Raw genomic sequence first — 72089 nt, forward strand, 5'->3', positions numbered from 1 at the left:
TACAACAATAAGCTAGTATGGAGAAAAAGTACAGTTAGATTGATTAACACAAGTTTCCATTTTTCTTAAAAATCCAGATTGCTAGGTCAAAAACGTTAAGATTTAAATGAAAAGTTTCTCAGAAATAAACTTCATAGAAATTGAGGTATTCAAATGTCTTTGCCACTACTAGTCAGGTGAACTATGGCAAGTCACAGAATTTAACTCCTTTATGCTATATTATCTGTTTTTAACTTTTATTTACTTCTTTAAATGGAGGTAATAGCAATTTTATTCAAGGAGAACAATGGATTGAGCAAAATAAACAAACCATTTACAACAGCAATTCAAGGAGGAAAGAAACCATCACTAGGTAGATATACAAGCTGTGAGCCACAAACTTTGAATTTGTTCTCTGGAGAAGCAACTTTGAAAACTACTGATCTAGGATGATAAGTGGGTGGTGAGAATCAAAAGGAATATTCTGAGTGTGTATGTTGGAGGGGGAGTACAGGTGATGGAGGTGGTTAATAAGGGAAGACTAGCCCTTCCAAGTGTTAAACAGATTTTAAAACAAACATAATTAAGACATTGTGGACCTTCAAGAACATGCAAATCACTGGAACAAATAAATGGCCCAGAAATTAGTCAAACACAGTTCAATAGAGAAAAAAAATAGTCTTTTTAGCCAAGGGTTCTGAGGCAATTGGATATCAACATGCAAAAGAAGGAAGTAGGACTGGTACCTCACACTCTATATAAAAATTAACTCAAAATAGAACTTAGACCCGAATGAAAGGACTAAAACTATAGAACTCTTAGAAGAAAACATAGGAATAATCTTTGTCACCTTGGATTAGGCAATAGTTTTTTAGAAATGACACCGAAAGCACAAGCAATTAAAGAAAAAAATAGGTAAATTTGTTTTCATTAGAACAAAAAAACCTTTTGTGCTTCAGAAAACACCATCAAGAAGGTGAAAAGACAACCTATAACCTGGGAGGAAATACTGGCAAATCATTTACCTAATAAGGACTTGTAGACAGAATATGTAAGTAAATCTTCTGACTCAAATACAAAAAGACAAATAACCCAACTGAAAAATAAGTAGAGGATTTGCATAGACATTTCTCCAAAGAAGATATACAAATGGCCAATAAGCACATTAAAAGATGTTCACCATCATTAGTCATTACAGAAATACAAATCAAAAGCACAATGAAATGCCACTTCACACCCACTTACATGAGTATAATAAAAATGACAGGGGGCTTCCCTGGTGGCGCAGTGGTTGGGAGTCCGCCTGCCGATGCAGGGGACACGGGTTCGTGCCCCGGTCCGGGAAGATCCCACATGCCGCAGAGCGGCTGGGCCCGTGAGCCATGGCCACTGACCCTGCGCATCCGGAGCCTGTGCTCCACAACGGGAGAGGCCACAACAGCGAGAAGCCCGCGTACCACAAAAAAGAAAAAATAAAAATGACAGACCATAATAAATGTTGATGACGATGTGGAGAAATTGGAACTCTTCCAGATTGGTGGTGGGAATGCAAAATTGTGCTGTTGCTTTGGTACACAGTTTTGCAGTTCATTGAAGAGTTAAACTGAGTTACCATATGACCCAGGCATTCCACTCCTAGGTATATACCCAAGAGAAAAAAAATATATATATATGTCCACACAAAACTTGCACATGAATGTTCATAGTTACATTATTCATAATAGCCCCAAAGTGGAAGTAACCCAAATGTTCATCAACCAATAAACAGATAAACAAAATGTGGTATATCCATACATTAGAACATTATTTGGCCATAAAATAGAATGTAATATTGGTACATGTGACAACATGAATGAACATTGAAAACAAGTGAAATAAATCAATCATAAAAGGTCACATATTATATGATTCTATTTACATGAAATGTCCAGAATAAGAAAATTCATAGAGACAGAAAGTAGATTAGTGGCTACCCAAGGCTGGGGGAGGGGAGGATGAGCAGTCCTGCTAACAAGTGGGTGGTCTCTTTCGGGGCTGATGAAAATGTTCTGGAATTAGGTGGTCATTGCACAACTTTGTGAATTCATGAAAACCACTGAATTGTGCACTTTAGTGTGAATTATGTCTCAATAAACCTGTTATTAAAAATTAACTAGTTTATATAAATGACTAACATATAATTGAGTCATTACAGAACAATAAGGAAAGGAGTTTCAATAAATAGTATTGAGACTATCTACAATTTTGAAGAAGTACAAAATTTACATCTATACTGCTTCAAAGTAAATTTCAGAGGGATTAAAGATTTAAATATTAAAATAAAATCATAGAAAAAGCAAAACAAGAAGGTAGAAATAAATATTTATTAGGTATTTATACATGGAAATAAAATAAATTTCTAAGCTTAGAAACAACAGAAGAAACCACAAATTAAATGCTCAACATAAAATGGCCACATTAAAAATAAATACGTAAAAATTAAGAACTATATGATATAAATTTTAGAAACACTAATAGAAAGGGAAATAGATTAGCAAAGAACATATTGCAAAGATATGACTGACAAAGGTTAATGCCTTTACTCCAGAAAAAATTAAGTAGTTTGATAAGATATAAAAATAAAAATAGGGCTGAGGATACAAACAAACAACTCACAAAAGAGAAAGTCACACAGTTCAAGGCAGGATAAAAGTTCTGTAATCACGTTTATTGTAAAAAGATTATATGCTACGGCCTGCAGAGAACGGAAATATCCATTCAGTTTGGAGGAAAGAAATAGTAAGGGGTAATGTAATTAAAATGTGGAAGAATACTCATCCGTGCGTGTAATCAAAGATGTGTAATTTAAAAACAAATATCGTATATTAATGCATGTATGTAGAATCTAGAAAAATGGTACAGATGAACTGGTTTGCAAGGCAGAAATAGAGACACAGATGTAGAGAACAAACGTATGGACACCAAGGGGGAAAAGCGGAGGGAGGGGTGGTGGTGGGATGAATTGGGAGATTGGGGTTGTCATATATACACTAATATGTATAAAATAGATAACTAATAAGAACCTGCTGTATAAAAAATAAATAAAATAAAATTCAAAGAACAATAGCAATTACCCTTTCTCCCTCTATCCAATTAGCAAACATTTAAATTTTTGAAGATGGTGTGAAGGAAAAGTGAAAGTGATATATTCTCAAACATAGACAATGTAGTGTCATGAAAATATCACTCCTGGTTTTGGAGTAAGGCAGAATTAACATCAAATGATAATTCTGTCACTTATAAGATCACACTTATGTGTGATCTTGGGTAAATAATACAATCTCTGAATCTATATTATTAACCATAAAATGGTGATAACTCCCACCTTGTAGCATTGATATGAGGACTAACGATATGTGCAAAGAATCCAGCTGAGCGCTTGGCATATAATAACAATAACTATTATAACATTACAGTTGATCATGTAAATTAATAAGAAAGAAATTTAGCAACTAGTATCAAGAATCATAATATACTCATATTAATTTATCAACTAATTTTACTTCTGGCAACATAAATTCTAGGGAAATAATCACTAAGAACAAAGGGGGAAAAATTATAAGCACACACCTACTTTCATGGCATTATCTAAAACAGGAAATAATGTCCCAAAATAGAGGAATGGTTAAGTCAGTTATGATGCTACCACTCACTGGGTGAAAGGATGTTGTGGCTGCCACAAAGGATGATAAATGTGAAGACTATGTAGCTTTCTTTTTTTAAAAATTGATACTTCTGTTCACCAAAGGACATAATCAACAATGAAAAGGTACCTATGGAATGGGAGAAAATACTTAAAATCATGTATCTGATAAAGGATTAATTTCCAGAATATATCAAGAACCTCTAAAACGCAACAACAACAGAAAGACAAAGAACCTGATTAAAAAATGGGCGAAGGATTGGAATAGGCATTTCTCCAAAGATGATATACAGACGGCCAACAAACATGTGAAAAGATGTTCAACATTGCTAATCATCAGGGAAATGCAAATAAAAACCACAATGACATACGAGTTTATATCTGCCAGAATGACTATCATCAAAAACACAAGAGATAAGTGCTGGTGAGGATGTGGAGAAATTGGAACCTTTGTGCACTGTTGGTGGGAACGTAAAATGGTACCTCTGCTATTGAAAACAGTACGAAGGTTCTTCAGAAAATTAAAAATAGAACTCACATAAGATCCAGCAATCTTACTTCTGGTTATATATCCCAAAGAACAGGAAGCAAGGTCTTGAAGAGATGTTTTTCCCCCCATATTTGTTGCAGCATTATTCACGATTGCCAAGACATGGAAACAACCTAAATGTTCATCAGTGGATGCATGGATAAAGAAAATGTTACATACATATTATATATATATATATATATATATATAATACACACACACACACAAGAATATTATTCAGCTTTAAAAAGGAAGAAAATCCTGTCACATGCTACAACATGAATGAAATGTGAGGACATTGTGGTAAGTGAAAAAAGCCAGTCACAAAAAGGCCAATACTGTATGTGGCACTACAGTGTGAGTATACTTTACTGAACTGTACACTTAAAACTGTTGAGATGGTAAAGTTTATGCTACGTTTGGTGGGGTTTTTTTTACTACAGTTAAAAAAAAATTTTGAGAATAATAAATATGAACTGAGTGCTTTTCACTGTGCTGGTGCTGCAGTCTGATGGGAGACTCTGAGATGTAAAGGCCATATGAGACCATCCCGGGCTGTTTGGAAGGAGAAAGACAAAGCCACTGACAATTTTAAAGCAGGGATATAGACTTATTCTGTTTACATTTTGAAAATATCGATCTCACCACAGTGTGGAAAATGGACTAGATGAATATAAAATTGTATGTTCACTACAACTATGCAAAAATATGCATATGAAGGAAAAAAATGAAATAAGCTAATAGGTGACTTTTTCTTCCAATGAAAGAAAATTCTCGTTCTTATCTTCTCTAACTCATAAAGGGCTTGACCATAAAAGCCACAATTTTGAAATGTATAACAGAAGGAGAGGCTTGTTTAACCTCCTTCTATACCTTTCTCTGGCCAGCCTACCCCTCTGGTTATGAATTGGCGTAAAGTTCAGTTCAAAGCCTGAGTGTCTCCTGTGCTGCCACCTAGTGGTAACTCTCAGGCTGTCACCAGAATTCAAGATTATGCCAATAACATTTTGTTTCATGTCAAATAATCATAGCCCAATCTAGGAATAGGGTGAAAATTATTCTAGAAAATAACCTTAAAATGTCTCTTCGATACTAGTCTTGATCGCAAGCGGTTAGGGAATGAACCTTGTGACCTCTTTAAATTTCTTCCAGGTCTCCTTTATGTGGTTTTAATTGGGAAAAAACAAACAAAAAAAACTTTTGAAACTCTGGAAATTTTACATTAACATGGCATAATTATGTTGGTTTGGGTTTTTTTTAATGTAAAATTTAATAATGGTGAAAAGACACTAGAGATTTTATAAAAGAGTGATGGTTTTAGACATAGATATCATGGCTAAAATTTTTAAGTTGGCAAATTTAATATTTTCTTTGCCGATTTGTTACTTTGCAATAAGAAACTTCTTAAAGTAGATGATCAGATAATTCTCAGGGACCAAAAATGTTATATTTTGAGATTCAAAAAATGTAATATTTTAATATAAGAAAATCTGTGGTGCTTGTTACTTCATAACTTTTAAGTAAATACAGTATAAAATAAGGGTATTACCTCATAATTTAAAAACTAGTTTGTAATTAATGGGAAATGTTAGATATCAAATTAATGTAAAATATTTCAAAATCTTACCTTATGCATCTGCATTTTTCTCCTTTTTCATGTTTATCAATTATAAATACTATGTAGTGAACATCTCTGCTTTGTAAATTCCCAAATGATGTCTCAACTTATGAATGAATCCATATTTTTTATGAAAAACAGAGAGGGGCTTTGGACTCAGATTGCCTGCTTCCAATTCTATGACCTTTCTAGGTACACATTCCTTGGACCAATGACTCCAACGGTACTCATCTGAAAAATGGGATTAAAAACCCTATTGACTCATAAGGGTTTTGAAGGAGTAAACAAAATAATGCATACAAGGCACTTATAGTGCCTGGTTCATAAGAAATGCTCAAATAATATTAGCTACCATTATTACAAATGAAGATAATCTATGCTAGTGAAATAAGTCTGTAATTATCAAAGCTTCATTTCTCAAATATTTCCCACCAGATCAGTGGTGTGATTTTATAAAAAACTTTGTGTGTGTTTGTGTGTGTGTGTGTGTGTGTGTGTGTGTGTGTGTTGAATGATTGATACCTGCTTCCAGTAACTTTTATTTAGGAGTTCTTTTTTTGAAGAAATGATGATCACATATGGACATCAGGGTCTGTTCTTCCTTAGGTATCGATCCTGTACAGAGGGTTCAGAATAGAAATGAGAAAATGAACTTGACACAGAGTAAGACATGTTGTAAAGTTTTACTTTAAAAGATATAAGAAAAATTCAAATACTACATAAATTTATTCCTACTCCAAAATATTTAAAACTACTCTTGTATATCAGTGCTCGTTAAGTACCTTTTTAATAACACTTGAATTAAGCATTTTTGGTTAAAAAAATTTTTTTAACATCTTTATTGGCGTATAATTGCTTTACATTGTTGTGTTAGTTTCTGCTGTATAACAAAGTGAACCAGCTATATATATATATATCCCCTCCCTCTTGTGTCTCCCTCCCACCCTCCCTATCACGCCCCTCTAGGTGGTCACAAAGCACGGAGCTGATCTCCCTGTGCTATGTGGCTGCTTCCTACTAGCTATCTATATTATATTTGGTAGTGTATATATGTCTATGCCACTCTCTCACTTTGTCCCAGCTTACCCTTCACCCTCCCCGTGTCCTCACATCCCTTCTCTACATCTGCGTCTTTATTCCTGTCCTGCTCCTAGGTTCTTCAGAACCACATTTTTTTTTTGAATTCCATATATATGTGTTATCATACGGTATTTGTTTTTCTCTTTCTGACTTACTTCACTCTGTATGACAGGCTTTATGTCCATCCACCTCACTACAAATAACTCAATTTCATTTCTTTTTATGGTGGAGTAATTTCCATTGTATATATGTGCCACATCTTCTTTATCCATTCATCTGTCGATGGACACTTAGGTTGCTTCCATGTCCTGGCTGTTGTACATAGTGCTGCAATGAACATTGTGGTACATGACTCTTTTTGAATTATGGTTTTCTCAGGGTATATGCCCAGTAGTGGGGTTGCTGGATCGTATGGTAGTTCTATTTTTAGTTTTTTAAGGAACCTCCATACTGTTCTCCATAGTGGCTGTATCGATTTACATTCCCACCAACAGTGCAAGAGGGTTCCCTTTTCTCCACACCCTCTCCAGCATTTATTGTTTGTAGATTTTTTGATGATAGCCATTCTGACCTGTGAGAGGTGATACCTCATTGTAGTTTTGATTTGCAATTCTCTAATGATTAGTGATGTTGAACATCCTTTCATGTGTTTGTTGGCAATCTGTATTTCTTCTTTGGAGAAATGTCTATTTAGGTCTTCTGGCCATTTTTGGATTGGGTTGTTTGTTTTTTTTCATATTGAGCTGCGTGAGCTGCTTGTACATTTTGGAGATTAATCCTTTGTCAGTTGCTTCGTTGGCAAATATTTTCTCCTGTTCTGAGGGTTGTCTTTTCATCTTGATTATGGTTTCCTTTGCTGTGCAAAAGCTTTTAAGGTTCATTAGGTCTCATTTGTTTATTTTTGTTTTTATTTCCATTTCTCTAGGAGGTGGGTCAAAAAGGATCTTGCTGTGATTTATGTCATGGAGTGTTCTGCCCATGTTTTCCTCTAAGAGTTTTATAGTGTCTGGCCTTACATTTAGGTCTTTAATCCATTTTGAGTTTATTTTGCATATGGTGTTAAGGAGTGTTCTAACTTCATTCTTTTACATGTAGCTGTCCAGTTTTCCCAGCACTGCTTACTGAAGAGGCTGTCTTTTCTCCATTGTATACTCTTGCCTCTTTTATCAAAGATAAGGTGACCATATGTGCATGGGTTTATCTCTGGGCTTTCTATCCTGTTCCACTGATCTATATTTCTGTTTTTGTGCTAGTACCATACTGTCTTGATTAATGTAGCTTTGTAGTATAGCCTAAAGTCAGGGAGACTGGTTCCTCCAGCTTCGTTTTTCTTTCTCAAGATTGCTTTGGCTATTCGGGGTCTTTTGTGTTTCCATACAAATTGTAAATTTTTTTGTTCTAGTTCTGTGAAAAATTCCATTGGTAGTTTGATAGGGATTGCATTGAATCTGTATATTGCTTTGGGTAGTATAGTCATTTTCACTCAGAGTCAGAAGTAGAGTGAGGAAGTCATCTATGGAATGTTCTGTAAGGCAATATGTTGGTGAAGTTCTGGATTGTTGGAGAGACTGTTATGGACTGTCAGGAACTGGGTGAGACTGTGACCAAGGGTCAGGCTGGTCAGAATAGGCTTGATGGACAGAAAAGAAGATGTCTCTGCTGGACATTGAAAAATAGAGATGGGAGGTCAAGGTACCCAAGCAGGGGAGATGGAGTGGGCAGAAATGCAGAAATTGAAATATGCATGGTGTGGTTTGGCTGAAGAAACAGTACCCAGATGATGACTCTGCTAAACATCAGAATTCTCTCATCCAAGTGTTCTGACCTAGCTTTGGTGCTCCTGAAGTCAGGGATGCCCTGCTTATGGAGAGAGCGGCTATGTTCTACTCATCAAGTTGACACATGCTTATTTAGCTTATTATGTAGCAGAAACCACTCCAAACATTAAGGAACATGACATAGTTCTTGCCTCAAGGAGCTTGGTGGGTGACAGATATGGGAACTTGTAATTATAGCACAGTGTGATAAGTGCTAGATCAGCAATATAGCAGAAGGCTTAGAGCAAGGGTTTTGGCATCATCTGGATCCTGTTCTTGCAGTGTAACCTTGGGTGAGTTGCTTGATCTTTCTAAGCCTCAGTTCCTTGTCCATAAAATGGAGGCATGAACAAAACCCATTGCATTTGGGTTGTTATGAGATTTACATATGATTCCAGCCAAGATCTTAGCATAATCATGGCCCATGGGGAGTACCTAATAAATGTTAGCTATTGGGAGGAAAGACAGAGAAATGGGATATATGGGAAATACTCTAATTATGAGGGAGCCAAAGAAGTAATAGAAGAGGCAACATAAGGCAAGACCCAAAAAAGTTAGTCTGATAAAGGTAGGGGCTTGGGGAGAGGGAGAGAAGGAGCAGTTCTAGAGAAGAATTCTAGAGGTGAGAGAATGAAAGCCATGCTGAAGGAACTAAAAATAATGGATAAATGAACATAAAGTGGAGTCTGGGGAGATGCACAGGGCTTTGATTGTGTGGGGTCGTATATGTTATAGAGTTCTTCCAACTGGCCAAGCACACCTGCCTCATAGGCAATGGTTTGATGTTCCTTCTGCCTGGGGTGCTATTCTTCCAGAAACCTTCATGCCTCGCTCTCTTAGCTCCTTCAGGGCTTTGCTCAAATGTCTCCATACTGGGGAGATCTTCCTTGACCACACTGCGTAAGATGGGGCTTATGCAGTGCAGGGTACTGGTAAAACACAGATTCAGGAGTCAGGCTGCTGTGATCGGCATCCCAGCTCTGCCTCTCCCCTCCAGCAAGTTACTTAATCTCTTTATGCTTCCGCTTCCTCATGTGTAAGATGTGAATAATAATGGTGCTGATGCAGAGGGTTGATTAGACGAACTGATAGGCGTAGGGCCCTGAAAGGGGCGATCGACACACGGTAAGTACTCTGTAAGGATCTGCTGCTGTTGTTGTTACTGTTATAATTATCAGTGTTCCAAATAATAATCGAGCTGTGAAGTAGAGGCCATTCCACAGTTAAAGTCAGCACCCTTCCACTGCTCGTTGTTTTGGAGAAGCTGCTGGAAGCTAGATTTCCATCAGGGGGATAATTTTTTATTTTTGTTTTTGTAACTAGGAACTATATCAAGCACATCAGGAAGTATATAGAATTGTACTGTGAATGCCTGTGCATGTCCCACCCAGCTTAGTGACTAAAACATTGCACATACAACTGAAGCATCTCAAGGTGTTTTGGTCCTGATTCCTTTGTTACTGTTACACCACCTTTTCCCAGGGGAGCCACTGGCAAGCTACTCCTGTGGGGTGTGATGTGGGGAGAAAGTTGGGAGATCGGGTTCCAATTCGTTTGGGAAATGCTGGGTTTTTACAAAATAAAATAAGGTTATTTTCTGTGGGATTACTCAAAGCTTCCCGAATTGAACACAGACGCCCCCCACCCCCTTTTTATGCCAGGTCTTTTGGGACTATGTTTCACATGAAACTTTTTTGAAAACACTATAGCATCAACTCCAAAAAGTACTAGTAACCTGATCATTTTCATGTCATTCAGAGGATGGATTAATTTTAAATATTAAGTAAAAAAAAAAAAAAAAAAGAGGGCTTGATGAATAATCTGAGTGCCAAAATCAGAGCTAAATGGGCAATTCAGCTTTACTAACCATGGAGGGCTCTATGGCCTGATTATTTATGTTCCAGTTTTCTCTGTCATCTTGCTATTTTATTCTATCCACATTTTCCTCAATCTTGATGTTTAATTTTAACTGTCATTGTTTGCCATGTGTTGTTGTAATCTCAAATCCCATGGAACAAGGCAGGGAATAGATTCATTAAACTCAAATGAAATATACCTAACTGTCTTCACCACAAAATGCTAAATTTTACAATGTTGATTTAATGACTATTGAACATTTCTTTTGGTTCTTTCCAAATTTAACATTGATTAATACTGAGATTAAACCATTAGTATTGACGTAAGCCAGAAGTTGGACTACAGCCACACCATACTTATAAACTCAGTCATTTCAAGGTTATGCTGTGGTGGAAGTCAGGGTCAGTGATGAGCTGATGGATTGGAAGATGGGTGGGAAAAATCTCCTTGGAGCAGTTGGTCCTTGAGCTGTGATTTAAAGAGGAGAAACTTGTGGTTTGGTTGTTGTTCCATAGATATGGAAAAAATTGAACCAAGGCTCACAGCCAGGAGAGGAAGAACCAGTGGAAGGAACCACATGACAATAAATTTAGTTAGTCTGGAAGGTGAAGACAAGGTTAGAGCAGGAGATGAAAACAGTCAGAGGGTGGGTCAAGCCAGTAGAAGCCTTTGAAAGAAACACTCAGAAATTTGTGTTTGACTTAAAGGGTGATAGGAAATCAAGGTAAGGCTGCAATTCACTAGAGGATATGGTCAGAACGATGAACAAGGAAAACATAAAGAGAAAAGAAATGACCTTAGAAACTGTAGCCCTATGAGCATAATTTATGGACCAGCAAATATTTATTATACACTCTATTTGAAAGCAAGTAAACCATATTTGTTGAATGGTGAGTAAATAAATGATTATGCTGATGTGGGTGGGCAACTCAGTTTACAGAGCCCAAGTCATAAGGTAAGCGTCCATAATCAGGAGGGTGGTTTGTCACAGACTTCCTGGGAGAAAGTCAAGAGGAATAATAATAGTAATAATAATATAATAAACTATAATACACACACATATATTTCTGTGTTTCAGGCACTGCTCTGACAAATATACAATAAAAGAGGTAAGGTAGATAAGATCCTCATGTAGAGGTGACGTATTCATACCTGTTCAACAAATTCTTACTGAATACCTAACATTGGCCAAGCTATGCCATGCACTAGTGATGGAACAAAAGATACAGTCATCATGGAATTTACAGTCTACCAGGATATAGAGAAGTAGCTGAGCAATTAAAATACAGTGTAAAAAGAATGTCTGTAGGAAAAATACAGAGAGCCAGAGCTAGACTGAAGGGGTGGATAGCTGTGCAGGGTGTTAAAACATCACTGAATGTGTACAGAATGGAGCAAGTTGTGTTTCCAAAACTTGGGGGACTATGATTGTGATTGAAGGAGAGTGTTTCTGGATGAGATTAACATTTGAGTCAGTAGACTGGGTAAAGCAGATTGCTCTTCCTGTGTGGGTGGGCCTTATCCAACCTGTTGAAGGACTGAATAGAATAAAAGGCTGATAAGAATTCTTTTTCTCTGCCTGTTTTCAACCTGGGATATTGGTCTTCTCCTTCCTTTGGACTTGGACCAGAACTTACACCATTGGCTCTCCTGGTCTTAGGTCTTTTATCTTAAACTGGAACTATACCATCAGTTCTCTTGGGTCCCTAGACTGCTGACTGCAGATCTTGAACTTAACCTCCATAATTACATGAGCCTGTTTCTTATAGTAGTAAATCAATCTCTCTCTCCCTCTCTTTCTCCCCCTCTCTCCTATTGGTTCTGTTCCTCTGGAGAACCCAGACTACTACAGGCACCCCATATTGTTGGGTTGGGGAAAAGAGGTGGAGAGTGCTTGAACATGTAGGTGGTCTGGGATGAGAAAGAAAAAAAAGAACTATGAACTCAGGGCTCTGGTACCAGAGGAAGTTATTGCAGCTTTGGAAAGTGTGTGGCAACAAGAAACCCTAGAAAAGACTGCCTACTGCTTTAAGCCTGTCTTAATATAAGTGAGTAGTGTGTTATTCCTTCTTTATCTCAGTTACCTCTGTGGTCTTAAAATGATCCGTTATTGTAGCTTAGCTGCTCAAAGACATTCTCTGCAGTAGATATAAGGGTGTTGGAAGAGAGGGGAAAATCAGGAAAGTTAGAAGTCAGGCTTGTTTTTCAGAACCCTTTAGATCTATGTGACCGAACCTAACAAAACTAGGTTGTTAGGTTGAATGGTTGAATGGGTTGTCTTTTTTCATTTCTTGTCTCTGATTTTCTTTGTAAGTTGGATTCTTTCCCTCCTGTACTGGACAGCTTCTTTTATGCACCTGGGGAAGATGAACACACAAAAAAATGTAGACATTTTTCTTACAACCCAAGAATGCAAAAGAAGTAAGAACATAATTCCCATAATGCATGGCAGAAAAGTTCAAGAGAACTCTGATTGGCTATTTTTGATCATGTGCCCATCCCTAAACCAATCAGGGATAATGGAGTTCTCTGTTTGACAAAGTTTGGGTCATTTGCTCACTCCGAGGACTAGAAGGTTGTGTTAACCCTCCAGTTCTCCAAAACACATGGATTGGAGAAAGGGTGGATCACTCAAGTGGAAGCTACTGTTGTTACAAGATAATTTTAAAAAAAGAAAAAAAAAGTCTGGGGTAGATATGTAAATGAACATGTGCTACAGATTTATTCTATACACTAGTCAATGAGAGGGCAAGACAGATTATAACACATTCAAAAAAGATTGAAATGAATGTGCCAATGGAGGCAAAACTATTTTTTCCAAGGCTGGGGGTGTTGGGAAGAAGTTAATTGAACCTCTACAGGACAAAATTATAGACAAGAATTATTTTGTCTTGCTACCAGTCACTTACAATTCAGAGAATTATAAAACAACTTCCACAGAATTGGAATCTGATAACCCAGAGAAGTTTTGCCTAGAATCTAGTTGCATAGTTTTCAACTGGAAGCACAAATATTTTCCCTTCCCTGGGAAGACAAACAACATGTGTTCACTAAACAAGGGATGCAGTATTTGAAGCAGAAATATTTCTCCTCCTAATTCCAGGTGGTACCAGCAGAAAGCTTAGCAGAGTTCAACTGCAGTAGGTAATCTATTGGGTCCTTGAAACAGGGACTGTGCCTCAGTTGTCTCTATGTCCTCTGGGCCTAACTCATGAGAAATGTTTATTAAGTGTGTGGAATGAATGTTGAGGAGGGCATCTGCTGAGTGGGCTTCTTCTGGAACAATAGAAAAGCACCCTAGAACCATTCTCGAGCTCTTACTTCTCACCTATCAGAAAAGCCCTATTATTTTATTGCTATAAAATACATTGCATGTACTTAAAACACTCAAACTTTGAATTTTTATAATAGATTACTCAAGGTTGATTTGGTTCTCTGTAGATGTTATTTCTGTTTGTGGTTGACTACAGAAACACTAAACAGTCGTAAGGGATTATTATTATTGTCACCATTATAACTACAGTAAAAGATGATTGAAACTGTCCAGGATTTGTATTAAGCTACAGTTTGTGTTGAAAACAAGGAAGTGCAACTTCCAACCCTGATGAAGAAGATGTTTCCAGGGGACCCAGTCACTCCCAACTAACAAGATATGTATTTACTAGGCAATAGGCTGCTGCTAGGCCAACCCTCAAAGAAAAGCATGAACTCAATAGGAAATAATGGCTAAAAACATATTTGGTATAAGAAAAGATAAAATAAGCAATTGCAGATTCTGCATGGCATCCAGAAAGGCCAAGTAGTTTATGAGCCGCAGGCCCAACAATTTAATCAGTTTCACACAGTCTGTTTTGACATTGACTTTTCAAGCTAATTGCCTCTTGATCGTGACACCATAGGAGCAGGTGATATCAGGGCAGAATCAACCAGAAAACTAGTTATCTGCAGGAAAGGACAGAATTGACTCTGCCTTTAGGTTCACAGAGTAGCTGTCATTGTCGTCACTCAGGCATATGAATCTATGTGATTCTTGGAAAATGTGGGACGAGGAGGTCTGTCATGAGAGCTATAGCCAATTGGAGGGACACGGTCTAATAGTCCAGCACATTAAAAAGTAAAAATATGTTTTTTTTCCCCCTAACCGGTGTATTAATAAAGTATGTGTAGCCATTACCCTAAGACTTGTGTGTCCCTCTGGGAATAAAATATGTATTTAGTTGTATCTCTTTAGAAGATTCACTTAGTGTAAAATAGAAAGGCAGCCCCGATTAGGGCAGGATTCTTCACAATTAGATCGAGAGCTATAAAAGTAGAAAGATAAATTTGATTTAAAAAGGTAGGGAATATCAGACACTCGGAGGGAAATGTGGGGAGATTTCAAGAGGCAGGGGTGTTCGAACCCAAGTCAAGCCAGCAAGCACCTCCAGGAGCTGGTGTGTGATCTTCACCTTCATCCCCAGGCTGATTTCCAATAGAAAGAAGCTGAAACCCAAATCATGCCTGGCTCTCTTCCTTCACAGCGCCCTCCAGCGATCAACGGCATTCTTCTTCCCTAAACCAAGGTGATCTCAATGGAAAATTTTTCTTTCCTCTTTTCCAGGTAATTTAAAAAGGAATAAATAAGTAGCCAAAAGCCAACCCAGAGAGGAAAACCCTTTGGAAAGAAAGGATGCTGGCTCACTCATTGTCTCCCTGTGTGGGCAGTGGACTGCCGGGCACGCAGGTTGGGCACGTGCATCTGTTAGCTGGGGAAAGAATTAACTGTGGCGATTGGGCGATCGTTTGTGACTCCTAAATGCAGCTGCTCTGCAATGTGCCAAGTGTTCACACAGAAAATCATCAAACTCCAGGGAAGGGGGAGGGGGAGGGACACTTGGAAAAACTGAATATTGGAGTTTTGGAGCAGGTTGAGAGGTAACAGGAGGGGGAAGATTTCATCTCTGAGGTGGTCCCATTTTAAATATGTTTTAGCCTTCTTACAGAAAGTGGCTCTCTGTATAGTTTACACACCGCCTGCCAGCCACTGCTCCCTGGCCTCCTCTGCCACCTTCCTTTTAAAGCAACAGCTGCTCATTCATGGGACTGTGCAAACACCTGGGCTTCTTGCACACACGCGCGTGCGCGTGTGTGTGTGTGTGTGTGTGTGTGAGAGAGAGAGAGAGTGCACTTTATGAGCTTTGTGAAATAGAAGGCGGTAGTCAGCCTTAGAAGATGCCAGGGAGGAAAGGAGGAGAGAAGCTGGTAAGGGGTGCCCTCCCAGACAGTAGAGAGTGGAGGAAAATAGGATCATCTCAAACCTATGATCTCATTGAACTCACTGAAATCAAGACCAAAATAGTTTTGTCTCAAAGATGCTTGTTCTGACCAAGCTTTACTGCAACGCTGTAGCAATGGCGCACAGAGTCCAGACTCAGGAGTCAGATGCCCCTGGCTTTGAGTCCCTTCTCTGCCCTGTGACCTCTGCTTGTTCTTGGGCAGGTTGTCTAATCCATCTCAGGCAAAACTGCATCACCTGTGAAATGGAGACAACAAACCTCTACCTCATGAGATGCTTGGAAAGATTAATTAGGTTAGTGCAACCTGGGCATAATAAGCTAGTAGAAAACAAGTATTAGCTCTATTATATTAGGCAATGTGTTAGGCTAACTTATTCTTTATGACGTACTAGTTGTTATAATGTCATAAAATGTTGTTATGGAATAAAATTTCTAGTTCTTGAGGAATTAAGAATCTCTCACTCTGTCATCCGAAGAGAAAAAAATTCTCCTTAAGACAACATGCCTGTTTTCTAGTTTCTTTCACCTATAGATAGCCATGACACAACACTTCAATGTATTGTTTGTATTCTACATTGACTCAAGTGTTCTACTAAAACTCATGATGAGTGAAAGAAACAGTAATGTGCATATAGAATTACTAAATCCAACATGGCGCAGTTTGTAATTGTTTTGCTTTCACTTTGTAGGACATGGAGCAGCTCAACAGAGTTATCTGCCAGCAGCTCTTCAGTGACAAGCCAGTGAGCTCAAGTGGAAGATGGATGGGTGATTTTGCTTTTCAGGCCCCAAAGCAAAGTAGACTTGGCAAGGAGTAAGGGTCACCATTAAAACAATCCATGTTTGCAGGGGTGACACATTTTGTCATTTGTAAATGTCTTCCAGTTTGGAGGGAAACGTAAGGAAATTCTCTGGAAGATGTTTTGAAGTTTAATTAAAGCACAGTTTGAAAACATATCCCTTGTGCTTTGCACTTGTAAATGTGAGCGTATCAGGAACTTGCACAGAGATGTGAATGTTCTCATCCTGATGTTGGGTAGCTCTGGTTGGGACCTGTGTCTATTAATCTTCTGACAAAATAGCAGTGTGCCTCTTTGTGCACAACTGGACCTTGTGCGTAACGTCTGTGCGGTATATTCATAGGATGGAAACCTGATATTTTAAATTCTCCTCACTTCCTCTGGGAGGTTGCTGTATACTCAGCATAAACCCTTGCTTCTTGCACTTTCAGGGCTGGAAAAGTTCCTAGTAAACCAGAAGCTGAAAAACAAAGGTCACTCTGGTGAATGGTTGATAACTTGGGGCAGTTAGTCATTCTCTGAGCTTCTTGTTGTTGGAATAAGAGAATGGCATGACACGGGAGTCTGAAATACTCAAAACTCTGATCCATCTCCTACGTCCAGCAGACTTTTTGCTTAACTCTGCTTTTCAGTTCATTCATCCAGAAACTGAAAGAACTTTTAAGTTCTGTTCAATGAACATTTCTTGAGCACCTGCTATGTACTAATGCTGTTATCTAGTGTTGGATGATATACATTGACTAAGACAATGTTCCTGCCCTCAATAAGTTCACAGAATAATTAGGGAAGTAACATTGGCAACTTGGAAGTAACAGTACTTCTCTTAAGGAGTTGACCCAGGACACATGATAGTATAATTCAGTGAAGTAATACCTTCAGCCTTAGGAATCTTCGTAGCTACCAGTATTTAACACCTCCTCTGAATCGTTTGATTGAGTCCTTAGGAGGAGCTTAGCATGTGGCCATGTTTTGCTAACTGTATGATAGAATCTTTTTTTTTTTTTGGAGTACGCGGGCCTCTCATTCTTGTGGCCTCTCCCGTTGCGGAGCACAGGCTCCGGACGCGCAGGCTCAGTGGCCATGGCTCACGGGCCTAGCCGCTCCAATGGCATGTGGGATCTTCCCGGACCGGGGCACGAACCCGTGTCTCCTGCATGGGCAGGCGGATTCTCAACCACTGTGCCACCAGGGAAGCCCAATGATAGAATCTTTGATGGTAGTCTTACTGTTAACACCTTCTGGGTTATTAAATAAGAAGTAGCCAGTATTCGTGCCTGGGATGTCTTTTACCCTTTGTTTAAGGAATGAACGATGGCTCTACCGGGTATACCTCCTGGGAACACTTAGAACTCTCAATAAAAGTGCACCCTGTTACAGAAGATGAACCCACTGAACTTCAACATATTGTTTCTGTTCACAGCTCGTTCTGTTTTTCCATGAACTTTGTAGCCAAAGGGAAAAATAGCAGTTAAACTGTAAGATGCTCTAGAATTAAACCCTAGATTATCCTAAAGTTAATGCTCTGTGATGGTTTAAGTATATCAGAATTTCTTGCAAAAGGCATTAACTTGTGTTCTTTAAGCACTCTGAGCATCTATTAAACCATATTTCAGGATTTACTTAATGAATTGACTATAAGATAAAATCAAAGTAATTCTTGATTTTGTTCTTCTTGTTGGGTCCATTATATATAGTATATTAAAGAACTTTTTGAATTTTAAAACGATTGACTCCCTTTGTCCTTGTATGGTAGTTATAGAAAGTTAAATAACTAGTTTGCTCAACAGGTACTAAGGTTAGGTAATGGAAAATTGAAACAAAATTCTTAACCATCAAGGTGTATAATTATACTATTTCCTAAGAAAAGCTTCAATTTCCCCTTATTTCTCAGATTGATGCTGCCTGCATTCCCAATTTTTGTAACAAGGAAGCTAGATGCCAATGTTGATTTTAGGTATTTTCAGGACCAATAATGTCAACACTGATCTGGGTTCATCACTTACGTAGCCCTGCACCTGTTTTACAATGATGGCTAAGAAAACACAGAGGCAAGGAATAGGGTCTTCACACATAAGTACCACTCCTTGTCTTTTGTAGTTGGACTTCCCAATGTCCATAAATATGTCTTAGGTATCTAATTATATACCAAATTTCTGTCTGAATAAAATTTGTGGAAGGCAATAGTGAGTTAGCAGATTAGGTTTTATTTTTTAATTCCAGAATACTTAGTCCAACTTGCCTCTATTTAAATCATGACTGCTTTATAAACATTACTTAAGTCAAGCATGAGCCGTATTCACTTAGACCGTAATTTGCTAAGAGTTTATTTACATTCAAACACTTATTATCTTAAATTACGTATTTCAGTTTTTCTTTCATAGAAAATAACAATGCCAGAAAAAATGACTTTTTCCCCCAAAGGTTTTTTTCTTCCTTCATCTTCCCATCCCATCCCTTATCCTATGATTTTACTCCTATCACTACTTGAAGACCAAGGATATGACAGAAGGTAATAATGGCATTAATAATGTTTTGGTCAGAACTGATAACTATAAATTCCCCCTTTTCATTTCAGGAATGGACTATTTGTGCAGAAAAGCCTAAAGATGACTTGAATCTGATGCTTCCCTGCCGTTATGTCCAGGTATTTACCACATTAGCGTTTAAAAAACATTTTTCATGTGAACAACACATAAGGGTTTGGTGCAGTCTTAAGATTTAGAGTTTCAGATGGAGTTTTGCAAAATGTGGTTATATCTGGTTTTAAGGCTCTCCAAGCTAGTTGCTTTATACAGGTTTAATGTATTGGTCTTAACTTCTGCATATTCCTTAGATATAAAAACCATATGCAACAAAGTCACAAGTGAAGCTAAGCACAAATTCTCATGTTTGCTTACTAACATAGATTCAACATTCTTACCCAAAATAGTAAGATGGGCACTGTTTGAAGGCTATGGGACTTAAGTGAAGCTATGAATAAGTTCAATCTTAGAATATTCCTCCCAGAAACATTATCTTACTCACATCCAGATCAGCCTAATCTCTCCCTATGTGATTTTTCCCATTTTTATTTTTTTATTTTATTTTATTTTTGATGTTGGGGGTAGGAGTTTATTAATTGTTTATTTATTTTTGCTGTGTTGGGTCTTCCTTTCTGTGCGAGGGCTTTCTCTAGTTGTGGTAAGTGGGGGCCACTCTTCATCGCGGTGCGCGGGCCTCTCACTGTCGCGGCCTCTCTTGTTGTGGAGCACAGGCTCCAGACGCGCAGGCTCAGTAGTTGTGGCTCACAGGCCCAGTTGCTCCGCGGCATGTGGGATCCTCGCAGACCAGGGCTCGAACCTGTGTCTCCTGCATTGGCAGGCAGATTCTCAACCACTGCGCCACCAGGGAAGCCCCCATTTTTAAATATTCACAGAATTTTGGATTATTTCAGTTTCTTGAATACAACGTTTAGTTGTTTCATGTATACGTATGTATATATATATATTTATTTGCGTTACGCGGGCCTCTCACTGTTGTGGCCTCTCCCATTGCGGAGCACAGGCTCCGGACGCGCAGGCTCAGCGGCCATGGCTCACGGGCCCAGCCGCTCCGCGGCATGTGGGATCCTCCCGTACCGGGGCACGAACTCGCGTCCCCTGCATCATCAGGCGGACTCGTATGTATACTCTTGAGGGCATTTACAGAATTTAAAAAAATATATATATATATATATATATTTATTTATTTATTTGCCTGTGCTGGGTCTTAGCTGCGGCACATGGGATCTTCGTTGTGGCATGAGGACTCTTAGTTGCAGCATGCATGTGGGATCTAGTTCCCTGACCAGGGATCGAACCCGGGTTTCCTGCATTGGAAGCATGGCATCTTAACCACTGGACCACCAGGGAAGTCCCCATTTACAGAAATTTGCTTCCTGTGCATCCTCCAAACATCTAACAGATACCAAACATGATACTGAGCCTAAACAAAGTATACTTCTGAAATATGTGCTTGCTTGATTCATGGGCTTTTCATTTTCTTGTGTTGGATTTTTACTGATGAGTTCTCAGCTGTAAAGAAAAAGATTCTGTAGAAGGAAGATGTTTGTGTTTTCATCTGAACAACCAGGATGGAACAACCAGGTAGGAACAACCAGGATGATATGCAAAATGTAAAGGGGATTGCATGTGGCATTATATCCATGCTGTTTGCAAACTTGGTCCCTGGAACTGGTATGTCCCACGAAAGCTATCTTCACCAGTGACAGATTTTTTTTTTTTTTTCTTGTTACGCGGGCCTCTCACCGTTGTGGCCTCTCCCGTTGTGGAGCACAGGCTCCGGATGTGCAGGCTCAGCGGCCATGGCTCACGGGCCCAGCCACTCCGTGGCATGTGGGATCTTCCCGGACTGGGGCACGAACCCGTGTCCCCTGCATCGGCAGGCGGACTCTCAACCACTGTGCCACCAGGGAAGCCCCGGTGACAGCTTTTTGAATTGCCACACACCTCCCAAACCTGAGTCTCTCTCCTTTCTCTGGTAGGAAAGGTTAACAGGTAGAATTCTCAAGTAGCTCTTTTATGCTTATTATGTGACCAATAGGGGCAAAAGCTCTCTCAAATTAAACTTTACATTGATTAAACTTACCCCTGGCCTTAAAGCTCCTGATCTGCCTCTCTTCCTGTTTTTCAACTCTGGCTAACTCTCTGGACTAAGTTTCTTTAATTTTTTTTCTCCTGACTTTTCTCTGCTTTTTTTCTGCCCTCTCCACTCTTCACCTTGAATTGGATGTACTTCATAAAATGATGTCTAGATAATTCAGCCATTCTGCCGAATTGAACTTAAATATCGGACAAAATACATTTTAAGTGGTTTTAAACTAATGTGAAAATGTTGGAATTTCTACCAATATAAACATACTAAACTTAAGACCATATTTAAATACAGTTAAAAATTACATCATGTTTCTTCTACTAGAAATCTTAAAGGATATATCTATATACACATAAAATTCACCTTCTGAGTCATGGTGTAATTTAGATTATATTTTATTAGACATTCTTTACAAATTTAAAATACTGCTATTTTTACATGCGCAGAGGAAAATCAGTTTGGATAATTATTTAGGCATTCATTAAAATCAACCACAATATAGAGATACTTTATTGTGTCATTTATCAACATACTTGATATGTATATCTAAAGTGCATTATGTTACAAAAAATATAGAAATTCAGCAGCACCAAGACACATTTACAAAATAAATACATCAGTTGACAAAATAAATTATGGTAAATGTGATAATAATAATTGGATTAGCCTTGGCAAAAAAAAAATATTCACAATGACCAATGTGCAGTTTCATAGAGCAATGGGGGAGACAGTTTTATTCCAATGCATTTACAGTATTTACAGACAATAAATATTTCTAATACTTTCCATATGTTCATTATTACAGAATCCTGCAATATGTCTTCTGAACGTCTCTGCTGAAAATTTCAATGCCTCCTGTAAAGAGAAAGAAGGGAAAGAAGAGGAGAAAACAGGTTAATTCTCTTTACAAATGAAGAGACATAAAATAAAGGATGTAAATTAAGGAACATAGAATCACAATAGAAAGAGATTCAGGGGACTGCTTGTAAATATCTTTTACAGAAGGTGATTGTGGGATCCACCTGACTTTCTAGAACCTCTGCTACAGGCCGAGTCTTTAATCTGATCAAATGGTCAATGTACAGCAGAAAGGAAAATGGGTAAGGGACAAATTTGAGAATTCAGAAATAAGGCCAGGCTGTGCAATACATCATTAAATACACCTTGCTTAGAAGTTTATTCCCCGGTGATGCCCAACAGAGGTGATGCACAGGTTGATTATTCTGTTCAGGTTCTCATTTGGCCAATCTCTCACTAAGATAATGGGTTGTTGTGAGGGTAGAGTGTGTGATTTGGGGTAAAGGTTAGAAGGATGTGTAATTAAACAAAGTATGTTTGATTTGAAGATATCTGTTCTTCTTTAGCTGTCCTTAAACACTAATGAATAAAACTATCATTGGATTTTAGTTTTTGAAGCCAAAACTAAGATAGGATTGCTGCTAGTTTTTTGACTGAATCTTGCATTAGAGATTGGGAAAGCCCATTTTAAATTAGAGAATAAGAATCAATTAATTTAAAAGTATAAAATAACAATATTTCACATCACTGTGTTTGTTTTATTACCCAGAATAAGTTACCACTTGGGACTGACACCTTTTCGAACCCTTCTAAACACTGTAATGACAGTATTTTAAGGTGAGCTAGTGACTTTTTCTCTGCTTTTCTCTCTCCTTTTCTCTCCTCTCTGTGTGGTCTATTTCAGGGAATACATATTGGTGTCAAGGAAACAACTACGGAATGGAATCTGATTGGCTGTGTCACTGCATTAACAGCCAGAGTTTTACATGGCAGACCTGCATGGTTGTGAGACCTACCAAGAAGCAAACTCTTGACAATTTAGGAATTTTATGTGCAGCTTGAAGAATGAAAAACAAGTTTAGCATTTAGGGGGATTTAATGTCTTAAGGAATTGACCTCTTCACCAAGAGTCTTGTTTGGAATGATGAAATAGCTCCTAGTTACACAGAAAAAAAAATAGTTTACGATTAAAATTTTAAATGGTAGGTGGATATGGATGGATGCTATGAAAATAAAGTCCAAAAGGCAACTGTCAAACTCAATAATTTGCTTACTGTACTGATTTTTAAAGGTCTTGGTACTAAATGGTATTTAGTGAATTGAGTAACACAAGCAGGGAGCGAATGAATAGTCTCGAACAATTATTTCCTCAGAAGGAAAGAAAAAGGAAATAAATTAGAGGACCAAGGAAAAGATCTTTTGATTAAGTCTCACCCTGCCCAGCCAGTTTGCTTGTTATCTGTCCTTCTGATTTCTCTTTAACAAAGGCATGTAGTGGAACAGTCAGGTAAAATATACACCATGACCTAAAAGTATACGTATATGTTTATTACACATATGAGTATGACAACACTTTAGACCTCTAGCTCTTCTGAGTACTGAAAAGCTTTTCTATTATTTCTAAATCAGTGTTTGCCAAGGCAAATGATATGGTCTCAATTAAATGAGTTCTACTGTAACTGGACATCTCATTTGCAACATCAAACATTCCAAAATGTAATTTCCAAAATTTAAAGCTATGTATTTTCCACTGAATGGTTCACGTGAGAGGATCCAGACAGTGTTAGCGCAATAGCTTCTTTTAAGAAATACCACCACTATTATATATTATAATAAAGTCTGTGCTTGCTATATCATCAGGCCTCTTAGATCGTAGTATAATAATGCAAAGAGATTAAAGAGAGGACATTAATAAAAGGTTGGAGGCTTACAAATCTTTAAAATAGTTATTCTGAAAAGACTCTAGCTGGATTACAAAATCTGCATGACCCCATATGTTCTCATCAGTACACTCCTGAATTTCCCCACTCTTCCCTACACCTCTATTGCATTGTATTGGGAGAATGCCAACATCTGGCTGCCAAATGAACAGTGCTTTCCATGAACATCCCTCAGAACCAGGGAACAGAAAGGAGAAGCAGAAGTATTCTACTTCTTTCAGTCCTAGGTCTGGATTTGATTAGGGTACTGCCTAATTTTTACTAAATCTATTTTTTTAAATATCTTTATTGGAGTATAATTGCTTTACAATGTTGTGTTAGTTTCTGCTGTACAACAAAGGGAATCAGCTATACGTATACATGTATCCCCACATCCCCTCCCTCCTGAGCCTCCCTGCCACCCTCCCTATCCCACCACTCTAGGTGGTCACAAAGCACCGAGCTGATCTCCCTATGCTATGCAGCTGCTTCCCACTAGCTATCTATTTTACATTTGGTAGTGTGTATATGTCCATGCCACTCTCTCACTTCGTCCCAGCTTCCCCTTCCCCCTTGTGTCCTCAAGTCCATTCTCTACGTCTACGTCTTTATTCCTGTCCTGGCCCTAGGTTCTTCAGTACCGTTTTTTTAGATTCCATATATGTGCGTTAGCATACGGTTACTAAATCTGCTTTAACTTAGAGACACCTTTGGGATAAGAATTGACGAGGGCTGGTTTTCAATTCTCCAGATATTTAAGAGCATTGCAAATTTTAAATGAATAGAATTTATTCAAAAGTATTTCTACTTCTGTTTTTATAACATATGTTTTTTATATATATATATATATATATAATGGATAAAAATAGGTTCTGGCAATAAAGTAAAACACTTGCATTAGTTATAAATATGTACAATTGGATCATATCTTAAAATACACTGAATGTGTGCATTAAGCCAAGACTTATGGGGTTTGTTACCCCTTATAGATCCATTAGATATCTGCAGAATAGATCATTCACTATGCTAAAGATTCCTCTACTGCCACAGCCCACTGATTACTGAAGCTGTACTACCTAGCCAGTATAACTATTATTTATATGCTATTTAATGATGGGTTTTGTCAACGTAACTCGAAGATAGATGTGATGGTCAAAATCCCCTTTGAAACATCACTCTGTCATCCTGTCTCTACCAGTCAGGGGAAAGGATTGGAGAATTAACAGGGGACTCTTTAAATAATGAGATCATTACTGCATATGATGCATTCTTGTGTAGTTTTCCTCTTTCTTTCAAACCCCACAGAAAAGCTGTATTGAAAAGTAAAAACCAAAAAAGATCCTATCAGCGGAAATGCAGGGGTAAAGTGCAGTACTAACATGGCGCTGGCTTAAGCGTCAGGAAATGAAATAAAGGCAGTTCTGAGGACAGCCTATCCCAGTTCCCAGGTCTGCTCAGTTGCCTTAACTGTGGAAGGCCTTCGTTTTCTATTTTATAAAATGAGATTAATACTTGCCCCATTTTTGCCTCACAGAAACACACATAGGTAGATAGATAGATAGATAGATAGATAGATAGATAGATGGATGGTACAACCAGAACGAAATCTAAAAGCACCCAAATAATAATTCCATGTAATCTTACTTAATCTTCACCTGACCCAGTGAGGTTGGCACAAGTACTACCTTTATTTCACCGAAGAGGGGAGTTAGTCTTAGAAAGACCAAGGAACTTGCCCAACGTTATGAGCTTTAATAAGTTTAGACCCAAGACTTGAACCTAAGCGTTTTGGCTCCAAAGTGTGTGCATATGAGCATCTGTGAGCTAAGAATAAACAAGCCACATAGATGTGGTTTTATTATTCCTACTATAATACCCTAGAGGAAGTATTTCAACTTGCAGTGGACAAACAGATACATGAGAAAAACTTATACCTTATAACCAAGTCTATACTTAAAAATTTTCAGAAATCATGATTTTTGTTCCATGAACTGGTAGAAACCAGAGTTAAATTTAATTAAATAAATTTAAAGTCTGTGTTTAAAATTTTAAATTTAATTAAATGAAAATAAATTTTAAGTAAATTTAAACTAAAAAATGTGGACGGCTGAGAACTGTTTATGGTAAGATATTTTTCTGTAGTATTTGTAGGTCATATCAAATCCTTCTGCATTCTCCCTTGGAGTGAAGAAAAGAAAGAAAGAAAGAAAGAAAAAACAATCAAAGTTTGACATAGTGTGAGTGGAGGAAATCAATACGTTTCTCTAACAAATGGTGAAGGTACAGTAGCTTCTAAAGTTTGAGTGAAAAAATGAAAGGGGTTAGTAGAGCACTAAAGGATTTGTGTCGGGGTTTGTTGGTGGAGAAAGAAGCAGGGTGATTAAACCCCCGTGGGTGTTGAAGGGCTAGGAGCACACTGCTTTAAGGCAGGCCGTATCCTGAGCCATCTTGGTTTTGTAAGCTTTTAAATTGTGGAGCCATTGATGGAGGGAAAGATAGGGAGGAGATTCTAGGTCTGTGCAAGCCAAAGCAGAATAGAGGCTCCACACCCCACCTGGGGGCATGGAGGAGGAGCTGGGGCCCCGGGAGCCGGTTACCGTGAATTGAGCTCCAGCGATGTCGCGGAGATGTCAGACAGGTGGTCCCCTTCCAGCCAACACCCAGCCACGCCCGAGTTCAGCCAGGCCGATCGAGTTCGCCGCTTCTTCTTTTCCTGCTCCTTGCGTTTTCCAGGCTTGCTTTTCTTTTTCTTGCCGGGTGTCTTCAGTGGCTGCTCTTTGTACGTCTCCACCTTGTTGGTTTCCTGAGTCAAGTATCTGCCCTCATCGTCAGACCCAAATCGGACGGGGTGGTTCTTGGTGTTGGGGACAGGCTTGGAGTTGGGGGACACCTCCGAGGTAGCTCTGATTTCAGCTGTGTGGATTTCCGCAATCAGATGGTGCAGGAAGAATCGTCGCCGTAAATCTTGGATGGACTTCCCCTTGTCATGGAGAAGCTGGTGTTCAGACACAGCTCTTTTGCTTTAAGGGAAAAAGAACAGGAGGGGAAGGAAACAATGACATTTTAGTAGATGGCAGAGACCACAAAGACTTGAGGAAAGCCCTTTAAATTGTCTAGTTGATCCAATACAGGATACAAACTAAGCTGGAAGAGCTGCAAGCTGACTGAGCAGGGAAGGGGCGAGAGCGGAAGGGAAGAGCCGGCCGTTAGGAGGCTCCAGCTCCAGCCTCAGCTATGCGGCTCCCTAGGTCGGTGACCTTGGTGAGAACATGAATGTTATTGGGCCTCAGGGGCCCCATCTGTTTAAAAGGAAAGGATCAGATTCTGAGATTTCTATGCTGTCTTCTCAATTTAAAATATTATGATTCAGTTATTCAAAGAAATGGACAGAAATCACTGGGCTTTTTTCCCCACATTTTTCAGAGTTGTGTTGAGGAAATAAATCCAGGTGTCTTAGTCTGGGAAACAAAAAGGTGGCTGATTTCACCTGAGTACTCGCCCCAGACATACTTGTGCATGAGCAGGCGTGCATGCACGCATACTGCTCCCCACTTGAGAAAATAATACTACTACTGAATCTCAAAGAAGAGCAAGCTCTACTAGTAAAAGCAAACAAAGACTGAAGGATGAAGTGAGCTGTGAAGCCTGTCTAGGAAACCACCTAACAGAATGAATTTGAACATGATTGATATTAGACTATGGGCTACCAAGAACCTATATTTGAAGGCCAGCTGTCAGAGAGAGCATGCATAATTTTCTGTAAAGTAGTGGGTGGTCTCTTTAAAATGACTTTGAGTGTTTAAGTGAGATCATTCTATTTCATCTGTGCGTCTCTCTTTTTTTTTAATTTAGAATTTCAGAGGGTAATATCTTTAGTACTTAACTGAGAAATTCACTTTTCTATTTGTTCTTTGTCTTAAAAATATCTCTAGAAACAAATATGATTTTCCTATTTAAACAACACTCTAATAAAAATATAGTGAAAAAGAATAAACTAATTCTCTATCAATTCTTTTAGATAACACCCCAACTCTTGCTTAAATGTCCATTCATGCATTCTTGTATTATTCTGTGTGTATTTATTAACCAAATTTAAGTATTGCATATATGAATCAGTCATATTATGTCTGCTACAACTATGCTGCACCTAACTCCAATTTCTACCACTGAAACAACCCTCCAAAGTGGCTCATTTTCAAAAGTATCTGAAGGGGCCTTCCCTGGTGGTGCAGTGGTTAAGAATCCACCTGCCAATGCAGGGGACACGGGTTCGAGCCCGGGCCCGGGAAGATCCCACATGCCGCGGAGCAAATAAGCCCGTGTGCCACAACTACTGAGCCTGCGCTCTAGAGCCCGTGAGCCACAACTACTGAGCCTGCATGCCTAGAGCCTGTGCTCCGCAACAAGAGAAGCCACCACAATGAGAAGCCCACGCACTGCAATGAAGAGTAGCCCCCGCTCGCCGCAACTAGAGAAAGCCCGTGCGCAGCAACCAAGACCCAATGCAGCCAAACATTTAAAAAAATAATAATAAAAAAAAAGTATCTGAAGGTATTTCACAGGGCTGCATCCCACATATTGTCATTCCCCTGACACTACGATAGATTTATCTGGTCTCATTACTTTCATTAATACAACTTTAACTCCTCAGAGAAATATGACAATAATAAATAGCACTCTCCTCATTTTACAGATGTGGAAAGTGAGGTTCAGAGAGATTAAAGGCCTCACACTTGCTCACATGATGAGAACAGGCAGAACCAGGCTCCAAAGACGAAGTCTTTTAATTCTAAAACCAAGATTGTTTTTAGACTTCCTCAACCCTTTCTCTTACTGAAGCTGAATTGTATGTTGAGAAAACAAGAAAGGAAGGTCATAAAGAGACTGTGGTAGGCACCATGGCAAGGGGCAAATGGACAGCAATTTATCAGTTTCCTTGAAGACCAAGCTTGTCCCAAGAAGTACATTTTCATCACCAGAATAACGAACCAGGATTCCTAGTCTGGATTATCACTGGGGGAAGGAGAGATTGTCTAGTTATATTGTGAGTCCCAGAAGGGTAAGGCATGAAAACACAGTCATTATTTCTCCGGACCTTATAGCCAGAATACCAGCTTCCTTTCAGCATTTTAGCGTGTGCACTGACTTTAAGCCATGAAGCTTGTGCAAAAAAGACATGACTTAATGGAAAGGAATTTAACAGGAGCCTGGTTTAAATGAGGCATGAAGGAGTCTCTCTTCCTTTTTGAAGGTGCCACATGTGACTAGATTAAAATTCACTTACTTTGTGGCAGTAGTTAGTATCCTGGAAACTCTTAATAACCTACAAATTGGAGGCTTTGCTACAACAGATTTATATTGTCTAATAACATTTTTAAAGAATAGGACTGATATACTTGCAAGTATTATAAGTATTGCAGTTTAATAAGTATCTTTTAGAAAAATGTCACGTTAAAGAAAGAAGTTCTTAGGTGTGATCAATTATACTATTTGGAGCTTTTATTATTTTCTCAATTCCTGGCAGACAGCCACCCATCTGTATTGTTCTCCAAATGTATAATACAGCCTATTCTAGCTTAACTCGGGGTCAAAACTTTTAACAGTTGGTCTGTTCTAATCAAGCCACCATTGCTCATGCCTCCTCTGACTGGCATATATCCCTGTCATCCTGGCTAGCCTGTCAACTGTGAGTCATGGTGCCTTCCTAACTCAGGCACTGCTCTTTCCCAGGATGGTTCTCATGGGAAATGGAGTGATCATTCTATCCTCTGTTTTATAAAAAGCCTACAATATGGCACAACTTTGTCCAGATTAAAATAGTACATCTTTCATGGGGTACAAAGATTCTTTCTGCCTTTAGGGGTAATTATTAATATATTAGAAAACACAGACTTTCTTAAATGTTAAATCTGAAATGCTGTTACATAATTTACTTACTAGCTCAAAGGTGTCTGCATTTAAAATATTGCGAAGAATGAATTTCTGATTGAGCAACTACACTAGAGGATCAGGAACATAATAGTGTCTTTATTGTCAACAAGGTCCATGGAGTGTTCTATTTATTTTCCAAATAAGACATTAACTGAGACAAGGGTAAGTGACTAGCATGTACAAACTAGATGTACACGGGTGGTGGGCAACATGTTCCAATTAGAGAGGCTTTCACTTTAGATAATTCTGAAGTACTTAAGTTGTAAATATGGCCTCAGTAACAGTCTGTTACTTTATATGCCTGTAAACATTGCATAGCACAATGGTTCACATGACATTTATTACATACCCAACATGGAAAAACAAGCATGCTATGTTCATGGTCTCCTTTGATTATTATTAAAAGATGCAAAAATGTGGAGGAAATGCTTAACACAGATAACTCTGAATTCAGTCAAAATACAGCTCTTCTGCCTTAAAAAAAAATCACTCTCAAGGGAGTTTTCAGGGAAGAAGATTCAATTTCTAAGGAGCTCTCATGGAGCATAGGGAATAGCTGGAGTGATGGGAATTCCGTTTTCAGCACAGGAAGAGATGGCATGCCCGTGCTGATGCTAGGCTCCTGAGGAAGGCATCTGGGTTTAAGAAGAAAAGTTCTGTGGTACATGGAAGAGTCAGGGTTAGGGTGTTAGAGTTAAGATGACTCACCAGAAGTCCTTTCCAACCCAAATGACTCAGTCGAAAGTTATGCTTTTCACTAAGTGGAATAGACCCAGTCTGGCTCCCAAGCAAATCAGTCAATGATGTTTTAGGTTTCTGAATCTGCTGGGGCTTTCTTTCTAAGTTAAACACAAAGACCACCACCTGCTGAAAGCCACATACATCTGGACAAGAATGTCCTCAGGTCTCCAACTTACTCACGCTCTAGACTCATTAAGTAAAGTCCTTTTGGACTCACAGGTCCAGAAGGTTCACAACCTACATTGCCATGGCCTGGGAAGTATTATTGTTGTAGTAGTTTCCTCTCCCTTAAAAGTTAGCCGTTAGCTAGAAAACATCTAAAGCAGTTTCCCTAATACTTGGTGTGAAAAGTAATCGGGGAGTAATATGATTTGATTATATGTTAAAATTTCTTTCAAGGATCTAGGTTGATTTGTCGTAATAGTAGACTAATGCTTTGTCTAGCACACAAAATTTACTGTTACTCGGTAATAATGCAAAAATAATGACTCGTTTTTTTAAACTCCATTTGGCTGCAATAATTTGATGAAACCTTTTAACCTGCTGATGAGTTCAGCCTCCATGAAAAACCATGGCTGTAATGTGATGATCTATTAGCCACTAACTATAAGAACGCTTTGTGGTAGTTTTATAACCATCTGCTGAGTGTGAGCGTTTAACTGCAATATTGTATTTCACCCACAGACAAACCTATAACAGGGTCTCTGGCTGCTAAGTGGTTTCTGATGTGTCTTTTGCAAGGTGCAACAAGGAAAGAGTTAAAAATAGCCTTTAGGACTAACTTAGCACTATTTTTATGCCATAACTGTAGATTTAATCATGGCCCATTTACTGTTTCTCAAAAGAGAAAGCAGGTATTTCTTAAGCAACTTTAAAGAAAAAAATTGGCTCCGTTCCAAGACAGTATCTTTTGACCAAATAAATACAGCATTTAAGTGTGCTTTTAAAAATTTAGTCTTCATCTATATTTATACATGGATTTTTTACATAACTGAATTAAATACAAGTTTCAAAAGGAGCAAAAAGTCAATACAATTTCCAGAAATACATCAGCAAAATGTTGATCTGAAGACTACAATGCAGCTTTATCTTCAGCACAACGTCGTGCACAATTTGCCTTAGGAGATTCATAATAGATTTTCATTTTGGTGCCAAGGTTCAGACATGTCTAAAGTAATTTCATTTAAGGATTTTCTGCTTTAATAATAATAGACTAAGGGCACATATAAAAAGTTGCCTTTTTGTACACCCTTGGGAATTTACAAGAAAGCACCAGGAACTTGATTGTAAGTATTAGATATTGCTATTTTTAGTGTTAGTGTAAAAGTTCTCCGTAATTCCTTCACCAGAGGCAAACTTGTCTCTGTTCTCAAACTTTACGGTTTTCCCATCCTGAACACCGAGAGTGCAGCTTAAAGATCACCCAAAGATGGTCTTACACACATTAATGAACTGCTAGGTCCAACGGATTATTAAGCTAGTGTACTCGCCCACTCTTCCAACTTTTCAGTCACACAACATGGTGTTATTTCTCTGGTGTGCTTTGAGGTATGATTATTTTAAAGTCAAAATTATCCTTAAAGAATCACCAAATGAAAATGCCAAGATACAAGTTTTCAGTCTACAGTGCAAATATTTGGCTCCAGATTAAAGAGCTCTTAGCAATAATTCCAAGTGGGAAAAAAAGTTTCCACACCTAATATTCATTTTGGAATCAAGCACTCTAGCGTTCTTGAACGGTATCAATACCAATGTTGGAGTTGTGCCATTGCAAAGTTGTTACTACTTCATTATATAATATGCCTACATTATGTAATGTGGTCCATTTTATATGCTTAAAATTATGTCATTCATAATAAAATTAGATGTAAAGTTTCTGCTTTTCACACAAAACCTGTCACCCACATGCAGTATGTACGTATACAAGTGCACACAGACATATGTCGCCTGGACCCCTCAGCTTCCTCCGAGTTATCTAAGTTTCTTGCAATCTTCACAGTTTCAATATCTTCCCAGGTCCTGAAAGTAACCCTTTTTTTTCACTAAAGGAGATTTTGCCTAGAGGAGATTCTGTAAAACGCTCCCTCTCATGGAAACACAAAAAATTTGTCTCTTGCCTGTTGCCCCTTGAGGTTCAACCAGTTCTCCCGCCGGGTTTGAGGAGCCGGGCTCAGCCCCGGGCAGGTAGCGGATCTCTCCGCTCTCTAACCCGGGCGAGGAGCATCAGTGACCGCGGCGAGCCCTGGGCAGCGCCCCAGCCTGGTGGCCTCTCCCCCTGGACTCCCCAGCCCTCACCCGGCGCCCTGGGGAGGACCGGGCACTTACAGTCGGCGGCCGAGCTCCTCCACCGAGCGCCCGCAGGAGGGCACCGAGTAGCTCAGCAGGAACAACGCGACGCTCCACTGCTGAACCAGCCTCCACAGCATCGTATCCTCTCTCTCTGGGGACCTGCAACGGAGAGGAAAGGGGCCCGAAGTGTCAGTCCGGCATCTCCATCTCCCCGCACTACCCCGCTGCGCCCCTTCAGCCTGCTCTCAAATAGCCTCCTCAAGGGCATCTCCCAAGTTGCAAAGAGCAAGAAAAAAACTTTCTCTGGAGCCTCTCGGCACTTACTTATTTAGGAACAAACTACTGTGCTTTTTCCAAACCACACAGGCAAAAAGGGACCAAAAAGAGGAAGAAAAAAAAAAGAAAAATCAGAGGCGCCTCCTCCGAAATAATAACCAAAATGAAATGGGTTTATATATGTATCTATGATGAGCAGCGTGTTTACACGTCTCCCATAGCAATGTCTAATTAATCTGGCCGGCAGTATCTTGGGTTCGGGAAGCAGGGCTAACCCCTTCTTAAAAAAAAAAAAAGAAAGTTTCCCCTTCCGAAGTCTGCTTCTTTGCGAACTAGGCCGTCTTGTTCCAGAGCCACTTGCAGCGAGACCCACATATATATACCTAGCTGTCTGTCTACCTCCTCTGGTGGGCTGGTTGCTTCCGGAAAGTTGATTCCACACACCCTGGGAACCAGTTTCAAGTGCGTGTGTCGTCGATCAGGAGGGCCAGGTGGTGGCGAGGGCGGGTTAACAGCGGCGCGGAGGGGCGGCAGCGGCCTGAGCGAGCGACAGGGCAGCAGCGGCCCCGCTTCAAGACCGGGGAGGCATGCTGGCCGGGCGGCGCAGGTTGGAGGAGAGTTGAAAGCCGAGCAGAGGAATGTTCACACGCTCGCAGGCAAACCTGCGGGAGAAGTGAGCGAGTCGCAAAGAGGTGGCGCCCTAGGAACGCGCGCGGGGCGAGCGAGGGCGCGGGCGCGCGGGGGGCGGGGGAGGCGACGGGCGGCCGGAGCGACCGGAGGGGAGCCCCGAGCCGGGAACATCCCGCCGGCCACGGGGAGCCCCCCTCCCTCCCCGCGGCCCCCGGCGCTGCCCGGAGCTCCCCCGACCCCCACCCCGGAGCGCTGGCCCCGCCGCGCCAGCCCGGGGCCGGGGGCGTGGGCGGATCCGCACGTTCCTGCCGGTTCCCTCCGGCCCCGGACCGCTCCGCGGATCTGCAAGCCGAGGTCCCGAGAGCGTGCGGACCGCCCGGAGCAGCCACGACCCCCGTCGCGCAGCTGCAGCCGAGACCCGCGGGACTCGAGCCCCGCGGGCGCCCAGGCCGCCGGGGGCGGTCGGCAAGGAGGAGGCCGAGGAGCCGGGGCGAGAGCCCGGGCGCCCGGCATCCTCGGCGGGGAGGTCGCGGGCCTTTGGCCAGTGCCTTTTAGGAGCCTTAAGCCCGCTTTGGGAGCTCCGGGAGCGTGATGGGAACCCTCCTCCCTGGCCCTTTCCTGGGACAGGCTGAGTGGGGAGTGTTGACTAGGCAGTGGGGACTCCTTCGCATAGAAGAGTAAAAACGGTTTCAGACTTCAGGTCGAGATGGCATTTCTTGCTGTCTCAGAACAGCTGAGGACATCTGGAGCCTGTCCAAGAAAGCCCGCGCACAGGATGGAGACCCCCCTTTTGAATTGCAGAGGGGGACCGAAAACTCCTGGGGAGCGCACACGGCCCTTCCGCCCACAGACAGGAGTCTAACCCGCTCTTTTCCCCGATAACCTACTCTGTTCCCCGCCCCCCCACCCACCCCGTGTCCCCTGTTACATATTCTAGGGTGACTCTATCCTTGTCGCTTCAGCCTGCAGGAGCAGCGGAACTATCGCTCTAAGCTGCTCTGCCTCGGAGAAGCGAAGGGAAAGCAGGGGTTTTTTCCCAAAACTGTTGGGCGGGGAAGAAAGACTGCTCTGAATTACTGGGCAGTATCGTCTAGGGAGGGCTTGCAGCGGATGTGAACGCCCTCCCCACGGACTCCTCTATCTTTCGGAAATGAACCCGGGTGGTTGGGAACCATTCAAGAGATGTTTGTCTTCTAGACAGACAACCCACTGGTAGGTTTCAATACTCTGTAGAAGGCTAGTGTGATTTAGAGATTTGAGATGATTAAGGGAGCCTGACCTTTATGAAGCCTGGTTTCTGGCTGATGCTCCACAGATTTTACCAAGGTTGGGTGAAATAGCGCCCTCTCACAGACCCTCGCTCATCTCGGCTCCCTTTTCCCATTGTTAGCTGCTTAGCTAACTAGCTTTAGCTAACGTTTGCTGCGTAGTTTGGGTGGGTGTCACCCCTTCTCAGAAGCTGTTATCTCCCTCATTTGCTTGCTTTAAACTTCACACTTAAAAAAAGAAAAGTAAGCAAAAATCAAAACTTGGCTTCCTCCAACTTAAAAAGAAATCTGGGAATTTCCACAACTTCCCTTGAACGTTTAAGAATCTAAAAATGTTAGACCTGTTTGCATGGCATGAAAAGACAAAGTATCAGCACTCAGAAGTGTCAATCTTTGAACCTCTAACACTTTCTGATTTATAATAAATTCTTTCCAAAAAGACGCAGGAGCCTTAATGTAATCGTAAGAGCTGAAGGGGGAAATCTGTAAAGTAAATCACAAATGAGCCATTTAACACTTGCAAGTTGTTTAACATTAAAATGATAATATTTGCTTCCACAATGAAAAACCCAAAGGTACTTAGCCAAGTTTCAAACTACCCAGGCTTTAGAAAGTCAACCCTCCCCCAATAAAAGGTTAAAACAAAAAGCAGATTGAAAATATTAAATCACTTACACTGTAAATAAATTCATTATATTCTCAGAACATTATAAAGACTGGCCTCAATAGACTGCTTTGATTTATGTTGCTTTTTCTACTAATTAAACAAAATTGACCCCCTCTCCCTCCCTCCTTTCTTCCCCCCCCCCACACTTTTCTGATGTTAATGGCAAAACATCTATCAAATATTTTTAGAATTTCCTCTCCTCCACAAAAAGAGAAAATATAGACACAGGAAAAATAAACAGTCTTTATATACTTGGAATACTGAAGCTTTCCTCATAATTTATTACTTCACCTTTTCCTTGATTTACAGTCTTCTCTGCTCTTCTGGCCAAAGGAGGGAGATCTTTTCAGCAGTCTCTTCCAGAAATAATTTTTTTGTTTTGTTTTTTCAAAAAAGTAAAATTAAGTCTTAAATGAATTAAAAATTTCCTGTAAGGAGGCTTCTGTTCCCACCCAAGGTAATTATTAGAAAGCAGGTCCCTCTTCTAAAGCCGCCCTGTTTATTACTTTCAGTAGAAATTCTCCTCAAATATACCCTCAATATATACTTTTCTGAGAAGGATATTTTCTGACATCATAATCTAGTTCTCAATATAATTGAGTAACCTCTATGATAATGCTGAGGACACGACTGCAAATGAGATGACTCCACACTAGAAGGCTTTCTTCTTTTCTTTTCTTTTCTTTTCTTTTTTCTTTCTTTTTTTTTTTTTTGAGGCTTAGGAATAGAAAAAGTGCCAACAGAGGCAGAATGTTTGCTTAGGCCTTGCTATCACATAAATGCACCTTAGCAAAGGAGGATTTGAAGACCTGCCTTTAATCTGAAGTCTTGCCATGTGAAGACAGATTAGCATTGTGAGATCTACTCCTACATGAATGCCTAACCCATGAGCAAGCCCCAGACTTCCATCTTCCCATCCCCAATGACAGAATTATATCCCAATTTTAAAAAGAGATTTTCTAAATTTCCAAGTGCACTTTTACTCTTAAATTCATGTTTATATAACCAGTTGATGTCTATCTCCAGGGATATCTCCTCTTGCAATTTAGGAAAAAAAAAAAAACAAAAACCCTAGCATTTATGTTTAGCTTCCTCATCTTTCTCCCTTTTCCCCTCCTTGTCTCAAACAACAAGCAAGGAAGCATACAAATGAATAAAAAAACACCTACATCTCTTTAAACAGTGCACCTGGGCTCAGAAATTCCCTTTTCTTATTACAAAGAAACATCCAAATTTAACATTTGCCAATCTGTAGGTCCAAGCTATATCTCTAAAATCCTATGAGACCAAACAACAAAACTCACCCCTTCTCTTCTCCGATCTTTTTCTTTGTTTGCATAAAGAAGTTTGCATAATTAGCTCATGTAAAGTTATCGTTTGATTGCATTAGAACATGGTTCAAATCACTTTGAACCATTGCCTGGATTGGGACTTGAGAGCTGACCTCGAGGTAGCAAAAAAAAGGAAGTAATGCCTTTAAATCCCACATAGGGGCAGGAAAGGGTGTGTTTCATTATTAAATCTCTTTATAGTTAGATGAGGATAGGACTCAAACTGGGGCTGTCTTCTCTAGGAACAGGACTTGCTGCTGACCTGTGGAGGGGCTGCCTCAGGGAGAAGCGCCTAGATACCATCAAGCTGATGGGATTCTTTTATTGGCAAAGTGGGTCTCATACCCTCCTGGCCCTTCCCTACTTTCTGGGCAATGTTCAGCTTTTCCCAAACAGGACCAGAAAGCCCACGGGTGAGGCAGTTTTCCTGGAGGGCCCAAGCCAATGTGAGATGAGAAGGTCTTTAAGAAAGCGGGGTCTCCAACAAGTTCTCCAAGGTCAAGCAGTGGTGCAACCTTCCAAACCTGTGAACATCAAAACATGACTGAGAAGGAGTCTTCTGGCCAGGAATGGAGCCCCTATGTGTGTGTGTGTGTGTGTGTGTGTGTGACAGAGAGAGAAAATGGTTGTGTAGTGCAAGAGTCCTGATCTCCTGGACTGATGCCCGCTGGATGCCCTTGGCTGGGCCCAGTTCCTGGCTCCCTGAAGCAGGCAGCTCTGGACTTGTGCGAGGCCACAGGGAGAGTTCCAAGTCCCACCTGGCTCAGACGACAACCCCTCCATCTGAAACTGATCTTGGGCATGTCACGCAGCTTTCCTGTCAGGGACCCAGCTCTCCTGTGAGCAGAGTCGTCCTTTCTTAAAATTTGAGCCCTGCTGTCTGGAAGGCGCTGCCCCCGGAGAATCGGCAGGACCTCGGAAGCAGTTTACATCCCTAACACCATCCCCCGCCCTTTCAAACCGGGCCAGCTCTCCGCTCTGCACAAGGCAGCACCGGACTAGGGTACCCATCCTCTCAGGCAGAAAGGCATCCAGACACCCACACTTCGCCAGGGTGTGTGTATTTAGCTTGAGCTTGTGATTACGGATGTGTTCGGGCCCTGCCTTCCCTTACTGGGATTCCTGTCAGAAATAAGGCCGCGGGAGAGCAAACGTGAAAGCCGCGCTCTTCCCTCTCTGGGGTCTCACGGCCTGGTAGTTGCGCTCTGGGCGCAGGAAGGGGAGGCGTGTGCCTCCTAATGGCAGGAGGCCTGGGTCTTGGAAGAGGCGTGAGACGACAGGACCATCTTTATCAGCCCTCATCTCCCACTACAGATTTAGGTAGCCCTTGCGAATACGGTACCCAAGGAGGCTTGGTTCTCGGGCACCTTAGACTTGATGGAAAATTTAGAGGCCTGGGAGGCCCTCGGAGGGTCTAGCTACGTTCCCTGGGTTCTTGGGCTTCTCTTTCTCAGCGTCTGGACTCCGACTGCAGCACAGAATCCTTCTGTTCGCAGCGGTAGAATTGAGGCCTTCGCGCTCCGCCCATCCCGCTAGGTTTACTGCATGGCTTCGCACCCAGTACAGAGGTGTCCGCCCAGCTCGCCCCCTCCTCCCAGAAGGGCCCTGCTTCTGGCTGCGGGGGGAAAGGAAGCTTCGGGAACAGTGTGACCCGAAGACAGGGTCCGAGGCACTAGCGAAATTCCTCCTAGCAGGGCTCTCTCCTCCCTTCTCCCTCCTGGGCAATCTATGACTCAGACTTGACATCAGCCCCTGGCAGACAGTGACAATAAGTTCCCAGTGGGGGTGGGGCGGCTGTACCCCACCCCCGGCCTGTCCCGGTCCAGGTCCGGTCTCCAGGGGGCTGTGCAGGCTCAACCTCTCCTCCTGGAGGCCCCGGGACTCGCTGTCCTCGGGCCCGCCTCCCGCGTGTCCGTCCGGCGCGGCCAGAGCCCCGGAGCCCGTCTGCTTTATTTCATTTAACACAATCGGCAAAGCCAAGGCGGGGTGAGGGGCGGGCGCGGGCCCGAGGGAGGAAATGAAGGGACGTGGAACAAAGTTCTCTCTGCCAAGTCTTCCCGTCGGATTCTTAGAATCCGGTGGCACCTTGGAGGCCTGATGTGAGGGCAAGGAGACGGATTATTAATTCTTGAAGCCCGCTCTATCTATATATAGCTGCTCAGTGGTTGCTGTTGGCGATCGCGGGGGGTGTAGACCGTGGAACACATGGCACCTCTCCAGCGCTTAGAAATCAACCTAGCTGGTGGCTCCCGCGGAGTTCGGGAGCGGCGCGGCTCAGGCTCCGGGAAGCCAGTGAGCTGTCCATGGTGTTTAAGGCTCCTTGACGTGCGTTCTGGGCCGTCTGGAAGAGGCGCAGACCCCCGCGCCGGGGGTTGCCACATCTCCAGCCCCAGCCTGCCGGCCACCGAGCCGGTGTGCGCCGGGCACCGGCCGGACGTGTTCGCGTGCACAACCCCGCGACGCGCTCTCGCAGGGGCATAATTCCAGAGATAGACGGAAAAAACCTCTCAAGTCCAAAGTGTGGGTTTCCTTTTAGCTCCTTCCTGAAGGTGTCTTTCCCCCTCAGGCGACACTTCTCGCACTTTAAGAAACGTCGGTCCAGCCAGCAGCCTACCTCCCTTCCCTACACTAAGTTTCTAGTCTCAAAAGAGCGAGAAGCAAGTCACCGATCTTATTATGCTTCTCATAATGGTTAAAAGCATCTACGAACTGACCATCGCTTTTGGACCGTGTGGTATCGCTGGGGTGACGCTCGCCGCTTCTATTGAGTGGTGAAGGCGCTGGGAGATTGTGGGGAGTCTCAGGGATTTCGGTCAGCTCCTTTCCGAGGGGTGATTGGGGTCCTTTGTAGAATATTATTGTTCAGAGGAGCAACTGCTTTATTATTCCCCAGAGCCCTGAGCAGTGTCTGATTGCCACTCTTAGGGAAGGAGGAAACAAAGAAATTGTCATGTAATATTACAAAGTTGTAGGTCCATTCTCTGTGAAGTACAGTTCTGCCTGGTTCTTGTGACCTGGCCTTAGGAAGAAATCTTTATGAACTGAATTAAGCTCTTATACATGTTTAAGACAGAGAATATTTTGCCTTTTTAGTTATCACCACATCTTACCTTTTTTTTTTTTTTTGCGATACACGGGCCTCTCACTGTTGTGGCCTCTCCCGTTGCGGAGCAGAGGCTCCAGATGCGCAGGCTCAGCGGCCATGGCTCACGGGCCCAGCCCCTCCGCGGCACGTGGGATCTTCCCGGACCGGGGCACGAACCCGTGTCCCCTGCATCGGCAGGCGGACTCTCAACCACTGCGCCACCAGGGAAGCCCCACATCTTACCTTTTTGTCTTTTAATTTCTCTTGGCAATTTCCCCCCTACTTATCTCTATTAGAGATCCCATCTCCATTTGAGTAACAAACTTCTTTAAATACTACAAAAAGTTAATAAAAAGATTGTAAACATTTATAAATCTTATTTGAGTTTTGTGCCTTTACTTATGGGGATATTTAATTAACATCCAGAACATAATGGAACCTTTTATGTTTCTGAACAAGACATCAGACTGGAACACATCATTGCTTGCTGCTTCTACCCTTCTTTCTTATCATAGTGCGGTACTTAAAAAAAAAGAGTGTGTGTGCTATTAATAACTGAGAATGCCTGATGTAAAATAGAAAGTATTATGATTCAATAATTTTCATAGCTTTTGAATTTATAAAATAAAGATAATTAGTGAGGGAAAATAAGGTATTTCTTTATATCAATAAAATTGATATTAACATTTTACTTTCCTTTTCTCTATTTATAAAAATTAATAAAATAAGGCTTGAATGTGTACCTAGTTCCTTGAAAATTATGAAATGAACTGGCCTAATAATATTTTATTATTATTGGTTTGCAGTTTAGAAGTTTAGTTTTGTTCTATGAATTCTTTGGTAACTAGTCTTCCTCTATATATCCCTTTACTCTCTTTTTTATGAAAGGAGAAGAAAATAGAATGATATAAATAGATTTCATTCTTTTATTCTTTATCTACTCCTATAACTTAGGAAGCTATCCTCCCCAACTCCACCTCCACTGGTAGCTTAGCATTTTCCTTTGTCCCATATTGATACCAATTGAGTTTCCCCTTTAAAGTTCATCCAATTTCCTTCAGTTTCATTATTTTTTTAAATTAGCTTTCCCCAACAGCTTGTTAGATTTTAAAGATCTCATTCTTTTATCCATTTATTAGAGAGGGTATTAATCCTTCCCACCAGCAGTTCTGTAAAAACTTCCAGACATTTTTTTCTGCTTCCAAGAGGAAAGTATTCAATCAGTATAATTGTTTATGAGCTAAAAAAGAAAAAATCCATCGATCTCTTGTTTGTGTTCTGCTTACTTTCCCAATGTGCTCAGCACTGCTATGAGCCCAGAGGAGGTCTTCTGAAGATATCTGTGGAATCAAATGGAATTGTAGTTCTTTCTACCTGCACTTTTGAGAAATGAAAGCATATTTTAAAATTATTTTAGATCTACTTCCCAAAATTCATATATAAAGCTCATTTCTCTGCAGCTGAAAACTTTGTGTAAGGCATTTTCTTTAAAAATCACAGTGGATTTGGGGGAGGCATCCCGTGTGTTATTCTATCTCAAAAGTCTCTCTTTCCTTAATGTTTGGTGCATGGTATTGCTTTCCTGGAGATATTTCTCTCTTCATTTCATTTGTGCTTCACTTCCCAGAGACTGGTAAATGAGGGGGGAAATGTGGACTCACGATGCATTATAATATATTGAGATCAATTATTATGTGGGAGTACTTACGTTAAGAAAATTTAAACTGACCTTAGCAGACTTTTGTTGCACTTTGCTCCTTTACTTCTCATCCTGCTAAGCTGTTAATTGTACATAGAACTGCCAAGGTACTTTTCACGGTTTAAAAAAACGGAAGCTGCTTTTTGTGGAAAGGATAAATTTTTTTTTTTTTGTCCTATAAACACAGGTCACATTCTTTGTAAAGCTGTTTTTAACAGGCAAAAGTGTACATGTCTCTAGCAGTTAAACTTGCTCTTTAAAAGACCTAGCATGTCCTTAAATGGAGCAGCAACTCAACTGTGGTTGATATGGTTCCCAAAACCCCACGTTTTAAAAGGGTTTCATTGTCGAGGTGCACCAGGATGTACTTTTGGGTCTATAATACACAGTCTGGGCATCACAACCACATATTTCCCTCATCTCATTCCAACCCTGGTGTGGTGAAACCAAAAAGACTCCAGATCAAGGAGAGTCAGGATTTGCGGAGAAAGGGCTGTGTAAGTACAGTGAGTACAAATCTTTAAGACCTTCCCCAGACTTCTAAGCAGTTGAGAAGGTAGCTTGTTTGCTAAGTGGGGCAAAGTGTCTCCAGGTCTATCGCTGGAGCTGATGACATAATTAATGATTTCATTTGGAGCCTGAAAGAAGGTACTTGTATTCCCTCTGGCATGGGCAGGGCAAGTTCATGTCCAAACTCTAATACTTTGGGTTGATTTTAGCTAACAAGACTGTTGGTCCTCTTGTTACATACCCAAAACTTGAAAGCCAAATATTATATTAGGCTATGATACTTCCCAGCCTTGAGGAGGTTGACACATCCTAAATATATAAACAGATACTATTATCTAAAGATGAATTACATTCTGGTTAGAGATTCCTTATTCCTAGGTCAAACCAGGAAAACTAAAAACCATAGAACAACCCACCACCACCAACAACCACACAGCAAACTACTTTAAAAATCAACATTTTCCACTAAACCTTATATGCAAAAATTTTCTTGTCCCATTTTACACTATGAGGTTAGTGACGATCCTTGAAAATTAATTATGGTACTGAAAAAGACTTTAATAACATTTCTGCTAAAAATAAACTGGAGGCAGTGTAGTGCCCTGGATTCATTATTGCTTACATCTGGTTTCTATTTTTGTGAGTTTCATCTGGTTCTCAGAGAGTTCATTCACAGTCATCACAGGTTTAGTTTCCTGTTCTCCAACGGGAGAACTTGTCTTGATGACCCATCTATTTTTCATCTGAATGCTGCACTTTTTTACATTAGGAAATGTGGAAAAGGAGAATGAAAACTATATCAGGTCTAATCAAGCAAACTGAAGTCTGAAGAGCATCTTTTAGCACCTGATTTATCCTGAATCCAGTGGCGAATTACAATGAGGAAATCACTCTGTTTTAGACCCTTGTAGAAGCAGGTAGGAAATAAAAGAGAAAATAGATGGAAGGAAGAGGAAGGGAAGATGGAAGGAAAGGAAGGAAAGGGGAGAATGGAAGAAAGAAAGAAATTAAAGAAGGGTTTCTTTGTCAATAAGAACACCCATGCCCACCCCATTATATTCCCATTGCCCATAAGACATGGTAAAGTATTTTTCTTCCTTTCCATGTTAATTTTCAGGCCTTTTTCAAAGAAAGGAATGAGCTGTATTGTATGCTGGTTGAAAACAATGTCTTGGACTCCTTCCCACACTTAGGGAGGGAGGGGCAGGATACCATAGGAGCCTTAGTCCTTGCTGATCTGGACTTGGGTAGACCAGTTTGACTCTAGTTTATAAGTTATCCTATCTAATATCGTTTTCTCACCATCTAAAACTTCCCAGTGGTTCTCCTCTGTGTAAGCAACACCATCCCCTTTTTGAGATGACTACTTTATCTAAAGATCCTATCTAGTTCATATTCCAAGGTCTCATGAAGTCTATTCTTTTCACCTCACCATATGATTTTCCTAAATTTCCTTCCTGCTGATATCCCAGAGATCAAGATATCCTAGATGCTATCTACAGTCAATAAAAGTAATTACAAATATTATTGAGCTCCTGTACCTAGGACTGTGATGATTTCAAAGAGCATTATTTCATTCACAATAGATTGCAACATTACTTTTCTTAACTAGGGTAAATAATTACTAGAAGTGAGATTTGAATTTGGTTTTGACTGACACTATGGGTCTCTCTAGTATGACACAGGATCCGACTGCCACATCTCATACCCACTGATCTATAAGGGTTGATTTGGCTAATGTGACTGGCTAGGCAACTGTTATCTTCTCTCACCCATCCATGTAAGTTCCTGAAAGCTATGCACTTAGTTGAAGAGGTTGAGAATGACCATTTTTCCATCAAGGGTTATTGAGACGCTGAGTATCTTCACTGGAAAGCAAACTGTAGGATGCTCTAACTCTACAGACCAAAATGAAAAGAAGAGCATTCTTTTTTTCCCCCCTGCTGATTACATGATCTTATTACACACTACAGAAATAGTTCAAGAATCAACTTTATCTGATGGTCTTATGCCAACATCTATTGAAGTTCTACTTTATGCTAAGTTCTATTCTTAGAGCTTTAAAGAAAGTCACATGCATTGGATTATTGCTCTGGTGCCCATAGCAATTATTCAAGATAATTTCTTTCCCTTTCCTTTCAACATCATATTTGGACCTAACAATTTCAGCTTTTGTTAAGGGGCATAATATATATTTTTGAAAGTCATGTGAAAAATATGTATGTATCTTTTGGGAAATTGCTATCATATATACTTTCATTTAAGCTATTTATCACCTACTATGTCCAAGACGTGTATTTTTTAAAAAAAACTATATGCCATGACTACATTTCTTCCTCTATTGCTTGGGCTACTTTCTTTCCCTTTTTGTTGTAAGTTACTTCAAATCTTTTTTGGAAGTAAACAGGTATAAAAGAAAATCTAGTACAAGGTTGAGATATAGCGTCAGGGCTATTTTCAGAGAACATGAAGTCTGTTCATTTGTTCATTCAGTCATTCAATAAATATTTCTTAAATGTCTACTAGGTCAGGCACTTTGTTAGGTGCTGGGGTTACACTGATGACACGGAATTTGCAATCTCTTCAGAACTGTGAATCTCTTTACTTCTTGTTTACTAAACATTTGACAGTTTTATTATAAATCTTTGAATTTTGACATAGGAAATATTTTACTCACATTGTTTATTGTCTGTCTTCTTCCAGTGGAATAAATGCAAACTCTGTGAAGGCCAAGATCTTTGTCTGTTTTTGCTGTACCTCCAGAATCTAGAACAATGCTTGCACGTGGTAAGAAGTCAATAAATATTTCAAAGAGTGAAAGAATAAATGAAGATTAAAAGGTACAAATACTTTTCCCCTAAATGCACATCCTGGTACAAATACATATATGCATATTTCTTTGATAAGACAGATTTCTACCCTGAGTTGGCAATTTTCTTCACTATTGACACATACTTATTAGTATCATATCAATATACTAAAGGATTACTGATAAATGGAAATAATGTCAGTTTAAACACAATATCCTATGTAATAATAAGTTAGACTTGCCCAGAAATGAATTAGTTTTACCATCAAAGGCAGGTCCTATTTTCATTTCTGTGTGCATTCATTTTACCTCCCAAACTATAACACAATTAGAATAGTCTCTATCATCAGATCATGTAGCCAAAGTGGAGAATGTTATTTTACCCCACCTGAGTAAGGATTCCTGCTAATGGGAAAGACTGGCTATTGTCCTTTAGGTGGGTCCATCATAGCTGAATCATTAATCAACCAAAGCCTTAAGGATGTTGAACTTGTCTTTTTTTTCCTACAGTAAGTAAATACATGTTATTGTCATGGTAGATGAGCTGGGCAGATTAGAATCATACCTGAGTCAGTTCCCCACTCCTTTACCTGACCGCCACATCCAATTGTATAATAATGCCTATGAATGCATTTTTCAGTCATTTTTAAAAACCACATTTTCCCCTCCAATGACCTGTCATGGCTGTGGTTTAAGTGCTACATTTTCCTTGCAATAGCTTTGAGCAATAGCCTTCCACTTCACCGTGGAGTTTTGAGCTTAATATACGTGCTACATTAATTCAGTAGAATGAAGAATTATATTAAAAACCTAAAATAAATCTGATCTACAAATCCTAGCTCTTATAATCCTACATATTACCTCTCACTGGAGTTTCAGACATCTGTGAATGCATGAAACCTTATTATTGGGTTATTTTTCAATCCCGTCAAGAAAGGCTACTGCATGGCCCAATAGGTTAAAACTTAAAATGCAAGCAACATCGCCTGTTAAAAACACATCATTGGATAGGACTTGAAAATCATAGTTGTTGTCTTGCTCAGTCATCATGGATCTTGGCCTAGAGTTCTTGGCAGGAACAGTGTTTGAATGGGGCCTATCTCAAGCTCTAGTAGAAGCTGTTGAAAGAATAAAAGTTGGCAAAATTTTCGGCAGAGAGCCAAGGATAGTAGAAACTACTTTCATATTATAAACTGGAGATAATAGAACGTCGTGACCTTAAGTATTGCTTTTAAAAGAGACATCAGACGACCTTATGTTTAATAAGGTGTCATATTCTTGATTTAAAGGATGAAGCTCAAATAATTAGAACATCACTGAAGTATAAATATTGAAAATCAGGGGAAAAGTTGAGTGCTATAGCAATTTCAAGAGGAGAAATTTCCTTGGTGTCACTCAGTCAGCCTTCAGCATATTGTACTGTGCAAGTCTCCTTGGGAATATTGCTCATTCATTAGGTTCTCCTAAATGCTCCTCAAAGAAACCTCATTGTTACCTAACATTAAACCAAAGAGAAACAGACAAAGGCAAAACCACAGACTCCATATAAAGGAAAGAGCTCTGAATTATAATCTGTTGGCTTCCAATTTTTGCTACATTTGCTTAGGCAATGAGGGCTATATTCATCTGTATTTGTCATGAATGTATGTTGGCAATATGGGCAGTGGAAAAAGTGAGTCAAAGACCGAGAATTTAGTCCTGGCTCTTCCTTTCACCAGCTAGTTTTGTAAACTTAGAAAAGGCACAGAACCTCTCAGAGTTAGTTTATTCACCTATGAAATGCAGATAGCATTAGCACATACTTCACAGGGCTGTCATAATGATTAAATGAAATAATACAGGTAAAGTTAAATCCTTATCGAGATATTTAATTAAATGCATATATTACATTTGACCATTATTCTGTACAGAAATACATAGATCTTAATCTGAATTTTTCCCTCCTCAGGCATTCAGATGAGTATTCAATAACACATCAGGACAATTAGTGAAAATGACTTTAAGATTGAGAGTTTTTGTTTGGCTTTTTACTCTCTCAATATTTTCCTTCCTTTACCTGATAAATATTAGCATTGTGTAAATCATTTCAGGAAATACCACTCTCCTGGATTCCCAGCATGAATACCATACTGAATATTTTTTAAATAAGGGGTAGCTAATTGATTTGTAACAGGGGTTGGTCTTTTTCAATAGCTGATGTTATCTGAGCATCTTTGTTTTGATAGCTACTTCAGCTGTGGCTATTACAATCCCTGTGGCACCCCATGAATCAGCAACGTTCAGTTTTGGGGAGAGTCAGTTTGACCCCTTGTGTAACCGTGGTATCTAAGGACTTCTCTGACATAACAACAAACTTCGAGGTTGGGGTCAGAATAGAGAGATAAGAATTGGAAGTCAAGGAATAAGAACCAAAGGGCAGGAATCAGTATATTCAGCAAATACACTGTGTTACAAGAAAAGGGGAAAAACCTAAATCTTTTAACTGAGGAGATTAAATAAGGGAGCAGGATGGTAAGGAGGAAAAGGGAAAAATCTCAAATCACATAGAGAATTTCATTTGAACTTACTATTTGTGTGTACATCTGTCTGAACTTGTTGAAGTTCTGATATTCCCTTCTAGGGGATTTTCAACCCACTAATTCTTAGTATGAAAACCCAGGTGATGGGCAAAGCTGAAACGAAATGGATTGGTAAGGCCTGATCAAAGTCTGAATTCCTCCAGATAGCTCTTGCCTGATTTAGGAACTGTAATTTTTTTTCCCACCGAAGCCCATACCATAACCATAAAGAGCGTTAGAATTGCAGCTTGAAAGTCCCTGCTTCTGGGTGATCTTTGTGGCTGGAGTCATGGAGAAGAAAGTATCCTAAAGCCAAAGGATCTCTGTTAATGCACACAGGATGGATATGGACCACACCTAGCTTGGAGCCTTAACTCTGGTTGTCATAAAGGCTTATGTTAATCCTGGAAAGAATTAATGAGATTAACAATTCAATTCATCATTTCTTTATTGAACTGAGTTCCTACTGTATGAGGCTAGCTCTATAGGAGATATAAATATGAAAAAGACACCGTCTATTCCCCTGAGGGATTTACAGACTTGTATGTGTAGAGATTAGGCCTGTATAAAATCTTTAAGCCCTCCATTTTTACTCCTTTTCTATCAGAGGAATAACGTGAATAAAAGTAATTCAATCATATGCAGTGTCATTTCTCCAATAAGAAAGAAAGAACATACAAAAGCCTCCATTTCCTTTTGATGGCATCAGGCTTCTGATGGACCAGAAAAAGGCCCAGTGTACTGCAGCACAATAAAACTTATTCCTAAAGAGGAGGGCAGAGTCCTGTCACTATGAGTGTTCTTTCATCAGTAATGATTACTGTGTACCATTTCTATGAAAAATTAATATCTTAGAGAGATTACTTACTTAGTAGACACCATTGGTTACCTAATGTCTTTTCTCACACATCCTTCCTCCTTCTTAATAGGTCCCTGATTTTATTCAGGCATTTAACCCTCTCTGTGTGACCACATTCTTTAGGGTGGGCAAGCCCCAGCCCTGACCCGGGCCTAGGGATACGTCCTGGTGGGTCTAAACCCATTGTAGTGGGTCTATCTCTCTGCCAGTGATTGGTTAGGTATACACATGTGATCCAGTTCTGTTCAGTAAAGTCTGTAGAGTGAGGAACATTGGGAAAATCTGGAAAGAGTTTCTTTGCTTCTAAGAGAAACAGGGAGAGTCATCTCTACCTTCTGAAGACATGGATTGCATCTGGATATGTTACCTGGATCTGTGTCACCCATCTTGCCCTCAGTCTCAGGATGAAGCTAACCTACAGATGAGGGCAGACTGAAGAGGGTCTTAGAAGAGCAGAGTCAAGGTCACTTTTTTGACACCTAGAGAACTTTGTGTAGGAGAGATAATAAATGTTAAAATATCAAGCCAATCTGAGTTGAGTTTTCTGTTATTTGCAGCTAAGAAATGTCTAACAGATATAGTCAATGTTTGAGGGAAACATAGCTCACACTATGTGTTCTGTAGTTTGGGAGAACTACTTTCACCTTTGCCCATACCTGAAGCCCATCTTTTACACTATGAGATTGAGCAGAGGTGAATGTCAGTGTTGATCTAATTGAAGCTCAGGGTACACCTTGAGATGGAGAACTCAGAAAGCAACCAAATATCAGATTTTATCTTCTGGAAGTGTTTTCCTGAAGGAAAAGGTGGAGTTGGTCTGGGAGACTTGAGGGGCATGACAGACATGGGAATCTAAGTTTTAAGGTGTCTTCCCTAATGTTCACTAGGGAAGAAAGTCCCTGCTTTCATACTTTTTGTATGAAAGTCCAAAGCAGCTAAAATTACATCTTTTGCTCCTCCCTTCTGGGACAGCTTATTTTAATCCCTCAGTAAATTACTTAGAATACGTGTCATAGTCTTATGTGTTAGGCTGGTGGAAACTGTACGACAGGTGGCCAGGGGTAGAGGTATTTGCTTTATTTTATGGTCTTTTTGGCACTACCAACAAGTTTTTCATTGGACAGACTATAACATATCATAGCAATGGAGAGTGACAAACAGCCTTGGGATCACCAGTGGGGAGAACATACTTCATTTTTTCTAAGACAGTTGTTTCCCCTAGCATACTTACATCTCTGAAATTGGACTGCATTTCACAATTGCTCTTAGCCAAGTGGCAGTCATGATGTAGCCTTTCATTGCTTGTTCACACACATCAACACTTGTAGGATTGGCTCTAGTGACTTAGAAGAAATTCCTAGAGACAATAGTGGAGCACTGTCTTAAGAAATGCTGCATCACGAACAGTCCAGATGGCGCAAGGGTTGATACTGTGTGCCAAAACATGGACATGGTTGATTCTGAGTCTGAAAGTTATTCAGAAAGTCATTCATAAAATATATGGGTAAAGTTATTAGACAGTCAATAACTTAACCAATATATTTTACGAAAAAACCTGTCATATATGCCTATATGTCTAATGCATTTCTCAATAAATATAAAATAAAAATCCTAAGTTATAAGAACACATTCTATCCTAGCTTTATTGGCAGTATTAAAAATATTTTAGAGGTGCATGAAATAGTGATGTTGATAACATCTCAGATTCAATGAAAGATGGTTCCTGGACAGTCAAATCACACTGTCACTGAAGAACCAGACACTTCTTCTACTGCACTTGTCAGAAGGTTACTTCCTAGGAGCACAGTCACCTCTCTTGTTGTTCTTTTTTGAATCAATGCATCAAGTGGGTACTCCTGATTGGCTAGACTCAGTCACATGACTTCTTCTAACTAGAAAGAAATCTGAGGATGTGATCTCTAATTTCTGTTGTGGGAAGATGAGACTCAGGGCATGAGAATATCCCAGGTTGTAGAAAAATAGTCATACTTCAATAAAGAAAGTCATTTGGGTGCTTCTGCAGATCTGAAGCACACATGTGAGTAGCTAGGCTCCCTAATGTCTGTGGTCTCCTGGTGACTTGGCTGGGGGTTGTGTATGAGTGAAGATGGCCTCCCTCATGTGTCTGGTGGATGTCTATTAGTGAGGAAAATGGGGATGCCTAGGCCACATACCTCTCACCATGCAATAGTCGGAAAGCTGTTGGGCCTGTGGAGGCTCAGGTGCAAAACTTTCATGTTTTAATTTCCTCCACATTTTATCAGTCATGATAAGTCACAAGGGCAGCCTACATTCAAGGGGTGGGGAAACAGACTTCACCTTTTGATGGAGGAGCTACAAAGTACTGTGAGCATTTTTGCAGCCAATCACTTTCTCTCAAGATAGAGTGACTGGCTGGTATGTCTTCCCTTATAGTCTTCTATTTGCAAAAATCTATGCTATGCAAAGTTTTTTTCCCTCTGTTCACCTTGCTTATTAATTATCTCTGTTTATAGATTGCAAATTTTGCTGTCTTGCCTTCTCCTTAAAGACTCAAATAAATATACCCTGACCCAACCAGCATAGGTAGTGAAAAGAGCATTAAGCCTTTGTTTTCATTTTGATGTGTCAAGAGGCAATGGGAGAGTTCTTGCAAGTAAAGCCTCTGCTACAATTTTAGAAAGTATGCTCTGCATAAGGTTACCTAGTTTAGGTAGAATGTGCACTCAACTCAGCTGATCAGAATCCCAGCTGCTTCCCCCAAGAGGGAGGGTTATTTTTCTCTAATTCATACAAAGGTACCATATATGCCAGTGGCATCCTGATTAAAAGCTCTGAGTCCTAATTTCATCAGCTGAAAACTGAGCAGAAGGAACTCTCAATTCAATACCCTTTTATGACAAAAACTTTCAACAAGCTAGACATAGAAGGAATTTATCTCAATATAATAATGTCCATGTATGAAGAGCCCACAGCTAACATTGTACTCAGTGGTGAAAAGCTGAAAGATTTTCCTGTAAGATCAGGAACAAGGCAAGGGTGCACACTGTCACCACTTCTTTTCAACATAGTGCTAGAAGTCCTAGCTAGAGCAATTAGGCAAGGAAAAGAAATAAAACTCATCTAACTTGGAAAGGAAGAAGTAAAATAATCTTTGCTTGAAGATGAGATGATCTTATAGGTAGAAAACCCTAAAAACTTTGCAGATAAAACTGTTAGAACTAATAAATGAATTCAGTAAAATTGCTGGATATGAAATAAACATACAAAAATAATTTCCATATACTAACAACAAACTATCTGAAAGGGAAACCAAGAAAATAATCCCATAATGTTAAAAAGAATAACATACTTAGGAATAAACAAACTTAAACCGAAAAGACTTGTATACTAAAAATTGGAAGACTTCATATTGTTAAACTGTCCATACTACTCAAAGTGATCTACAGATTCAATGCAATCCTTTATCAAAACCCCAATGTTATTTTTCACAGAAATTTAAAAAAATCATATAGAAGCACAAAAGACTGTGAATAGCCAAAGTAATCTTGAAAAAGAAGAACAAACCTAGAGGCATCACATCTCCTGATTTCAAAATATATTCCAAAGCTACAGTAATTAAAATGATGTGGTACTGGCTTAAAGATAGACATATAGACCAATGGAACAGAACAGAGATCCCAGAAATAAGGCCATGCAAATACAGCTAACTGATCTTTGACAAGGGTCCCAAGAATACACAATGGGAAAAGGGTAATTTCTTCAACAAATGGTGTTGGGAAAACTGCATATCCACATGCAAAAAATGAAAATGGACCCTTGTCTTACACCATACACAAAAATCAGCCCAAAATGAATTAAAAATTTAAACATAAGACCAGAAACTATAAAGCTCCTAGATGAAAACATAAGGGAAAAGTTTATGACATAGATCTTGGTAGTGAATTTTTGGATATGACACCAAAAGTACAGGCAACAAAAGCAAAAATAGACAAGTGAGATTACATCAAACTCAAGGAAACAATCAATGGAGTAAAAAGGGAAACTGTACAATGAAAGAAAATATTAACAAACCCAATATCTGATACAGGATTAATATCCAGAATATACAAGGAACTCCTAAACTCAATATCCTAAATAAATAAATAAATAACCTGATTAAAAATGGGTAAGGACTTGAGTAGACATTTCTCGAAAGAAAACATACAATTGGCTAACAGATATATGACAAGATGTTAAGCATAACTAATCATCAGGGAAATGCAAATCAAAACCACAATTAGATATCACCTGACACTTGTTGGTATGGTTATTATCAAAAAACCCCCACAAAAGATAACAAGTGTTGACAAAGGATGTGAGAAATTGAAACTTTTGTACACTGTTGATGAGAATGTAAAATAGAGTGCAACCAGTATGGAAAACAGTATAGAGTTTCCTTAAAAAAATAAAAATAGAATTACCATATAATCCAGCAATCCCACTTCTGGGCATATATCCAAAATAACTGAAATCAGTATCTTGAAGAAATATCTGCATTTCCATGTTCACTTCAGCATTATTCACAATAGCCAAGATATGGAAAAAACCTAAATTTTCATTTACTGGTGAATGGATAAAGAAAGTGTGGTATATACATAAAATGGAATATTATTCAGCCTTAAAAAAGAAAGAAATCCTGCCATATGCAGCAATATGGATGAACCTAGAGGACATTATGCTAAGTGAAATAAGCCAGTCATTGAAGAACAAATACTGTATGATTCCATTCATACAAGGTATCTAAAATAGTCAATCTCAAAGAAACAGAAAGTAGAAAGGCAGTTGCCAGGGGCCAGGGGTTGGGGGTAGTAGAGAGTTGGTGTTCAAAAGTATATAGTTTCAGTTACGCAAGATGAATAATTTCCAGAGATCTGTTGTACAGCTTGTTGCCTATAGTTAACAATACTGTATTGTGCACTTAAAAATTTGTCAAGAGTATGGATCTGATGTTGTGTTCTTACTACACTAATAATAATAAACAAAAACAAAAAAAACTTTCCAACTGTTGTCATAAGGTTGTTCTGGGGATTCAATGATACAATTCCCATGGAATCTTTTTTTTTTTTTATGGAATCTTTAAAAATTATAAAGTGCAGTAAAACTACTTGGTTGCCATTCTTATCGATATTTTAATACTGTTTAATACTGATGGATGGCTTATATTTTAGAATCTCTTGGTAATAACTGTGACTTTGCCATTTTAAGGATCATTCATCATGATCAATGAAACCATCTAGGGAGACAGTATGAAGTGTTTATTGCCATTATTTAGCCAAACATCTATTAGCTAATCTTCTATTGTGTATTTAGCAAAATTCTAGGCACTGTGGGAAATAGTATTAGATGGACATCATCCTTCTCTTTAAGTAGTTTAACAATCTAGTTAGGAAAATGAAGCTATCACATACAAGACAATTAGCAAGGAATGAAACAGTAATGAATCAAGAACCAAGTAATATGTAGTCTCAGACCCAGTTGAAGTTCAGACAAGAGGAAGATCCTGGAGGTGTGAGCGCTCCATGACACCTTCTTGGAAAAGGTGAGGCATCAGAGGGTTAGGAGAGAAACAATCACAATTGCTATGGCTGCTCTATTGGCACCATCCTGCTTTTTAGGGTCTCCAAAACTGTAAGGGCCTTCTTGATTCAGTTGTCAATTATTAGACAGTGTGTGGTTTAAAAACAGAATCCCTCCTCTAGCTTGGAAAGAAATTTCTCCCCACATGTCAGGTTTCCTTGATACAGGCTTGAGCATGACCTTGGACTTTTTTAGATTACAGAAAGTTTTTGTAGAATCTTCACAGCCAGCATCATTTTTGACAGGAGGATATCTTTGATGTTGATGATAATTATCAGAAATTTACATTGTTTTATTATGCTTTCAGAGGATGTGAAGTTACTAAGTAGATTCACCAGGAGATACACATCAGCAAGCCAATTAATTGGCTTCCTCATTTCATAGTGTTTCTTTATTTTTCCTTCAACAGTTCCTTATTGCATTGTATCTCAAAGTGTGGTCTGTGGGCAACCTACACCAGAATCCACTGGGTGCGGTAATTAAAAATTCAGGTTTCTGAAACACATCTCAGGCCTACTGAATCAGAATCTTTGGGGAGAGTCCAAGAATCCACATTTGTGTGAGCTTCCCAGACGATCTTTTGCACGTCAATGCTTAACAATCATGCCTTAATGCTTGCTGAATTTATAAACATCCAAATGTCCCCTCCACCTCCCACCTCTGCAGCCCCAATCAAATCAGATCTCTAACGTTGGGACCCAGGCATCAGAGTTTTTAAAACTTCAAGGCAATTCCAATGTGCAGCCACAGTTGATGACCATTGGCTTACAGCAGTACTTCTGAAGCTTTAATGTGTACATGAGCCACCTAGGGATTTTATTAAAATGCGATTCTGATTTAGGAAGTCTGAAGTAAGTCTTTAAATTCTGCATTTCTAATAAGTTCTCAGGTGATGTAGATGCTGCTGGTCCATGGACCCCAATTTGAGTAGCACAGGCTTAGAAAAAAATACATTTAATTGTTTAACTGTCCCATTCTTTATTGACACAATCTCCTGCATGATTTATGTACGATCAAACCTAATTCCACACTAATTTATGGCATAGTGAAATCTCTGTTTCAAAGAATCCTTTTTCCAGCTTCCCATAAAAATAGTATGATATTTCTTCCAGACTTATACTGGCCAACAAACCCTGCATTTCTACTTTGACCTCTTTTCTTACCTCTCCCTCTAAACGTGCTTTCTTTATGTTCCTCACATATAACAGCTCATTTCTGCTCAAGGTGTTTGCCTTGTGGCTTCCATGCAGACTGTTCTCCCAGTTCACTGTAAGGTTGGCTCTCTCTGTACTTTCAGGATTAAGTTTCAATGTCATCTCTTTTGTGGGAATTTCCCTGTCTTCCTCCATCCCATTCCAAATATATATTCTCTCTTACATCATCATGTTTTGTTTTCTTTATAGAACTTACTATCTGAAATTCCTATTGATTTATTACTTTCCTTTTAAATTGTCTATCTCCCCACTCCACCGCCACCACCATGGCGGCCACACAGGGGTTAAGGCCTGGTCTACCTTGTTCACAGCTAGCCCACTGCCTGAGACAATGCCTGATATATGGTGATTGATCAAGAGATGTTGTTGGGACTTCCCTGGTGGCACAGGGGTTAAGAATCTGCCTGCCAATGCAGGGGACACGGGAAGATCCCACATGCCGCAAAGCAACGAAGCCCATGAGCCACAACTACTGAGCCTGCACTTTAGAGCCCACGAGCCACAACTACTGAGCCCGCATGCCACAACTACTGAAGCCTGCGGGCCTAGAGTCCATGCTCCGCAACAAGAGAAGCCACCACAGTGAGAAGCACGTGCACCGCAACAAAGAGTAGCCCCTGCTTGCTGTAACTAGAGAAAGCTCACGCGCAGCAACGAAGACCCGATGCAGCCAAAAATAAATAAATATAAATAAATAAATTTATTTAAAAAATTAAAAAATAAATATTGTTGAAGGAATGAATGGTAGTCTGTAACATCATCTGCTGTGTGTTTGTTTACAATACCAATTCCTGGGTCCCAGCCTCAGAATATCCATTTCAGTAGTTCTGGGATGGGCTCCAAAGATCATACACTGAGAAACAAAGTCCTATAGTGTGTGTTCCTTTCTTGATTGCCTGAATATTCTTGGATAATAGCTATGGATATTAGAATTCCTAACTTCTTTTAGAAAGGGAATATGTCACAAAAATAGGATATATTTCTCTTGCCTTTTAAGCTAAGGTAGATTTACTATGAGTACCACATCAGACCACACCTCTTATCTACTGAAGCAATATTTCTGGGTAACAGTTCTAGTAATTTTTATTTCTTAAAAGATCTCCAAGTGATACTGCTAAGTATTCAGTTTTGTGCATCACTGGAGTGTGAGGGACTCATTATTAGAACTGACAGGACACAAAACAAGCATTGATGTTAATTCTCCACAAGCATATACATAAAACCTCTGAATAACATGCTGTATCTGATAGAAATGCTTTTGGGGCAAGCAAAGACAAAAAAATCTGATTAACAGTAGAGTAAACAATGGGTGATTTTTCCTCTTTCATAATGAGAAATCCGAAGTTCGGTGTTTACTGGCATTGGTTCAACAGCTCTGCTCAAGGATTCAGATTATTTCCACCTTTATCTTCCAACCACCCTCATACACTTGCTTTCTTCCTCATGCTTGTAACTTTGTTTGCATAAAAGCCCACACAGCTTCAGGTGTCACGTTCATGTTCAAGGCAAGAAAGAAAGAAAAATCTCTCCCAGGAGCTCCCTCAGAAGACATCTTCTTTTTCCTCAGCCAGAACTTGGCATTCTACCCTAGCTGTAAGGAAGTCTGAGGATGTGAGTAGAGAGCTTTCCAGACCATACGGGGCGGGGAGGCGGCCAGTGAGAAGGGGATTGGGAATGGTCTTTAAGTAGCCAAGGAACAGCATCTGCCACATATGCCTGTTGTGGAAACAGGATTTAGCCCAAGACGATGTCCAAAGGGAGATTTTCACCCTCTCCTGCTCCATTCAATCTATATGATTACACATAATGATTTAATACTTGTATACGTTGAGAAATGACTACCACAATTAGTCTATTTAACATCCTTATCGCTTCACATAGTTAAAAATCTTTTTGTGATGAGAACTTTTTTGATCTACTCTCTTAGCAACTTTCAAATATACAGTACAGTATTATTAACTATAGTCCCCAGACTGTATGTTACATCACCAGGACTTATTTATTTTATAACTGGAAGTTTATACCTTTTGACTCCCTTCACCCATTTCACTCACCCCCCATCCACTGCCTCTGTGAATCACCAGCCTCTTCTCTGTATCTATGAGTTTGGACTTTCTGTTTGTTTGCTTTTTTTTTAGATTCTGCATATAAGCAAATCATACAATATTTGTCTTTCTCTGACTTATTTCACTTAGCATAACGTTCTCTAGTTTCATCCATATTGTTGCAATTGGCAAGATTTCCTTCTTTTTTTAAGGCTGAATAATATTCCATTACCTATATCTATATGTGTCTATTTATATCTATATCTATGTAGATACATCACATTTTCTCTATCCATTCATCTATCTTTATCCATACATCTATTTATGGACACTTAGGTTGCTTCCATGTCTTGGCTATAGTAAATAATGCTTCAATGAACATGGGGGTATATATCTTTTTACATTAGTGCTTTTTTTTCCTTCAGGTAAATACCCAGAAGTGGAATTGCTGGATCATATGGTAGCTCTAATTTTAATTTTTTGAGGAAACTCCATACCCTTTTCCACAGTGGCTTCACCAGTCTACATTCTTACCAAGAGTGCACAAGGGTTCCCTTTTCTCCACATCCTTGGCAACACTTGATATTTCTAGTTTTTTGATATCAGCCATTCTAACAGGTATGAGGTGATATTTCATTGTGGTTTTGATTTGCATTTCCCTGATAATTACCAAATACTTGATTTACCCTTGGCAGTAACAACGACAACTTATATGTTCCAGGCATTATCTATAAGCACTTTATATACATTAACTATTTAATCTTCATGAAAAACTTATGAAGTAGATCTGATTACTATCCCCAGTTAACAGATGAGGAAACTGGTTTATAGAGAAGTAATTTGTCCAAGGTCACTCAGCTGGTGATTGTTAGAGTGGGATTCAAACCCAGGCAATTTGCTTCTAGAGTCCATGTTCTTAACCATAATACTATACTGAACTCCCTTCCATGGGTACTTAGGTTAAAGTCCGCTGACTAAAGGAACATAACTCAGTCAAACAAAGTTAGTCTTCCTTAGTTGCTGCAGGAAGGGAAACACACATCGGGGGAATAGTGAGGAACCTCAAAAGGGGAAACCAAGTAAGGGTACTTAAAGGGTCTGGGGGCAAGAGTTAGTCATAGGAAGGGCTTAGCAAGGATAGCTCAAGAATCTGTAGACTACGTGACTTACTAGAACACTCAGTGGTCTTTGAACACATGAGTCGATGTGGAATTACTATTAGAACAATTGGGTCTGAAGGAGCTGGGGTTAAGAGGGTTTGAGCTTAGTTAGTTAATCTTCATGTCATGTCATCTGTTTTGTGAGTTGCACAGTTTTGCAAGTAGTGATTTATGTTTCCATTCTTAGTGCCCTCCTCACCAGCTAGCTGCCAGCAGGTCCATTTTTCATCTATCAGTCTCGCCTTCTGGTCGTTCTTCAGTCTAAGTGGAAGGATAGGCCATTGTCTTTCCGGGAAATGATGAATCCAGATTAGTACCACTGTTCAGTTGGTCGTGACTGTGTTTGCTACCTCAAGTGACAGGTCTTCTGAGTCTTTTCTGTTGGATAATTATTTGTGGAATCTTCTGGAGTGAAAGTGGCTCTGGAGTTATTTGGCTGCAACATAGAAACACTGAGACAGGAAATTACTTAAGTGGAACATAATCCATGTGTACCTTATGCTACTTCAATCCTGTGATAACCAAGTGGCTTTTTCTTTGATTTAATGTAGGTACTTCATCTTTCCCCATGTCTGGAGGATGAATCCTATTTCTAATAATTATTGGGAGCAAGAATATCAGGAGTACCATGATTAAAGGATAAGAGTGTCTACTAATAATTTAGATTCTTGAACCAGCACAGAAGGAAGAAACTAACCAAAAGGATAAAGAACAAAAACTTGCAAAGAAGCATGTGGTAATCAGTGGCTTTGGGAATCTGGGGTCTTGGGCATAAGCCATCTACTTAACATTGTCTTCGGCTTCTGGACCAAAACAGCCCTGTAAATGTTGACTCACTCACAGATGAATGTCCAAAGTGATGAGGGCAATGGTATCCATAAATTTATTCTCTGTGGTATCAATGGTCCTTTACTGAGATTCTTTAGATTTTTCCCCCCCAGAAAACTCATTTCCTCAATATTTCAGTCAGTACTCTTAAAAATACATGTTTTGGCCAAGAGAGAGGGGAACTCCATCACAAGTACCAAGAAAAGGCTCTGAGTTCATGTTCTGTGTACTTAAGGTCAGAAGTACACCAGTGCAAACATATCTGAATATAAAACATAAAAGGGCAATCCATCATTAATTTCCCCTAAAACACACTTGCACCTGCAGACTTCCTGGAGGTTCTCTTTTTTTTTCTTTATGGGGAGTGTCTTGAAGTACAGGGACTCTCAAGCACCTGGAGGCCAACGACTGCAGATGTCCGCCTGAAGGCAAAGATTTGATCGGGTTGATGAAACCATCATGGTATGTCCTAGCAAAATAATGATCTACCGATTACAAAGCTTGAAGTGGTTTTAATTCTGAAGATATGCAAATCCTATGCCTGCAAAAGGGGTGGGAGATTCTGCAACAAAAGTCTGGAATGATTTCCAAATGTGTACCATCAAGAACTAGAATTTTTGTTGACATTAAGAGTTTTATTTCATGCAGATTAATTCTATGTTGTTTGAATATAGTTACTGGTTGTCTCAAATATGGCTTAAGTAGAAAAGAAAGGAAGGTTCTTTATTGCCTTGTATTCAGGGTCTGTTTTTATTAATGGTCCAAGGTGGGACTCTGAACTTTTCCCAGAATTTAAACTAAGTATTAGTTTTTAAAATAAAAAAGATATCAATATTTACTCTAAAAAAACCTCTAAAATCTTTTTGGCCACCTAAAATATATTAAAGACCAATATTTGGAATAAGAATAATTAAGCAGGGCTTCCCTGGTGGCGCAGTGGTTAAGAATCCTCCTGCCAATGCAGGGGACACGGGTTCGAGCCCTGGTCTGGGAAGATCCCATATGCCGCGGGGCAACTAAGCCCGTGCGCCACAACTACTGAGCCTGTGCTCCAGACCCTGTGAGCCACAACTACTGAAGCCCTCAGGCTTAGAGCCCGGGCTCCGCAACAAAGGAAGCCACCACCCGCTCAAGGCAAGGAAGACCCACCAGCCAAAAATAAATAAATTAAATAAATAAAAAATTTAAAAAACAGAACAATTAAAAAAATTTCCTTTGATTAATAAATTATCTTCCATTTAAAACAAAAGAAGAAAGCAAAACTGCTTAAAGTTCAATCAGCCAGGATGCTTGTTTGAAAAGCTCTTGGGTTTGCCTATCCCTGGCTATTCTTTCTGATTCACATAGAGGTCCATGCTATTGCTCACAAACCTGACTATTTTGCATAGTTACTACAGTTACACTGCTCTAAGTGAGATTTTTTTAAGGTACTTATGGTACTGTGTAAAAACAAAGCATTTCGCAGGCTTGGTCATACCACATAACTGCAAAGGTTCTTAAGTCCAAGTCAACTTGAGCAAGCTTGTTCTTGATTTATGTGCTACTTCCAAAAATATGTCAAGGTACTTATTTCCTTTCGCAGAGAAGCAGTGAGGCAAACATAAGTTGTTATTGGTGATTGCACCCTCACCTGGAACTATAGGACCCTATTTTTGGACTTTGGTCACACCAATTTTAAAAATTTAACTCTTGTGATCATTTATTCCTTACTGATACCCTCTTCTCAACTTTGTTCTAAACAATTTTCTGCCTTTTTTGAGCCTAAGAGCCAGGAGACCAAAACCTTCCACTCCTCTTACCGGTTAAATGCAGGCAATTAGGTGGAAATCCCCCTTTAAACACAGGTTGGAGCACACCAGGTGTAATTCTCAGCCTTACCTGGATCCAAGGGTTAACCTCAAGAATCTCTTGACTCATGCTATAAATTTTTCAGAAATATTGACTGGAAAAAAGTATAAACTCATAATCTTTCCCATCATTTAAATTGTACATTTCGAAGCCATCATACGTTCACAGTAGTAGTGTGATACAATATAGGACTGATGGATAATTACTTATGTTATTTACCTTCAGGAATACTAAGAGGCATCTCACATTGGAAGAGTCAAAATTTTTTTTTTTTGCTGATTTCTAAACATTATTTCAGACAGATTTATCCTACTGTCAATAGTGCTTTCAGTTAACTCCAGAGAATGAATACATATCTCCCCCACCTACATCAACATATTCGAAAAGGGCGCGATTTTTTTTCAAGAACTTGGTGTATCCTCCCAGATTCATCTAGAAATTGATAAAATGGTCAATCAACAAATGCAAAGATGCAAGTAGAGATTATTAAATAACAGTTCCAGGCTCTCTTTTCTCCTCTAGCTGTATTGATCAGCTGTTGTTTCTCTAGGAGGTGGAGTGGCGCTGACATTTGCCACTTCATTGTGCCTTGTGTTGAGAAGAAGCCATTTTGGGGGGGGTCGCGGGGGAGGATGAGCTGACTGGATCCCTTTTAGACCAGTTACGAGAAAATACATACCCTGCTCACCTCCCCAGAGTGGATAGGGGAGTCAGTTTCATACACGACTCACCTTACCGATGGCTCTTCATATCAACCCTGAAAGTGTTACTAAGAAAACACAAGAATTAACTGCATATAACCAGTTGAAGCCATAAGTGGACTGAGGGTCAGTCCGCTGACACTTTTTTCCTGAACATTTGATTGCTGAGCAACCAGAAATAGAATAGTCTTGAATAGAAGACTAGACAAGTTGTGTTTTAAGTAGGATTTTGGAAAAAGTGTCTTTTAAAGTTGTTTTTTTTAAATAAATTTATTTATTTTATTTATTTATTTTTGGCTGCGTTGGGTCTTCCCCAAGAAGTTGGCTGTGCAGGCTTTCTCTAGCTGTGGCGAGCAGGGGTTACTCTTCACTGCAGTGTGCGGGCTTCTCATTACGGTGGCTTCTCTTGTTGCAGAGCACGGGCTCTAGCTCTAGGCACCTGGGCTTCAGTTGTGGCTCACAGGCTCTAGAGCACAGGCTCAATAGTTGTGGCGCACGGGCTTTGTTGCTCCACGACATGTGGGATCTTCCCAGACCAGGGCTCGAACCCGTGTCCCCTGCATTGGCAGGCAGATTCTTAACCACTGAGCCACCAGGGAAGCCCTCTTTTAAAGTTTATTTTCAAGTATGAACAATGGTTAAACCATATAGATCTGCTCTAGAATCACCCTCTCCCAAAGTTAGAGGAAACTTAGTGATAAGAACCTAAACACGCCCCCCCAACTCCCACCAGCCTCTTTTCCCTCCCCATTTCAATCTCTCCTCCACTCTTCTGTCACAGTTCTCTTTTCTAAACTTCCAATCTAACCCATGCTATTTTTCAGCCTAAAATTCTTCGATGGGTCCCCATTCCCTTAGAAAATAAAGTCCAACCCCCTCATCTAGGCATTAGAGGTCTTTCATAATCTGGTCCCAGTCAAAGATTCTAGACTCTTCTCTTTTGACCCAGCTTGTCCTCAGTCACACTAAGCTTTTCACTGTTTCCTGACCACGCTGACTCTCCTATGTGGTTCTCTCTACCTGCAATGCCCTTTCCCCACCAGGGTCTATGCGTCCCAGATAGCAACTTAGCTCTTCCTATTCTGCCCTCAAAGGAGAAACAATGCCTGGGCTCTGAACTTATCATATGACATTTTTGGTTGTTAGTTACATACTCATGAGTCTGTCCTACCAAGTTGTGAATTCTTTGCTGGAAAAGATATTATTCATCTTTATTCTCCCTTTTTTTTTTTTTTTTTTTTTGCGGTACGCGGGCCTCTCACTGTTGTGGCCTCTCCCGCTGTGGAGCACAGGCTCCGGAGGCGCAGGCTCAGCGGCCATGGCTCACGGGCCCAGCTGCTCCACGGCATGTGGGATCTTCGCGGACCGGGGCACGAACCCGTGTCCCCTGCATTGGCAGGCAGACTGTCAACCACTGTGCCACCAGGGAAGCCCTATTCCCCTATTTTCTTGTGTAAATGTGGTGCATAACACATCTTCAGTAGTTGTTGAATTTCAGACTGTTTGTTGAATAGCAAATTTGGGCAGGATATGCTGCAGATGTGTGATAATAGTTTTAAAATATTGACTTATTTATTTTTGGTTCCCATTACTTGTTCTGCTAGAGCAGTGCTGCCCAATATAAATATAATGTAAGCCACAGATGCAAGCCACATATATAATTTAAAATTTTCTAGTAGCCACATTAAAAAAGTAAAAAAGAAAAACAGGTAAAATTAATTTTCAGTCTTTTTTTAAATCAAATGTGCCTAAAATATTATTATTTCAACATGGCATTAACATAAAAGATAATTAATGGGATAGTTTACATTTTTTAAGACGTCTTAGAAATCCAGGATGTATTTTTCACACCTCAATTTGGACTAGCCACATCCAAGTGCTCAATAGCCTCATGTGGCTTGTAGCTACCATACTGGACAGCACAGCTCTAGAGGTTTCTACTACTTCCATTCAGGAAGTTGCTGGGGGCTGTATAATAACTGCTATAAGAAAGGCATGAAAAACCAGAAAGCCAGGAAGGACTTTATTTCCTGGCTTTTGAGTTTCAAAAGTCTAGGTCGCTGTGGGGAAAGGATAGCTTCATGCAGAGGAAGTGAAATAGACTTGAGAGAAAGCTTATGATGAGAAAAGAAGGCATCCTGTGGCCTTCTCCCCCAAAGTATGCACATGAGCAAAGAATCCCTAGACCAGGCAGTGGGGGAAAATTTAAGGGGCAGTAGAAAGTGAACAGAAAGTGTGTGTTCTTGAGAAAAAAAGACCCTTACCTTTCTTTCTCTCTCAGGTTCAGAGTAAGAGAACAACTGAAACTCAAGTTGCCTGAGGTTTTGAGAGCAGTAGAGGCCTGGGCCCCTTTTTTCCAAGAAGGGCTTAGGAAGGTGGCAAGTAGAAAAGCTGCTCTAGAGTGTGTCCAGGCTGATGGACGTGAGATAGCCTCACAGAATTCCCACGTGCCCCAGAACTTTATAGTCAGCCTCATGCACCCAAGAATAGTTCTGACACAATTACCACTTACCAATAGTCCTATTGAGTTTCCTGGAGCTCACCCTTCTGTAAGAGAAGCAGGAGGATACCAGGCATCAGAAGGAGAGAAGCATGGATATTAGCAGAGAGAGACATAAACAGACAGACAGATATAAACAGATATAGACAGACAAACAGACAGATTCAACACATAGACGTGGAGGAGCCCTGTGGATAGGAAGAGAGAACAACTGAGCAGTGACCTATATGGAGTCAAAGACCAGAGAGAAACAGGACAGCTGGACAGATGCCACCACACACAGGTGAAGACTCTGATAAAATGACACCCCTCTCAGACTTGGGTACCACATATGACTTCCTGGAAACTAGACACACCTCCAAGGAGAGAACGACAGGCCTAAATCAACTGGGCTTCAATTTATCTTACCTGAAGCATGAGGGCTTATAATTAAAATGAAGTTCAGTCATGAAAACTACAGGAAGTTCCATCTCTTACATAGCTGACATTGTGAACTGAGATTCATGACCACCATTCAAAGGATATTCTGGACTCCTGGTAACTTGGTCACATATTTTTAACAGTATTTAGAATAAAGTCTCCTCTCACCCTTAAATATTTTTATTCAGGAAGGCCTTAAAGTAAAAAAAAGAAGCTCTGAATGTTTTCAACTGCACATTATAATTAACTATAAGTAACTAAGCATCTAGGAGATTCAGAGCATCTAAAAATTGGAAGACAGATGTCTCTGCATGTAGTCAATGAAGGAGAGAAATTAAAATATAGATGATGCTGAGAAATCCAGGCTCAGCGAAATTAATAACTGTCACTAGTGCTCTAGAGAAGTGCTAGTCATGAAGAGTATCATCTTTCTATAGGGCTGCAGTGTACCCTTCTGTTTTCCTAATTTTTAAGAATTATTGGAGAAAGAAGGGAGGAAAATCGAAGCTGTGTGAAAATGAGAATTCTTTCATAGATTTCTCATAAGGAAGAATCACTGGGCCTGAATTCCCAGGGTGTAGGTTAGTGCCCTTTGCATAAATGTATATAAAATCTATGCTCTGAGAGGGCAGACAACAGAAGCAAGAAGAACTACAATCCTGCAGCCTGTGGAACAAAAAAACACATTCATGTAAAGATAGACAAGATGAAAAGGCAGAGGACTATGTACCAGATGAAGGAACAAGATAAAACTCCATAAAAACAACTAAATGAAGTGCAGATAGGCAACCTTCCAGAAAAAGAATTCAGAATAATGATAGCGAAGATGATCCAGGATCTTGGAAAAAGAATGGAGGCAAAGATCGAGAAGATGCAAGAAATGTGTAAAAAAGAACTAGAAGAATTAAAGAACAAACAAACAGAGATGAACAATACAATAACTGAAATGAAAACTACACTAGAAGGAATCAGTAGCAGAATAACTGAGGCAGAAGAACAGATAAGTGACCTGGAAGACAGAATGGTGGAATTCACTGCTGCAGAACAGAATAAAGAAAAAAGAAAGAAAAGAAATAAAGACAGCCTAAGAGACCTCTGGGACAACATTAAATGCAACAACATTCGCATTATAGGGTCCCAGAAGGAGAAGAAAGAGAGAAAGGACCAGAGAAAATATTTGAAGAGATTATAGTCGAAAAATTCCCCAACATGGGAAAGGTAATAGCCACACAAGTCCAGGAAGCTCAGCGAGTCCTATACAGGATAAACCCAAGGAGAAACACACCAAGACACATAGTAATCAAATTGGCAAAAATTAAGGACAAAGAAAAATTATTGAAACAGCAAGGGAAAAATGACAAATAACATACAAGGGAACTCCCATAAGGTTAACAGCTGATTTCTCAGCAGATACTCTACAAGCCAGAAAGGAGTCGCATGATATACTTAAAGTAATGAAAGGGAAGAATTTACAACCAAGATTACTGTACCCGGCAAGGATCTCATTCAGATTCGATGGAGAAATCAAAAGCTTTACAGACAAGCAAAAGCTAAGAGAATTCAGCACCATCAAACTAGCTCTACAACAAATGCTAAAGGAACTCCTCTAAGTGGGAAACACAAGAGAGGAAAAGGACCTACAAAAACAAACCAAAAAGAATTAAGAAAATGATAATAGGAACATACATATCGATAATTACCTTAAACATGAATGGATTAAATGCTCCAACCAAAAGACACAGGCATGCTGAATGGATACAAAAAAAGACCCTTATATATGCTGTCTACCAGAGACCCACTTCAGACCTAGGGACACATATAGACTGAAAGTTAGGAGATGGAAAAAGATATTCCATGCAAATGGAAATCAAAAGAAAGCTGGAGTAGCAATACTCATATCAGATAAAATAGACTTTAAAATAAAGAATGTTACAAGAGACTAGAAAGGACACTACATAATGATCAAGGGATCAATCCAAGAAGAATATATAACAATTATAAATATATATGCACCCAACATAGGAGCACCTCAGTACATAAGGCAACTGCTCACAACTATAAAAGAAGAAATCAACAGTAACACAATAATAATGGGGGACTTTAACACCTCACTTACACCAATGGACAAATCATCCAAACAGAAAATAAATAAGGAAACAGAAGCTTTAAATGACACAATAGACCAGATAGATTTAATTGATATTTATAGGACATTCCATCCAAAAACAGCAGATTACACTTTTTTCTAAAGTGCACACAGCACATTCTCCAGGATAGATCACATCTTGGGTCACAAATCAAGCCTCAGTAAATTTAAGAAAATTGAAATCATATCAAGCATCTTTTCTGACCACAACGCTATGAGATTAGAAATGAATTACAGGGAAAAAAACGTAAAAAACACAAACACATGGAGGCTAAATCATACATTACTAAATAACTAAGAGATCACTGAAGAAATCAAAGAGGAAATCAAAAAATACCTAGAGACAAATGACAATGGAAACACGACGATCCAAAACCTATGGGATGCAGCAAAAGCAGTTCTAAGAGGGAAGTTTATAGCTATACAAGCCTATCTCAAGAAACAAGAAAAGTATCAAATAAACAATCTAACCTTGCACCTAAAGGAACTAGAGAAAGAAGAACAAACAAAACCCAAAGTTAGCAGAAGGAAAGAAAACATAAAGATCAGAGCAGAAATAAATGAAATAGAAAAAAAAACAATAGCAAAGATCAATAAAACTAAAAGCCTGTTCTTTGGAAGATAATAAACCATTAGCCAGACTCATCCAGAAAAAGAGGGAGAGGACTCAAATCAATAAAATTGGAAAGGAGAAGTTACAACAGACACCACAGAAATAGAAAGCATCCTAAGAGACTACTACAAGCAACTCTATGCCAACAAAATGGACAACCTGGAAGAAATGGACAAATTCTTCGAAAGGTATAACCTCCTGAGACTGAGCCAGGAAGAAATAGAAAATACAAACAGACCAATCACAAGTAATGAAATTGAAACTGTGATTAAAAATCTTCCAACAAACAAAAGCCCAGGACCAGATAGCTTCACAGGTGAATTCTATCAAACATTTAGAGAAGAGCTAACACACAACCTTCTCAAACTCTTCCAAATAATTGCAGAGGAAGGAACACTCCCAAACATATTATATGAGGCCACCATCACCCTGATACCAAAACCAAAGATACTACAAAAAAAGAAAATTACAGGGGCTTCCCTGGTGGCGCAGTGGTTGAGAGTCCGCCTGCCGATGCAGGGGATGTGGGTTCGTGCCCCGGTCCAGGAGGATCCCACGTGCCGTGGAGCAGCTGGGCCCATGAGCCATGGCTGCTGGGCCTGCACGTCCAGAGCCTGTGCTCCGTGGTGGGAGAGGCTGTGGCAGTGAGAGGCCCGCGTACCACAAAAAAAAAAAAAAGAAAAAAAAGAAAATTACAGACCAATATAACTGATGGATATAGATACAAAAATCCTCAACAAAATACTACGAACAGAATCCAACAACCAATAAAAGGATCATACACCATGATCAAGTTGGAATTATCCCAGGGCAAGGATTCTTCAATATACGTAAATCAATCAATGTGATACACCATATTAACAAATTGAAGAATAAAAACCATATGATCATCTCAATAGATGCAGAAAAAGATTTTGACAAAATTCAACACCCATTTATGATAAAAACTCTCCAGAAAGTGGGCATAGAGGGAATCTACCTCAACATAATAAAGACCTTATACAACAAACCCACAGCAAACATCATTCTCAATGGTGAAAAACTGAAAGCATTTCCTCTGAGATAAGGAATGAGACAAGGATGTCCACTCTCACCACTATTAGTCAGCATAGTTTTGGAAATCCTAGCCACGGCAATCAGAGAAGAAAAAGAAATACAAATTGGAAAAGTGGAAGTAAAACTGTCAGTGTTTGCAGGTGACATTATACTATACATAGAGAATCCTAAAGATGCCACCGGTAGACGACTAGAGCTAATCATTGAATTTGGTAAAGTTGCAGGATACAAAATTAATGCACAGAAATCTCTTGCATTCCTATACACTAATGATGAAAAATCTGAAAGAGAATTTAAGGAAATTCTCCCATTTACCATTGCAACAAAAAGAATAAAATACCTAGGAATAAACCTACCTAAGGAGACAAAAGACCTCTATGCATAAAATTATAAGACACTGATGAAAGAAATTAAAGATACTAATAGATGGAGAGACATACCATGTTCTTGGATTGGAAGAATCAATATTGTGAAAATGACTATAGTATCCAAAGCAATCTACAGATTCAATGCAATCCCTATCAAATTACCAGTGGCATTTTTCACAGAACTAGAACAAAAAAAATGTTAAAATTTGTATGGAGACACAAAAGACTCCAAATAACAAAAGCAGTCTTGAGGGAAAAAAACAGAGCTGGAGGAATCAGACTCCCTGACTTCAGACTATACTACAAAGCTACAGTAATCAAGGCAATATGGTACTGGCACAAAAACAGAAACATAGATCAATGGAACAAGATAGAAATCCCAGAGATAAACCCATGCACCTATGGTCAACTAATCTATGACAAAGGAGGCAAGGATATACAATGGAGAAAAGACAGTCTCTTCAATAAGTGGTGCTGGGAAAACTGGACAGCTACATGTAAAAAATGAAATTGAACACTCCCTAACACCATACACAAAAATAAACTCAAAATGAATTAGAGACCTAAATATAAGACCAGAAACTATAAAACTCTTAGAGGAAAACATAGGAAGGACATTCTTTGACATAAATCACAGCAAGATCTTTTTTGATCCACCTCCTAGAGAAATGGAAATAAAAACAAAGGGGACCTAATGAACCTTCAAAGCTTTTGCACAGCAAAGGAAACCATAAACAAGACATAAAGACAACCCTCAGAATGGGAGAAAATATTTGCAAACGAATCAACGGACAAAGGATTCATCTCCAAAATATATAAACAGCTCACGCAGCTCAATATTAAAAAAAATAAACAACTCAATCAAAAAATGGGCAGAAGACCTAAATAGGCATTTCTCCAAAGAAGACATACAGATGGCCAAGAAGCATATGAAAAGCTGCTCAACATCATTAATTATTAGAGAAATGCAAATCAAAGCTACAATGAGGTATCACCTCACACCACTTAGAATGCGCATCATCAGAAAATGTACGAACAACAAATGCTGGAGAGGTTGTGGAGAAAAGGGAACCCTCTTGCACTGTTGGTGGGAATGTAAATTGATACAGCCACTATGGAGAACAGTATGGAGGTTCCTTAAAAAACTAAAAACAATTACCATATGACCCAGAAATCCTACTACTGGGCATATATCCAGAGAAAACCATAATTCAAAGAGACACATGCACCCCAATATTCATTGCAACACTATTTACAGTAGCCAGGCCATGTAAGCAACCTAAATGCCTTTCAACAGATGAATGGATAAAGAAGTTGTGGTACATATATATAATGGAATATTACTCAGCCATAAAAAGGAAAGAAATTGGGTCATTTGTTGAGACGGGGAGGGATCTAGAGACTGTCATACAGAGTGAAGTAAGTCAGAAAGAGAGAAACAAATATCGTATATTAACGCATATATGTGGAACCTAGAAAAATGGTACAGATGAACCGGTTTGCAGGGCAGAAGTTGAGACACAGATGTAGAGAACAAACGTATGGACACCAAAGGGGGAAACCTGTGTGTGGGGGTGGTGGTGGTGTGATGAACTGGGCAATTGGGATTGACATGTATACACTAATGTGTATAAAATTTATGACTAATAAGAACCTTCTGTATAAAATTAAATTAAAAATTAAAAAAAAATTACTGAAACAAAACCACCAAAAAAAAAAATCTATGCTCTGTCTAACCATCATAGGTCATTGACGGCTACGATGGGGCTGGGGAGACATGTGGGTAAACTATGTCTATATTAAGGATAGAATACATTTAAAAGCCAAGATTTGAAGAAGTGAGACATAAACTCTAAAGTTACTTGAATGTTAGCCCCCAAAAGGCTTATAAATACTTTTGACATCCTTTCCTCTTCTAAAACTAAGAGAGAGAAATAATGAAAAGTTCACGAGTTGCAGAGCAAAGATTTTTGACCCACCACTTCTGAAAAAACCTTGATTCTAATCATCCTGGAAATCCACCTGACCCAACTAGTCAAGAAGAAACAGAGATTCAAAACTTTCCAACAAGTTCAGAAAAGTACAAAAGAATTAGCCGTGAGGTGACAAATTGAGAACATTCTAAGAAAACCTACTTCAAATAATATGATTTGTCTGGGAGTTAAATGTATTGAAAAAATTTAAAGAAAAAGAGAGACTAAAATACCAAAAAAAGAGTCGTCCCTAAATAATTGGGGTGCACATTGCCTCACAGGCTTGCTTTCTAATTGCCCCCATCTCCCACACGAGGGCCTCTCTAAAGACTCTCTTTTCCCCCTTTTCCTTAGATGAGATAGAGGAGAGGAGAACTCAACTGTTCACTTGTGGGATGGGCCCAAGGAATGCAGAATAATGGACAGGCAATCTCCTTACTTCCTCATCAGAAATCTTTTAGGAGATCTAGTTTAGTGATGACTATTTGCGGTGGGAATTGCAAATGCTCTTTGTTGTCTCTTGTTTCCTAAAACGTGAAATAGTAATTTCCATTCTCTCAGAGGTTTCTTAAAAGCTAGCAGAGGGAAGTTTGTGAGCTAGAACTCAAGCAAGCAGATAATATTCCTGAAGATGTTCATTCTGTGCCCATGTCAATATCCTCTCCTTGGGATCCAGTTGGTTTTTACGTTGTTGTAGCAGCAGTCCTAGTAGTAGTGGTAGTAGCAGTAGTAAGTGGAGTATTGAACACTTACTGAGATTTTATAATGTGTCAGGCACTGTAGCAAGCACCTAACCTGGAGTAATGAATTCAATTTTCATTATAACTATGGTTATTATTATTATTCCCACTTTAGAGGTGAGAGACTGAGGCTTAGGGAGGTTAAATTTTGTCAAGGTCACATAAATAGCAAATAGCAGAGCCAGGAGTCAGTCCTTGAGCCTGTTTTTGTCTTTTATCTTAACATGCAACACTCAGAG

At 39.7% G+C, this 72089-nt stretch overlaps 1 protein-coding gene across 4 annotated transcripts; it reads right to left on the minus strand.

The window, feature by feature from the left end:
* Positions 1-21622: 21622 nt before the first annotated feature.
* Positions 21623-33986, minus strand: PTHLH (parathyroid hormone like hormone). 4 transcript variants are annotated; one of them, XM_089920436.1, is made up of 4 exons: positions 33624-33983; positions 32985-33107; positions 26585-27007; positions 21623-22125 (listed from the first exon to the last, which is right to left on the minus strand). In XM_089920436.1, exons 2-4 carry the CDS (start codon positions 33083-33085, stop codon positions 22116-22118), a joined length of 534 nt encoding a protein of 177 aa, XP_089776562.1. In that variant the 5' UTR covers positions 33086-33107; positions 33624-33983; the 3' UTR covers positions 21623-22115. The 4 variants fall into 4 exon arrangements, with proteins under 4 accessions (XP_089776562.1, XP_022433557.1, XP_030617736.1 ...); XM_022577849.3 differs by lacking the exon at positions 33624-33983 and adding an exon at positions 33273-33592; XM_030761876.2 differs by having other exon boundaries at positions 21624-22125; positions 33608-33981.
* Positions 33987-72089: the final 38103 nt, after the last annotated feature.

The sequence above is a fragment of the Delphinapterus leucas genome, chromosome 11, assembly GCF_059928025.1.
Source record: "Delphinapterus leucas isolate spDelLeu-1000000601 "Yukka" chromosome 11, BTC_Dleu_Yukka2, whole genome shotgun sequence".
Lineage (NCBI taxonomy): Eukaryota > Metazoa > Chordata > Mammalia > Artiodactyla > Monodontidae > Delphinapterus > Delphinapterus leucas.

Bases quoted from the DNA above. Each gene is read 5' to 3' on its own strand.
- PTHLH (XM_089920436.1), bottom strand. From the start codon at position 33,085: ATGCTGTGGAGGCTGGTTCAGCAGTGGAGCGTCGCGTTGTTCCTGCTG. The intron at 27,008-32,984 runs GTAAGTGCCCGG...TTTCCCTTAAAG, and splicing joins GAGGAGCTCGGCCGCCGACT to CAAAAGAGCTGTGTCTGAAC.